General features: G+C 41.9%; 1 protein-coding gene and 1 non-coding gene across 4 annotated transcripts; one reads left to right on the forward strand and one right to left on the reverse strand.

Moving 5' to 3' along the window:
- The first annotated feature begins 15,996 nt into the window (after positions 1-15,996).
- Positions 15,997-60,426, forward strand: si:ch211-236d3.4 (protein FAM107B). 3 transcript variants are annotated; one of them, XM_036983483.1, is made up of 5 exons: positions 15,997-16,459; positions 39,332-39,395; positions 52,502-52,730; positions 58,578-58,740; positions 58,845-60,426. In XM_036983483.1, exons 1-5 carry the CDS (start codon positions 16,436-16,438, stop codon positions 58,956-58,958), a joined length of 594 nt encoding a protein of 197 aa, XP_036839378.1. In that variant the 5' UTR covers positions 15,997-16,435; the 3' UTR covers positions 58,959-60,426. The 3 variants fall into 3 exon arrangements, with proteins under 3 accessions (XP_036839378.1, XP_036839379.1, XP_021465309.1); XM_036983484.1 differs by lacking the exon at positions 39,332-39,395 and having other exon boundaries at positions 15,999-16,459; XM_021609634.2 differs by lacking the exons at positions 15,997-16,459; positions 39,332-39,395 and adding an exon at positions 40,611-40,838.
- Positions 24,717-24,771, reverse strand: LOC118965403. Its single transcript, XR_005052729.1, has one exon. It is a non-coding gene; the product is annotated as a U7 small nuclear RNA (small nuclear RNA).
- Positions 60,427-63,914: the final 3,488 nt, after the last annotated feature.

Raw genomic sequence — 63,914 nt, forward strand, 5'->3', positions numbered from 1 at the left:
AGCCACGGGTGTTACGCATAGCAGTACATATTCAATAGCATTTTCAACAAGATTATATACCCTGCTCAAAAAATAAAGGGAACACTAAAATTAACACATCCTAGATCTGAATGAAATATTCTTATTAAATACTTTTTTCTTTACATAGTTGAATGTGCTGACAACAAAATCACACAAAAATGATCAATGGAAATCAAATTTATCAACCCATAGAGGTCTGGATTTGGAGTCACACTCAAAATTAAGTGGAAAACCACACTACAGGCTGATCCAACTTTGATGTAACGTCCTTAAAACAAGTCAAAATAAGGCTCAGTAGTGTGTGTGGCCTACACGTGCCTGTATGACCTCCCTACAATGCCTGGGCATGCTCCTGATGAGGTGGCGGATGGTCTCCTGAGGGATCTCCTCCCAGACCTGGACTAAAGCATCCGCCAATTCCTGGACAGTCTGTGGTGCAACGTTGGTGGATAGAGCGAGACATGATGTCCCAGATGTGCTCAATTGGATTCAAGTCTGGGGAACGGGCGGGCCAGTCCATAGCATCAATGCCTTCCTCTTGCAGGAACTGCTGACACACTCCAGCCACATGAGGTGTAGCATTGTCTTGCATTAGGAGGAACCCAGGGCCAACCACACCAGCATATGGGTCTCACAAGGGGTCTGAGGATCTCATCTCGGTACCTAATGGCAGTCAGGCTACCTCTGGCGAGCACATGGAGGGCTGTGCGGCCCCCCAAAGAAATGCCACCCCACACCATGACTGAGCCACCGCCAAACCGGTCATGCTGGAGGATGTTGCAGGCAGCAGAACGTTCTCCACGGCATCTCCAGACTGTCAAGTCTGTCACATGTGCTCAGTGTGAACCTGCTTTCATCTGTGAAGAGCACAGGGCACCAGTGGCGAATTTGCCAATCTTGGTGTTCTCTGGCAAATGCCAAACGTCCTGCACGGTGTTGGGCTGTAAGCACAAGCCCCACCTGTGGATGTCGGGCCCTCATACCACCCTCATGGAGTCTGTTTCTGACCGTTTGAGCAGACACATGCACATTTGTGGCCTGCTGGAGGTCATTTTGCAGGGCTCTGGCAGTGCTCCTCCTTTCACAAAGGCGCAGGTAGCGGTTCTGCTGCTGAGTTGTTGCCCTCCTACGGCCTCCTCCACGTCTCCTGATGTACTGGCCTGTCTCCTGGTAGCGCCTCCATGCTCTGGACACTATGCTGACAGACACAGCAAACCTTCTTGCCACAGCTCTCATTGATGCGTCATCCTGGATGAGCTGCACTACCTGAGCCACTTGTGTGGGATGTAGACTCCGTCTCATGCTACCACTAGAGTGAAAGCACCGCCAGCATTAAAAAGTGACCAAAACATCAGCCAGGAAGCATAGGAACTGAGAAGTGGTCTGTGGTTACCACCTGCAGAACCACTCCATTATTGGGGGTGTCTGGCTAATTGCCTATAATTTCCACCTGATGTCTATTCCATTTGCACAACAGCATGTGAAATGTATTGTCAATCAGTGTTGCTTCCTAAGTGGACAGTTTGATTTCACAGAAGTGTGATTGACTTGGAGTTACATTGTGTTGTTTAAGTGTTCCCTTTATTTTTTTGAGCAGTGCATTTAAAATATGGTGAATAAATCGGGAAAAGCTAAAACAAAGTCTAGGTATACACATTTAACCCAAATGATAGAGGAAATAGATACAGCTAGACCGAGTTGTTTCAGGAAGATGAATCTTTCAGCAAAGCTAGATTTGACTCCCAGGCGGAGGACATGTTTCTGCATGGCGAGGATGCTGGATTGGTAAGTTCTAATGCTACTATCATTGTTTGAAATTGATAATATCAAATATTATTCATTTGAGATTTTTTTTTTTGATTTTCATATTTTATTTTAAATATTTAAAAATATAATCTGTAATGAAATGTGTAATGTACACATTGCCTATACTGTGTGTGTGTGTGTGTGATATATTTTTACAATTTATGTTACAAAAACATGGACTGGAACAGCACTTCACCACTTCACCATAGTGATTATGTTCCCTGTACTCTATATATATCTGTTTATTTTACGTGTTAATACAGGGCTCATACTTGAAAGTATTGTTACTGATTTTTTAAAATCTTTCACAGTGGCAGTGATTCGGATTATGAGCCGCCAATGTCTAGGTGTCCATCTCCCTCTGAAGCTGGTTCATCCAGCCGGACCCCCGCTGTCTCCGGCTCCACACCTACCTGGCTATCTAGATGTGAAGTCAGTGACGAAGAAGCGGAGGTGGGGAAGAGAGAAACCTGCAGACAGAGGGCCAGAGGGTCGGTGGCACTCTGTGTTAGAATATGATGTGGAACCAAATCCACCAGTTTTTAGACCCAAAAGGCAGCCAGGACCTCAACTAGACATGACTGCAAAGTTCAGCCCCCTTCAACTTTTTAAACTGTTTTTCACCTCGTCAGTTGTTGATTCCCTGGTGTCGAACACCAATGAGTACGGGGCAAAGAAGCAGGCAGGAAAGAAAGAGGCATGGAAGACCATTTCCATGTCAGACCTTTTCTGCTACGTCTCAATGGTCATTTACATGGGGCTGGTGAAGTTGAAAACTCTAAGGGACTACTGGAAAACGTCAGCTCTATCAACTGCCTTTCCCCATGACTGTCATGTCTTGTAAAAGGTTTCTGACTATCTCACGGGCGCTTCACATCAGTGACCGAGAAGTTGATGGGGAGAATGACAAGAAGAGAGGCACACCAAGGTTTGATAGGCTGTGCAAAATCAAACCTCTGTACTCCAACATCGTTGAGGCCTGCAAGACCTATTTTCAGCCCTCTCTGAACCTGTCCATCGATTAGAGCATGGTATCCTCAAAGGTCAGAATCAGACTCAAACAAAACATGAGGAACAAACCAACCAAGTGGGGTTACAAGCTGTTTGTTTTGTCTGATTCTGTGTGTGCCTACACTTGCAATTATTTTGTTTATGAGAGGAAAAACAGTTTTGCTACCGGTAATGGACTGAGTTATGATTCCGTTATGGAGTTATTGGATTTTCAACTGCTGGGGAAGGGCTACACTGTTTGTGGACAACTTCTACACAAGCCCTACACTGTTTATAGAGCTGAGGAAGCGGGATGTGTGGGCTTGTGGCACCATTCGGACCGACAGAGTGGGCTTTCCAAAGACAAAGGTGAACGACATGCCTAAGCTGGCTGAGCGGGGTATCATGCGATGGATCCGTGAAGATGGCCTGCTCTTTGTGAAGTGGATGGATACCAGAGAGGTGGTCATGTGCTCCAGTATCCACAAGTCCTTCAGTGGAGATCACGTCATCAGGCGTGTGTAGAACGGTGCCGGGGCATGGACCACAAAAAAATTCCCCATTCCAGCTGCTGTGAAGGACTACAACAAGAGCATGGGAGTGGACCTGTCAGATGCGCTGATAGGATACTACAATGTTCTCCACAAACCATGAAATGGTACAAGACATTTTTCTATCATTTCATTGACATTGCTGTGGTGAATGCCTTCATCCTCCAGAAGGAAATGGCTAAGAGCTGTGGGCAGCCCCCCATCTCACAGCTAGCCTTCAGGGAGATGCTCATCCAGGAGCTTGCTAGCTACAGCAAGTCCACTATAGCACCTTCTGTCCCCTCTACCTCTGTCCCTTCTGCTCCAACCAGTGGTGTTCACCTGCCCAGATTCATCTCTGCAGGCCTGAATGTGCCTCAGGGAAAAAAGGGCACAGTAGGGAGACGTCGTTATGCCCTTTGTCACAGGAAATGCCCCATCACCTGCACCACCTTTGCTTTACAGCAGAAAGAGACTGCTATGGGCCATGGCACCAGTAGCACAATATTGTGTAGAGGACTGAGGGTCTTCACAATATTGTAAATAGAAAATATGTAAATAGTTACCCTTGTTAATTGTTTGTATTATTATTATTATTATTATTTTTGTTGGGGGGGGGGGGGTGAGTCAGAATAGCATTTATGTATTTTGTATATAGTTCTTTCCTTCAAAATGTATCACTGTACCAATTCGGCCACTTGGGTACATTTGGGTACATTTGTGTGGGACACCTGGGTGACTTCATGCTCAATGTCATGTAGCTCGCTCATTTTTGAAGTTATCTGTCCAAACCTTTGCTAGGCTATTGTGGCCATCTTATGTTCTTCATTCAAATCATCCCCAGCATCGTATCTGTATGTTTGGCTGTTCTTGGTAATTTGAAAGATGATGCAGAAACAATAAAAAACTGAAAACGTATGTTTATTTCCTTGTATTGTCTTCTACCAGATCTATTGTGTTATATTCTCCGACATTCAATTCACATTTCCACAAAATTTAGAGTGTTTCCTTTCAAATGACACCAAGAATATGCATATCCTTGCCTCTGGGCCTGAGCTACAGGCAGTTAGATTAGGGTATGTCTTTAGGCGGAAATTGAGAAGAAGGGGGGGTACCCCAAAGACGTTATTAAGCTCACCCAGAATGTTTTCAATATATTTCTTGCTTACAGGTATGTAGTGTGGCTTGTCGTAGTTAACAGTGACTATATCACCATCCTTTCCAACTATATGAACTGGTCTCAGGACGGGCACACAACTGTCTCCTACCCTTTGATAGGATATGATGTCGGTATACACAAATATGTTGTAGAACCCTGCATGTATATCTGCATGGATTGGGAATAATTTATCTTTCACATACGGCCATTTATTGGGACCCATCCCCAACATGTAGGCTAAATTACCGCTGGTCTTTATACCCCCATCAGCATCCCCTGAGATTTGTACATGTTTATGTATAGGGTTGTAGATCAAGAGTATTTCCATATTGTTCAGGGTTATGAGTTCATTCAACTCTGAGACGATCCTGTCGACAGTTCTATAGAACCCTTTTTTAAGCTTAATAGGTTTCGCAGGTTCCGATATCCTTTTTCAATAAAAATTACGGTCCTTATCCTTGATATTATACCAACTAGGGGGGTACCTCGCTGATACCTACTTCCCAGGCCTCTGATAACTCTATAGACTTTGGAAAATTGGTTGTATAATTTGAACTTTGGTTATTACAATATATATATGTACAGACGCATTACTTGGGAGGGTTAGGTAGAAGCCGCTGTGTTCCATGATGCACTCATGTGTACAAGCGAATGATGTTGTATTTATCATTCATGAGGGATTAATGTAACCCCGATGCCTCCACCACATCGTGCTCTAATACCCAACTGTTGAACTTTTGGGGCCAGTTTTTCCAGCGGACCAGCAATCATTTTTTACCCTTTTCTCTCTTTTGATCTAGAATCTCCTCCATGTGAAAGACTTTGTCTTTACCCAACTGTACCTTCTGTAGTTCCTTCTCTTAAAAAGATCCCTCTATAAGCTCCCCGTCATAATCTTTTAACTTGTAGACAGGGGGTATGCACGGTAGACATTTGGTAACGGTGAACACCTCATCGCTGTATCCTTGCTCATATTTTTGGTCGAAAACACCCCTCAACTTGGATATACGTACCAAGTCCCCCACTATGAATTTAAACTGTAAAAAAAATGTTACGGCGAAGGGGGAACAAACCATACAGATTTTTAAAGACTTGAAAATAGTTTTCAGAAGAGACCTCGGAGGGCTTCATCAGTATACTCTTATGGTAGCTGTTGTTGTACCCCTTTACTAAATATTGAACTATATCGATATATCTATGCGTGTTGTGAGCTGTAAAATATCTCCACATCCGCTCTTTCAGAGTTCTGTTAAAGCGTTCAACAACTGAAGCATTCAAATCTGAGCCTGTAGCAAAATTTACTATATTGTGCTTCTTCATGAGTTTCCGAAAAGTATTATTAAAAAGGTATTTTCCGCAATCAGTCTGCACTTTCTTGGGGGCTCCTCCTTCCTTCAAGATAGAGTCAAAGGCCTGGGTCACCTCTGCCCCGCTCTTATTTTTTAAGACCCTTACAAATGCTATTTTAGAGAAAATATCTATAACCGTTAGCATGTAACGATTTCCATGATTTTATCTGCAAGGGCCTACATGTCTCACAGATCCGCCTGAAACTGGGACAAGGGATGAGTAGAAAAAAACTATATTTCTCGGAAATTGTTTTCATACAGGGTTATGTAGAGTATAAGCATCCTGCTCTGCTAACCACTCATTCACTTGAGCAGCGCTTAACCACTACCTGTTTCTTCGGCTATAGCTCTCTGTAAACACTCCTACCCCCATAAGACCCAGGGTTAGAGGGGGTATAATACAGTATACGTTTTTCAACATCTGCTCCACCATCCTTCCTGCCTCTCTGAGGTACAATAACGTTAATGAGCCACTTTCAAATAAAGACAACATTTAATTTTCATTTTTGAATTTTTATTTTTTCAAACATCAAGTATTACGTATACAGACAATTCAGGATTCGTTGCAGGATACTTGTCCCCGTTTTCTCAATGATCCAAGCTTGCAACACCCTGTATATTTGGTTTAGATTTACAGGCTTGTGTCGCTGAATATTTAAAACACACACATCCGCTATATAAGTATTTAAACAACAAATATGATACATGCTACAATTAAATTGTGTTTCAAACAAATAAAGTAAAATCTTAGACAAGCTTGTTTCTAGTTCTTCAGAATCATTCACAAGACGGGATACCAGTTGCGTCCATTGTAGACTCTCACTCGTAGGTCGTACATGATTCATGATTCATGATTTGCTCCATTTTTAGCACACGCTCCACATTAGCCCAGGTTTTGTGGGTTGTGTAGAACGATACATTGTTCACTTTATTTTAATTGATTTGATGCATCACATTTGTAAGTTCTCTCAAAATAATCATAATCCTCATGATTCGTATATACTATGCACTTCCTTAGCCGAACAATGCTCTGTCGCTGTTGGCTCTGTACAAAAAGAGCGTCCAACAACTCAAACAGTTTCAATTCCATTAGATCCCAACTTTTAAAAGGAATAAGCATGCACAACCTAAAATCCCCAGTCAGGCCTCTGTCGTGATGTTTTATTAGTTACTATGACGATATATGTTGCTCATCGAATGATTAAAAGTTTCTAATTGCGTGATTAACCTTCTGTTTCCCAAATTAACTCAAAGAATATCAGAATATCGATTTTACAACAGCCGCTAATTAATCAGTTACCTCTTCAATCTCGTTCTGAACGTCGTATAATCCGTGAATCTGCACGGACCCGGGTCTCACCAATGAGTTCGTTCCACACCAATCATATTTATTTACTAGAAAGCTAAAACGATGATAAAAGATACACATACACAACAAAAAAACATTCTAGGCCATTGATTAGAACTTAGTATAACGGGCCAACACACTATGGCGCGTTACCCAAAATGGGGATTAAAAAGAGAAAGTACACGAGAGAAATTTACATTTGGGTGAATGTGTCAGCGATGCTTATTCTAACCCTAGCCTTGCCCCAAACTGCCGCTCTTATTGGTCAGAATATAATGATGTAATTATGTGGGGAAGGTCTCTGTGGATTCTCCGTGTGTACCGTTCAGGCTGCTCAATGATGCACTTCTCCGGTGCACCTCTCTGGTCGTCCTCACGATGTCAGTGTCCTTTTGGCTTAGGAGTCTGTTTCCTCGCCCTTGTTCTGGAAGGGCTCTTCGGAGGACAGACTGCTCTGTAGCTCAGAGCTCACAGCGTTGGAATGAAACAGTGTAGATACCACGATTCGATGGGAAGTGGAAGCTAGGTGGTTCGACTTGAATTCACCCGCTTAGACATAGCTACTGATCTGTAGCTTGGGTAGAAAAAGATTTCTTTGTCTTCAAACTTGCGTTGCGTTTTGGGTTCATTGACCTTTTAGACCTTGGCTGCAGCTTGGGTCACGTACTCTCCTCTGTAAATTCTTTACTCACAGGTTTATACCCTTGTGTCAGAAGTGGGCGTTACCGCCTTTAGGGCCCTTCTCTGGGCGTACCAAGTTATGGGCAAGGTCTAGATTTTATTCAAATCCAATTTTTGACAACTAACTTCACATTTCATCTGTAACAAAACATTCTCTTTGATTTGGACATTTTCCATAAAAATTAGAATGTATAAACATCAAACATATACTAGGTAAACTGTTGACGTTACAATCTTTTCGTAATAACGTCATCTATTAACCTTTAATAACAAAACAAAAATGGCATACATTTTCATATTCCATCTATCGTCATGACCACCATTGTGGCTGACGGAAACCATTGTTCCAAAGTCCCTTTATTTCATGTTTAATGTTCTGAGTCTGGTTCTCCATAGTGACAGGACAAAAGGAATTTGTATGTGGCCTAAGATTTACCAGGGGCATGAGGGGTCATAAAACCCCCAGATCTCTCCTCCTCTGTTGGGGTTGAGAGATAATCTGTAGGGTTGTGATCTCCTGCAACCTGACCTGATCAGGACAGTCAGTACACCTCCATCACAAATGTTTTGGTTGCAGGTTTCCTCGTTGCTGATATAGAACTCCACACATCCACATGGAAGTTAATTCTTTCTTTGTATTTTCACCCGGTGAAATACTCTTCCTGAGGTGTCAGGGGTACCTTCCCAATGGGTCTCATTGCCCGTGAACACGCTATACCCCTTTGTGATAACTCTCAGTTCAGGACACACAACCTTGCCGAAAACCGGCCAGTCTTCAAGCCCGTAGTCCACTCCTAAAGTCTGGTCTGTATATTCTTCTCCTTCAGCTACAGTATATAGTTTCACTCTACAGGCCTGGTAATCAAACTGGCACCCCCATTGCTGTCCATTAGAAATCATCACTTGATCCTTCAGCGCAGTTGCGGGTGGTATTTGGGTTCTATACAAACTTTAGAAACCGTTTTTTTTGGCACATCGTATATTGTTGCTTGATACTTGGCCTTTTCTCTATGTATGTTTCAGCCGCGGTCCTGCTTCCGTTGTTAATAAATCCTGTTAAAGCGAGGAGTCCCTCTCAGTGAAACGCCACCCTCCCCCCCCACCCCCCCCCACCCCCCGTTCAGCTCAAACCGTGGCGCAGGCAATGCAAAAATATTCTTAGAAATATTTAACCTCCACACATTAACAAGTCCAATATCTCAAATGAAAGATAAACACCTTGTTCATCTACCCAGCATGTCAGATTTTTTAAATGTTTTACGGCGAAAACACACCACATATTTATATTAGACCACCACCGAAACAAAGACAAGAGGCAGCCATTTTGTCCCAGAAAATATAAAATTATAAAAGCAGGATTAAAAAATAAATAATTCACTAACCTTTTGAAAATCTTCATCAGATGACAGTAATAGGACATGTTACACAGATACACTGCTTCTTAACTTCTCTGATCTCCCAAACCCGGATCCGGTATCGTGACTACAGCCTCAAGCTCATTACCATAACGCAACGTTAACTATTCATGAAAATCGCAAATGAAATGAAATAAATATGCCATCTCTCAAGCTTAGCCTTTTGTAAACAACACTGTCATCTCATATTTTCAAAATATGCTTCTCAACCATAGGAAAACAATAATTTGTGTAAAAGTAGCTAGCTAGCATAGCATTTAGCGTTAGCATTAGCGTTGGCATCCAGCACGCAACATTTCAACAAAAACATAAAAGCCTTCAAATAAAATAATTTACCTTTGAAGAACTTCTGATGTTTTCAATGAGGATACTCTCAGTTAGATAGCAGATGCTCAGTTTTTCCAAAAAGATTCTTTGTGTATTAGAAATAGCTCCGTTTTATACATCACATTTGGCTACCAAAAAAACCCGAAAATTCAGTCCTCAAAACGCGAACTTTTTTCCAAATTAACTCCATAATATCGACTGAAAACATGGCAAACGTTGTTTAGAATCAATCATCAAGGTGTTTTTCACATATCTCTTCATTGATATATCGTTCTTGGACGCATGGTTTCTCCCCTATATCAAATGGAAAAGTACAAGCAGCTGGCAATTGCGCACCGAATTCCACGCAGGACACCAGGCGGACACTTGGAAAATGTAGTCTCTTATGGTCAATCTTCCAATGATATGCCTACAAATACGTCACATTGCTGCTAAGACCTTGGGGGAACGACAGAAAGTGTAGGCTCATTCCTTGCGCAAACACAGCCATATAAGGAGACAATGGAAAACAGAGCTTCAGAAATTCTGCTAATTTCCTGGTTGATGCATCATCTTGGTTTCGCCTGTAGAATGAGTTCTGGGGCACTTACAGACAATATCTTTGCAGATTCTGAAACTTCAGAGTGTTTTCTTTCAAAAACTGTCAAGAATATGCATAGTCGAGCATCTTTTCGTGACAAAATATCGCGCTTAAAACGGGAACGTTTTTTATCCAAAAATGAAATAGCGCCCCTAGAGATCTAACAGGTTAATGCAATCGCTTTGTCACATTTCTTTTTAACGTTACAGAAATTGCTCACTATTCAATAATCTGAGACGGCGCTCAGACATAAGCAATATTTCTCCGCTATGTTGAAGTCAACAGAAACACAAAATTACAACATAAATATTCCCTTACCTTTGATGGTCTTCGTTCAGAATGTAGTGGAAGGGGTCATACTTACCCAAAACATTGTTTGGTTTCAAGTCGTGTGTCTTTGTATTAGCATCTGCTAAAAGTTCCAGCTGAAATGCACCCAAAATTTCCACTGGTCCCGAAAAGTTGCGCATCAAAACTTCAAAATGTCATATTATATGTCGACTAAACTGGTCAAACTAAGTGCAGAATCAAGCTTTAGGATGTTCTAAACGTACAAAACAATTCTCAATTCAACCGGTCAATGTTACTTCTTCTGAGGCAAGCTGGAACAAAGGAATGACTGTGTCCAATTCGCGCCCTAACGCACAGGTATTTTCTCGCAACACCCACTCTATTCCCTCCCAAACTAGTTTGGGAGATTGCCTGCCCTGTGAGTTCTGCTATACTTACAGACATAATTCCAACGGTTTTAGAAGCTTTAGAGTGTTTTCTATCCAATAATAATTATTATATGCATATACTCGCAATTTTGGACAGATTTGTTTTCAGTTTACTATGGGCACGCAATTCCTCCAAAGGGGGCTCTTTTAATTTTTGGATGAAAAACGTTCCCGTTTTAAACAAGATATTTTGTCACGAAAAGATGCTCGACTATGCATATAATTGACAGTTTTGGAAAGAAAACACTCTGACATTTCCAAAACTGCAAAGATATTGTCTGTGAGTGCCACAGAACTGATGTTACAGAAAAAACACAGATAAAAATACAATCAGGAAGTGCCGCATTTTTTTAAACCGCCTCATGGCAATGACTCCTTATATGGCTGTGGAGGAGCTAGGAGTCAGCTTACCTTTTCCACGTTTTCCCCAAGGTGTCTGCAGCATTGTGACGTATTTGTAGGCATATCATTGGAAGATTGACCATAAGAGACTACATTACCAGGTGGTCGCTTGGTGTCCTCCGTCGCAATTATTGCGTAATCTCTAGCTGCAGCATTTTTCCGTTTGCCTCTGATGAGAAACCGACTGCCAGGAATGATTTTTCATCGAATAGAATTGTGAAAAACACCTTGAGGATTGATTCTAAACAACGTTTGCCATGTTTCTGTCAATATTATGGAGCTAATTTGGAAAAAAGTTTGGCGTTGTAAGTGACTGCATTTTCGTTTTTTTTTCTTAGCCAAACGTGATGAACAAAACGGAGCGATTTCTCTTACACAAATACTCTTTTTGGAAAAAATGAACATTTGCTATCTAACTGAGAGTCTCGTCATTGAAAACATCCGAAGTTCTTCAAAGGTAAATTATTTTATTTGAATGCTTTTCTTGTTTTTGTGAAAATGTTGCCTGCTGAATGCTAGGCTTAATGCTATGCTAGGCTATCAATACTCTTACACAAATGCTTGTGTAGCTTTGGTTAAAGCATATTTTGAAAATCTGAGATGACAGTGTTGTTAACAAAAGGCTAAGCTTGTGTTTCAATATATTTATTTCATTTCATTTGCGATTTTCATGAATAGGAAACATTGCGTTATGGTAATGAGCTTGAGGCTTGGATTACGCTCCCAGATACGGGATTGCTCGACGCTAGAGGTTAATGTCATAACTGCTTTGCCACTGATCACAAAATCCATGTTTATTTTAAAAATCTTGTTTAATGTTCTGGGGCCGCATGTGTTGTTCTGGGCCTTATTTATAATGCGACTGCCGCCAACACTATACCCCCCCAGACATTCCTGCTTCATAGGCAACAACCATGAGGGCAATAAAATAGGGTGAGTGTGGGGCCATACTCTTTGAAATGTTCAAACAACCCCCCCCCCCCCCCCCCCAGTTCAATGAGGTCCCTACACATCAATCATCATGACAACTTCAAAGGAATAGATGCAATATAGCCATAAAATAAAACACACTAACATTTGACAACAGGAACATGAGGCATGTACGCGTCATAAATCAAACTTTATTCTTTATTCTTCTGACGAAGACATCCTTTCTGTGCTGAGATCCCAACGTACAGAACTCAACATCAAATGAGATGGCATTAACGCTCAGCTCAGAGCGATAGGGGGCAAGGTGACAACCCTGGAAAATGCCTTGCCTGACATCAACAACAAGATAACCATCAACACGTGGCGCCTGGATTAGGCAGAGGGGCAAATCCTATTCATGGAAAACTCCCTGGCAGATGCCATGGAAACAATAGCATCTGCTAAAAAGAAAATAGAGCATGTGGAAGAGAAAACAGAGGACCTGGAAAATAGGGGGAGAAGGAATAATTGTGTTTTATTAACTTCTTATGGCTGCAGGGGAAGTATTGAGTAGCTTGGATGAAAGGTGCACAGAGGTGCCCCATCGTAAATGGCCTGCTCCTCAGTCATAGTTGCTAATATTTGCATGTTATTATTAGTACTGGATAGAAAACCCTCTGAAGTTTCTAAAACTGTTTGAATTGTGTCTGTGAGTATAACAGAACTCATAAAGCAGGCAAAAACCTGAGATATTCCACTTCCTGTTTGGATTTTTTCTGTGATTGGCAGATTTTCAACCAAGCTCTCATTGAAATTTCAGCGAGATATGGATGAGTTTTCAGTTCCTACGCCTTCCACTAGATGTCAACAGTCAATAGAACGTTGTCTGATGACGCTTATGTGAAGGAGGGTCGAATGAGATAGGAAATAGTCACCACTGCCACGAGTTGACCATGCTTTCACCATGCGTGTTCACACGGGACGGACCTGCGTTCTACTGCTCATCTGAAGTCATTCTAATTCTTCGGTTGGAAAGTTATTCAAGATGTAAACATCTTTCTAAAGATTGATTCAGTACATCGTTTGACATGTTTCTACGGACTGTTACGGAACATTTGGACATTTCGTCACGTTATAGTGGACCCGCTTTGTGACTTTGGAATTGTTTACCAAACGCGCTAACCAAAGTAGCTAATTGGACATAAATAACGGACATTTTCGAACAAATCAAGCATTTATTGTGGACCTGGGATTCCAATGAAGTTCATCAAAAGTAAGGAAACATTTATCATGTATTTTCTGGTTTCTGTTGACTCGAACATGGCGGCTAATTTCGCTATTGTTCTGAGCTCCGTCTCAGATTATTGCATGGGTTGCTTTTTCAAAATCTGACACAGTGGTTGCATTAAGGAGAGGTATATCTATAATTCTATGTGTATAACTTGTATTATCTTCTACATTTATGATGTGTATTTCTGTTTTGGAACTAGTGAATGTAATGCGCCAATGTAAACTCAGATTCTTTTTATATAAATATGAACTTTATCAAACAAAACATGCATGTATTGTGTACCATGAAGTCATGAGTGTCATCTGCTGAAGATAAAATTAATCACTAACCTTGAATTATCCCTATTTCTGCTTTTTGTGACTGCTATATTTCACTGGAAAATGGCTGTGCTTATTGTGGTTTGGTGGAGACCTAACATCATTTTTTTGTAGTGCTTTTGCTGAAAAGCCTATTTGAAATCGGACACTTTGGTGGGATTAACAAGATTAACTTTAAAATGAGATAAGACACATGTATGTTTTAGGAATTGTAATTATGAGATTTCTGTGGTTTGAATTTGGCTCCCTCTATTTTCACTGGTAGTTGTCACATCAATCCCGGTAGCGGGATTGCAGCCATAACAAGTTAACCTGGCTGAAAAAGAAGAAGGAAACATGCCACTGATCCGCTACCTGCAAGACAAACTTCGTAGTGGCTCCACCTGTCCACAAAACTTGAGAGAGCTCACCGAGCACAATCACCACACGTTTCCTGAGATTCACCGAAAATGAGTGAGTCCTACAGGCGGCAAAAATCAACACCATTACAGTAGGAAAGCCCAACTAATTTACACCAGGACCTGTCAGCTGGAATATGCTGAAAGCACTGAGAGTTTGACAAGGTTAAGAAACACTCCATTGACCAAGGCATCATCAGGGGATGATCGAGCTCAGGATTCTTCACCAAGAAGCCCTGCGACACTTCAAAACTCCCGAAATGGCATAACATTTTTTGAAGGACAGTCCTGCCAACTGAGAAATGGAACAATGACTAAAAGTGATTACTGTTATTACTAATGGGGGTAAGACAACATAGTCGCCATCCAATGACCCACCCGCCCCGCTAAATGTCTTTATAGGCGTCTAATATTTATTTTATTAGAGAGGAATAGGCCCTATAGCCTAACCTAGGCCTACTAACGTAACCCCTTTTATGTCAAGTAAGAAAATTAACCATGTAAAACCTGTTTTACAACCTGTTTTACAACCAGACAACCTGTCTTGTCTGTAGAACAAATTGACTAGTTGGCAGACAAAGTGATCAGATACTGTGAATTTATATTTGGCCTATTTGTTTTGCTGTGGATTTATCATTGTCACATAGGCCTTCATCATTTATCACCATTTATAGCCTTTCAATTAAGACACATCTACAGACCTAACGAGAGGCTCAGTGTGTCAATTATCTCCATGCCGCCTAACAAGTCCCAGAGAGTTTTACAAAGCTTTTTGGCCCCAGTTTAGCCGTATTTTCATTCCAATGCTGGATGAATTTTGCAAAAACGGAGCTCTCCCAGACTCAGCCCGAGTTACAGTGTTGCTCAAAAAAGACAAGAACCCTCTATCCTGCTCGTCCTTTCAGCCAATAAACTTGTTGGATTTTGACAAAAAAAATGATTACCAGATTGTTCACCAAAAGACTAAACTATTTTCTTCCCAAAATAATAAAAGCGGACCAAACTGGATTTATTAGAAACAAGTACTCTTCTGATAACATTCACTGTTTTTTTCCATATTATAGATCAAGTAAACGCACAGAAGACCCCTGTCCTGCTGGCTTCACTGGATGCTGAGAAGGCGTTCGACAGGATGGAGTGGAGCTTTCTGTTCTCAGTCTTAGAAAAGTTCAATATGGGCCCAAACTAAATCCAGTAGTACATTAGAATGCTTTCCCTGGGACACTTGCCGATTTGTGGCAGCTGCTCCTAGTGGCCAAGTTCTCAGACAGGGACGACACTCAGAACCTGGGACTGTATTTCAGTCAGTAAACAACAGACGAGGGAGTAAATAAGGGCATAAGCGAGGGAACAACTTTCTGGAATTAAATGCAGCTCTAGCAGATCCTGAGAAGGTCAACCTAAAGAGGTGAGAAGCAGAAAATACCATAACAAACAGTTATAAACTCCCACACACACTCACACACCTAGGCATGGTCCGTCCAGCCCAGTAATTTCCAGCTCCTGGTAGTAGCCAGGGGGATGACTGGAGACATAGCGACAGTGACAACCCTGGCTGGAGCTTCTGTCCCACAGTGTGCTTTCTCCCTGGGTTCCTGCACTGTCAGGTTAAATTAGCATAATCCCCCCCCACTGTCCTTAAGTCTGCTAAGAGTGGGGAGTCAGCCAGCAACAGGTGGCTGAGAAGGGTCCGCTCTTGTACAATGGCCATGCTCAGACACGTGCTCACTCACACACATACAGTACATGCACACACACAGACACACACTACCCAGCCGTCTCCTTCTTACTCTCCCTCTCTTTATACAATCTAACTGATAGCATGACCTTGCAATAGTTGAGGTTTGATTTGTGGAGTTATGGATCCCTCCTCAACCAGCCAGGACAGCCAGTCTTGAGGAGCACCTTGTGAACTAGCCTTGTCTGGAGTACAGTACAGCGCCCCTGTCTGTTGTTGTCAGCGTGCCAGAGGGAAAGCTAGGAGGCCCCTCTTCTCTACCATTAATCTGCTCCCTCCCTGGAGCAGGCAGGCAGGGTGGACAGAGCAGAGCTGAGGGAGAGCCTGGAGCCTGACCCTTCCTGGAGGAGTAGAAGGACGTAGGTGATGGAGTGGTGAGGGAGACCCAAACTGTGGTGAGGGAGACCCAAAAGAGCCACATCTGGCCGGGCATACAGACCTGTACATGCAGGAGCATGGGGGCATCTTATTCAAAGAAAGTAAGTTGGCTTCCTCTTTTAAGACGGGCTGGAGTTGCTGTTCAACACTTAATATGTCTTACTATTCTGCCTCAATACATCTTGTTAACTAACCCTAGATATGTTTGGTGGCTTATTTATTGATTTACCTGTTGGGGGTGTAGGGAAGGTATGAGAGGGAGTCACATTCGTTGGCCTTTGATCTAGACTACTTGTAACTAAAGCTATGGTATATAATTTGCTGAAAACTTTATTTATTTGAAAACTCATTATAAAGAACCAAGAACGCCTTTTGCAGACAATCTCTTTAATGGCTTAGAAAAGACAGAAATACCTGTGTCTGTTTGCTATAATACCTTGTTCAGTATAGTAACTGTGGACTTTACAGACTAACAAATTAATTGAATCACTTGGCTGAACATCACACAGAACATAAGCAACTTTTACTAGTCAGCCTTGAAATATGTGATATTTAGCTGTTTGAATGGCAGGATTAGCAACCTTGACCTTTCCATTGTTTACCGTCACACATCCATGCATGAATGTAACTGTGGATAATGCTGGGCATGAAGGCATGCACAGAGAATATAAATTCCGCAAATACTCCAGAGGTTTCTGATTAACTAGGGAACTTCATTGTTGGCCATTGAGCAAGCGACCATGTCCAATAGAGTATGCATAGGGCTGCATTCACAAACATTTGAACTATGGGGTGGGACGCGCCTGTTTGAGGGTGTGGATCAGGTTGTGTTACCATGGAGCCAGTGGATGACAGCTGACAGCTGGGGTTCCCAGAGGGTTACTAGAGCATTATGGGATGCATGTGTCCTCTCATCACCCTAGGGGCCTGTGTCATATCTAAGGGGAATTTATGACCGAGTCAGATTAATGGGCGTATGTCTGACTGTAATTCACACAGTATCTATTTATGTGCTATGCTGAAGCCAGCCTGGAGTCAACATGTGTTCATGTGAAAGAACAGGGAAATGAAAAGTGCAAAAGTTATGAAGTTTGTCATAAGAGAAACACATCACCTATATCAGACACCTGCAGTCTGTTGCAGATTTTTCTGCATAGCTATGTTTACCATACCATTGTCACCAAGTAAGGGAAAAAGGTACACACACCACATACAAATAGTCTTATACTGTGATGAAATACAACCATCATAGGACTAGAATATTTACTCCATAACATTCACGGATCTCAACACAGTGTGACTGTATCTTCAGCTATCTCTTCCCACCTTTACAAATTAAATGACTCAACCTTGCCCAATATCACCAGCATTTTAACTGCATAGTCCCAATCCGAATTACCCCCATGGGTGTTTGGGTGTTATGGCCCAAATGCAGCAAGAATTTTAGTAAAACGTTAGAAGTGAGGCATTAAGAAACATACTCACTCTGTATTATGTGCCTCTTTACAGAAGCTAAGGGGGCATTATAATGAGGAAATTATGCTCTAATTAATTTTTAAAGCAATGTTCCTTATTATTAACGGGTTACATAACATAATACACCTCAGTAGACAACCAGCTGTAACATGATTGATTCAGTCTAAACCTTTTGTTTTGATCTCTCCCAATTCTTTCTCATTGGATGGCTAGGGATTTTTTGACATTATTTTGACAGGGAGTCAATGCTGAGACCAAGTTCTCTTTTCCAGATGAGGCCTGTATAGCAACACAATACACATCAAAATTCAATGAGCACATTAAAGTAACTTTCATATACACATTAAAATACATGTTATAATACACAGTAATACACAAAAGGCAGAACACCATCATAACAAATTATGTTAGGTCCTCTAACAACCGTCTGAAATGTACCAAATCCTCCAATTTTAAAGTGTACTATAGATCATTCCACACGTAAGGTGCAAAAAAACTTAAAGCAGATCTACCCAACTCACTGGTGATTGAAGGCTCTCTTATAGGGTATATAGTGCCTTCAGAAAGTATTAATATCACTTGACATATTCTACTTTTTGCTGTTACAGCCTTAATTCAAAATGTATTAACTTTATTTTTTTCTCACCCATCTAGACACAATACCCCATAATAACAAAGTGAAAACATGTTTTTAGAAATGTTAGCTAATTTATTGTTAAATTGGTTTTTGATCATTGCTAGACAACCATTTTCAAGTCTTGCCATAGTTTTAGAAGTAGGTTTAAGTCAAAACTGTAACTCGGTCACCCAGGAACATTTTTGGAAAGCAACTACAGTTTACATTTGGCCTTGGGTTTTAGGTTATTGTCTTGCTAAAAGGTGTATTCATCTCCCAATTTCTGGTGAAATGCAGACTGAACCAGGATTTCCTCCAGGATTTTGCCTGTGCTTAGCTTCATAACGTTTATTTTTTTATCATAACATGATGCTGCCACCACTATGCTTGAAAATATGGAGAGTGGTACTTAGTAATGTATTGTATTGGATTTGCCCCAAACATAACATTTTGTATTCAGGACAAAAAGTGATTTGCTTTGCCACATTTTTTGCAGTATTACTTTACCGCCTTGTTGCAAACAGGATGCATGTTTTAGAATATTTGTTATTCTGTACAGGCTTCCTTATTTTCACTCTGTCAATTAGGTTAGTATTGTGTAGTAACTACAATGTTGATTCATCCTCAGTTTTCTCCTACCAAAGCCATTAAAAACTGTAACTGATTTCACCATTGGCCTCATGTTGAAATCCCTGAACAGTTTCCTTCCTCTCTGGCAACTGAGTTAGGAAGGACGCCTGTATCTTTGTAGTGACTGGGTGTAAATATACACCATACTGTCACGTTCTGACCATAGTTCTGTTATTTTATCTTTGTTTTAGTATGGTCAGGGCGTGAGTTGGGTGGGCAGTCTGTTTGTTTTTCTATGTTGGTTTTTGAGTTCGGCCTAGTATGGTTCTCAATCAGAGGCAGCTGTCAATTGTTGTCCCTGATTGAGAATCATACTTAGGTAGCCTGGGTTTCAGTTTTGGGTTGTGGGTGTTTGTCTTCCGTGTCAGTGTTTGTCGCCATACTGGACTGTTTCGTTCATTTCACGTTTATTGTTTTGTATTTCGTAGTGTTCAGTTTGTTTTAAAATAAACATTATGGACATTTACCACGCTGCGTTTTGGTCCTCCGATTCTTCTCGCTTCTCCTCAGAAGAAGAGGAGGACGAGGTTCGTTACACATACAAAGTGTAATTAATAACTTCACCATGCTCAAATGGATATTCAATGTCTTATTTTTAAAATGTTACCCTTCTACCAATAGGTGCCCTTCTTTGCAAGGCATTGGAAAACCTCCCTGGTCCTTGTGGTTCAAATTCACAGCTCGACTGAGGAAACTTACAGATAATTGTATGTGGGGGGTACAGAGAAAAGGTAGTCATAAAAAATGTATGTTAAACACTATTATGCACAGAGTGAGTCCATGCAACTTATTTAGGCCTGCCATAACAAAGGGGTTGAATACTTGTTGACTCAAGACATTTCAGCTTTTACTTTTTAATTCATTTGTAAAACTTTAGAAAAACATAATTCCACTTTGACATTATGGGGTATTGTGTTTAGGCCATTTTAAATGTAAATGTAAATTCAGACTAACACAACAAAAGTCATGGGGTGTGAATACTTTCTGAAGGCAGTGTAGATTGTTAAAACTGTATCAGGTTGACCTTACTAAACTCATATTAATCATAGAGGGGAAGAGATGCATGTAACACCAGGGTCTTTTATTTAAATGCAACCATGATGAGACAGAGCATGGATATGGCTCTCAGTTTCTTCACTGATAGTACTGCATTTTCCCTACTGCTATCTGGGACATCGAGTAGAGTTAAATCTGTCTTGTGCCAAAAACCCACTGAAGCAGATTAAGGCAATCAGAGAAAATCCCTGTCCACATTACCCAATGGACAGACTAAAAATACTGGCTACCTCTTTAGAAAGAATTTAACTGCAAAGTAACTGGTGTTATGGACTCAGGCATGCAGAGAAACTACAGTATCAGTGCTATGTTTTTTTCACAGGTCTAAAGTTACCCTAAAGCTTACCATTTTTATTGCACAGTAACGTACACTGCTGGTCCCATGTTTCATGACCTTAAATAAAAGATCCCCAAATTATTCCTATAAGCACAAAAAACCTTATTCTCTCAAATTTTGAGCACAAAAGTGTTACCATGCTGGGGAATCTAAAACCGCAGACCATGTGTATGGCGTCTTGTGGGCAATGTCAAAGTTGTGAACAGAGTGCCTCATGGTAATGATGGGGTTATGGTACGGACAACAAACACATTTTATCGATGGCAATTTGAATGCACAGAGATACCGTGAAGAGATCCTGAGGCACATTGCCGTGCCATTCATCCACCGCCATCACCTCATGTTTCAGCATGATCATGCATGTCCCCATGTCGCAAGGATCTGTACACCATTCCTGGAAGCTAAAAATGTCCCAGTTCCTCCATGGCCTGCATACTCACCAGACATTTCACCCATTAAGAATGTTTGGGATGCTCTCGATCGACGTGTACGACAGCGTGTTCCAGGTCCCGCCAATATCCAGCAACTTCTCACAGCCATGGAAGAGGAGTGGGACAACATTCCATAGGCCACAATCAACAGCCTGATCAACTCTTATGCGAAGGAGATGTGTCGCGCTGCATGAGGCAATTGGTAGCCACACCAGATACTGACTGGTTTTCTGATCCACGCCACTACCTTTTTTTAAAGGCATCAGTGACCAACAGATGCAAATCTGCATTCCCAGTCATGTGAAATCCAAAGACTAGGGCCTAATTTATTTATTGAAATTGACTGATTTCCTTATATGAACTGGAACTCCGAAAAATCTTTGAAATTGTTGCAAGTTGCATTTATATTTTTGTTCAGTGTATTTGATAGAACAGCACTGTAATAATTCTGCTGAGCAACCATTCGTCTGTTACCTACAAACCCAGAATATATTTGTAGGTATTTCTTACATAATTGTTTAATTAGACTTTCAGACATAAGACCCGACCCATGCAGAAATTTGGAATGCTTTTTTATTAAACTCCCTGGCTCATTGATGGGGTTCTTTAGTCACTATTGTCTGTGGCCACCAACAGTGTCTAAATGAGGGAAGGAAGAGAAAGATAGTGGAGGAAGGTGAGAGTTGATGGGTAGTAGCCTACAGGTCTGTTCTCAAAGTTCTGGGTCATGGCTAATTAGGTGGTAAGAGTGTTTAAAAAGGGAAAGCATTCTTAATCCCCAAACAGTTTACAGTCAATTCAACATCTATTAATTTAATTGAAATGTCATGGAAACAACGTTGATTCAAGCAGTGTGTGCCCAGTGGGAATGCACAATGGAATTGGAGTACACTGGGACACTAAAGAAAACATTAACAACCTATTTTGACATGTACTCAATACTCTTTTTGTTATTTTCTATAAGTACCATTTGATCAGTTGTGGAGCTTTGAGTAAGCAGTCGCACCATTCTCCTTAAGAGTTTTTGGGAGTAAATCAAGGCATTGTTTAGGTGAGGCACGGTAGGTGCGAAAGTATTCACCCCCTTGGCATTATTCCTATTTTATTGCCTTACAACCTGGAATTAAAATAAAACATATTTGGGGGGGGGGTGTATCATTTGATTTACACAAGATGCCTACCACTTTGAAGGTGCAAAATATTTTGTATTGTGAAAGAAATAAGACAAAATAACAGAACTTGACCGTGCATTTGACTAGGCCATTCCAAGACATTTAAATGTTTCCCCTTAAACCACTCAAGTGTTGCTTTTAGTAGTATGCTTAGGGTCATTGTCCTGCTGGAAGGCAAACCTCTATCCCATTCTCAAATTTATGGAAGACTGAAACAGGTTTCCCTCAAGAATTTCCCTGTATTTAGCACCATCCATCCTTCCTTTAATTCTGACCAGTTTCCCAGTCCCTGCCGATGAAAAACATCTCCCACAGCATAATGCTGAACCACCATGCTTCACTGTGGGGATGTTTTTCTCGGGGTGATGAGAGGTGTTGGGTTTGCACCAGACATAGCCTTTTCCTTGATGGCCAAAAAGCTACATTTTAGTCTCATCTGACCAGAGTACATTCTTCCATATGTTTGGGAAGTCTCCCACATGCCTTTTGGCGAACACCAAACGTGTTTGCTTATTTTTTACTTTAAGTAATGGCTTTTTTCTGGCCACTCTTCCGTAAAGCCCTGCTCTGTGGGTGTACGGCTTAAATTGGTCCTATGGACAGATACTCCAATCTCCGCTGTGGAGCTTTGCAGCTCCTTCAGGGTTATCTTTGGTCTCTTTGTTGCCTCTCTGATTAATTCCCTCCTTGTCACGTCTGCTCCCACTCTTCCCTCCCCCTGGCACTTGAGGACGCCAGGTTGCCCTGCATCACACACTCCTGCCATCCGTCCCACACATCAGCGTTATTGGACTCACCTGGACTCACTTATCACCTGTTTATTTCCTCCCCTATATTTGTCAGTTCCCCAGCTCTGTTCCCACTGTTGCATTGATTGTTTTTTTGTCTTTGTTTTCTGTATGCTGACGCTATTCCTGTCTCGATATATGTCTGTCATTTATTAAATGTTACTCCCCGTACCTGCTTCGTCTCTCCAGCGCCAATACATGTGACACTCCTTGCCTGGTCCGTGAGTTTTGGTGGGCGGCCCTCTCTTGGCAGGTTTGTTGTGGTGCCATATTCTTTACATTTTTTAATAAAGGATTTAATGGTGCTCCGTGGGATATTCAAAGTTTCTGATATTTTTTTATAACCCAACCCTGATCTGCACTTCTCCACAACTTTGTCCCTGGCCTGTTTGGGGAGTTCCTTTTTCTTCATGGTGTTGCTTGCTTGGTGTTGCCCCTTGCTTAGTGGTGTTGCAGACTCTGGGGCCTTTCAGAACAGGTGTAAATATACTGAGATCATGTGACACTTCGATTGCACACAGGTGGACTTTATTTAACTAATTATGTGACTTCTGAAGGTAATTGGTTGCACCAGATCTTATTTAGGGGCTTCATAACAAAGGGGGTGAATACATATGCACGCACCACTTTTCCATAATATATATTTTAGAATTTTTTGAAACAAGTTCTTTTTTCCATTTCACTTCAACCATTTGACTATTTTGTGTATGTCAATTACATGAAATACAAATCCATTTAAATTACAGGTTGTAATGCAACAAAATAGGAAAAATGCCAAGTGGGATGAATACTTTTGCAAGGCACTGTAGGCATGAAGGTTTTTAAACAAATGTTCCCATTCATGGTTAATGTTGTATATGTTGGCTCAATCAGAAATTACCTTTACAAGCTGCAATGCCTATAGCCCATGATAGGATGGAATCCTGGCATAATTTAGGAATACATTTTTTGGGGAATAATGCGAAGGGGGATTAGTACTTTTACAAGACACTGTATCTGTAATGATATGGCTGTAGTGAGAGGGTGAGGGTATCTTAGGTAGATGGCTACATTGAAATAGGAAACATCCATTAGCTATGTTTGTTGACGATTTGTGGGCCCCTATGCCAACCAGATGTACTGCTTACTTATTAAACACACAGAGGTGGTAATGATGATGGGACTTCTGACTAAAACCGTTAAGACTGACAATAATCTTAGAATCTGTAATGTAATGGTTTACTGCAACGCCCTAATGTTCAAGATGCTCCAAAGACCAAGCTCTGGGCAGGACAAATTCCATGCCTGAAAACCAAGTCACATGTTTAAAACTGTGAGACAGAAGACTAGCACTTGCTAATTAAACTGAACACAGGCCAAAAAGGCCACTCAATATTAAGGTTAATTAAAGAGTAAGCCACATACTAACCTTTCCCTGACCCTCTGCAAATGCTTACTTAAATTGTTTAGGTTCCTTGTTTAGGTTCCACCTCTGAAGAATGACGCAGGCTGCTAATAATTATTCACAAATTGAGGGTTGGAACGTTGTGGTGATTTCCACATGGAGTGGAGAAATAACAACAAGTAGGGCATTGACAGCTATCAGTGTAGCTAGCTAGCATATCTAGCAAGCTAATGCTATCTGTTTCTGTTTTTTTTACTACACCATATTCAAAAGATTAGCTACCTGGCTAGGCTATCACAAATGGAAAAATACTATAGTGTATACTATGTTAGGAATATTATAGTTCACTGTAGTGTTTTGCAGACTGAAGTATGGTATACTGTAGTATTTACTATAGTTTTTTTGCAGACTGTGGTGTACCGTAGTATTTACTGTAGTGTTTTGTTTCTTATCTTTAATATATACGTGGGGGGCTTTCTCCTTGAGAAAACCTGCTGGATAAATACTAAAAGATCAAATGTTCCATTACCTATAGGTAGGTAGGTAGGTAGGTAGGTAGGTAGGTAGTGTCGTGGAAATGTCCTGTATTACCAAATCATGAGAGAGCAAACCACAAACAAGTCAGAGTTATATCATAAAGTCCATACTTAATTATATATGAGCTTCACCATAGCCCTGTGACTCTCAGATCAATTCAGTGTCGATAAATGAATTCTCTGAGAGTGTCAACATAATGGCAACTGAGATCCTTTATAGCAAAGATCCACCCCCTAGTCGACATGACAAACCACAAGTCTTAGGAAAACTACACAAAGGAAGAATTTTACTTAATGAGAGGAGTATCCCATAGCCAGACATCATTAGCTATAAATTATCTTTCAGTTTGCTCTCCTAAAACGAAGTTCCTATCTTGTTCTTGGTACCACTTAGGACCAAAACATTACCTTATCCAATGGCCTATATCAATTGTCAATTCTAGATACTCCCATCAAAAATACAACCCCTCCTGGACAAGCTCACGGAGAGGAGTGACTGGCACACAGACATTGTGGAGCCAAATAACTGGTTCCCCATTAATCACACCATCCCTTCACATGGTTTAGGAATAGTTACAAACATATTCACAGATAAGACAAACCTGACCTCTCCCCTCTCTGGGCTTTTTCCCACATAAGCATACTTATGAACATTGATAAAACATCTTATTTATCAATGTTACCAAAATAATTCTGATTCTGCCACAACAGTAGGTAGGTAGGTAGGTATAAAGGAAGGACTGGGGTCTGTACATTCAGCACTTCAGCTGTCTTCCATAACCGTAGGGAACACTATATATGGCCTATACTTGGCATGTAGGTTTCTTACTTACGGGTGGCACATATTAGGATATGGGGGACATGAATGGGTAGGGTATATGCTCATTAAATACTGTAGTATTTACTATAGTTAAAAAATATATGTTTTTGCGGACTGTAGTGTTTTTGCGGACATTTATAAAATATTTTGTGTGGATAATACTTTAGTATTTCCTATAGTGTTCTACAGTATACTACAGTATACTACACAATTCTATACTAAGTACTACACATGATCGAGGGATAGCCTACTACAGTGTGTAGTATAGTATTCTACTTAAGTGATAATGCCCGAGAAGCGGGTGTTTGTAGGACATATTGGCACGGATGTTGGTCAAACCATGCAAATATATCCTCCAAACACCGGTTTCTCGGGCATTATCACAACGGGTTACCAACATATTCAAATAATGATTTATATATTTAATAGAGAAATGTTATTTTGATTAATTTATTCATATTATGTCATCCTTCCACAAGATATAGTCCTGAAACAAATCTAGAGTTGCTACCCAAGCCGGCTGGTCGTTCGTTCTATTGGTTCAGTTGCCAGAGACGCGACCCAGTCATTTAGTCTTTTTGTTCTGTATCTATGGACGTTCAGTCGTTCGTTCTAAATGTACCATTGCCATACTGGCTAGCAACGTTCTCATCCATTGCTTGCTAGCAAGCCAACGACAACGATAGCTGGTTCTGGAGCAGGATTTGTCATATGCATTTAGGGAAAACTTCCCCACAGATGGATGGGGGAAACCAGCATCTATTGTTATCTCCAAAGTTGTGTCATCTTACATATTGCGGATGCAAATATGCCATAGAAATAGAAGGTATAAAATGATGCTCCGGTAATATGCATAGCCTAACTACTGAACGGTTTGGACTAGAGACATGTTATTCTACATTGTAATTGACACAGAGCAACCTTTGGTAGGCTGCTGGCAGGATGTTCGGCTGCACTACGGCAATGCTACACTGGACTCGCTAAATGTACAGTAGCCCTTAGGGTGCTAAGCAACTAACAGGTCCAGAACAAATGCTAAGTCAGCCAGTGCTCATACCATGGTTCTCACAGCGAGGGGAAATGAAATGATAGGCTCAATGACTTTGCTCATGATGCACGCCGCAAATGACATGTAACAACACTCTGAGCTCATCGGACATGAAATGAAACACCAATACAAATGTAACAACAGCACAACAAAACAGAAAACAAGTTTGTGGAATCTTCTTTCGTGGATGCCTTTCTATTATAGGATACACACTTGTGGATTCTAGCTGAACCAATCAAAGAAGTGGGCATCGTCTTTCAGCAACAAAAAAAATTGAGTGAATTCCGCTCCTGTCTGCGTTTAAAGGTTCCTTACGTATCAACAGGTGCTCGGGGAGTATCCATCACCCTTTGTGATACAGCAGGAGGGGAAGACACATGAGAAAGCATGTGTGTTCAAATCTCTTTAGGGCATCTACAGGACTCAGCCCCCTTGATGGTTGCACATAGTGTTGAGCAGGGGCACAACTTTCACTGGGGACGGTGGGGGGGAAGTCCTCCCCCCACTTATGAAACCAAAGTTGTGCCCATGGTGTTGATTGTCTGCTGTTGGACATGTTGTGGTGAGGAAGGAAAGGGTTGAAAGCACCTCAGACACCAGCCTGGCCTCAGAGCCATACAAAATATACTTTGCATATTTCTGAGGACCTCCAAGACATATGACACCTACTAATGGTCTAGTTACTTTAGCCAGAAACGAAAGTAGGGAGGTTGGTCAGGGAGGATAGGTGGGCGTAATCCACGACGGTCTAGCAATCCAAAGGCTGAATGTTCGAGGTGCGTCGGGGACAACTGTAGCATTTTAGCTAACCCTTCCCCTAACCCTTATTCTAAACGTAACCCCTGCTACGTAAATTGTCATTTTAGTTTTCCTAACCGCCAATGTACATTTTCCCTGTAATTCTCATTTGTTTATGGCGCAACAAGCAACCTGGTCTCAGATAAAGATGTGTAATACTATACGTCCTCCAAGAGGAATCATAAGTTACTTCATCCAATTCGTATGCTATTGTACAACCGGGTAAGATGTATGATACTATACGTCCTCTGATTTGTATGATATTGATATTGTATCCATTCATTATGTAACCTAACATAATTGAACATATCATACTAAATGGATTGCCACATATTTACATATAGATTAATACAAATTGTCCTGAGACCACGTTGCAGACACAGCTTGCCCTGGCAGTATCCGTAAGACTTCATTAAACAGGAGGAATTCAGGATCAGTCTCAGTGAGTACAGAGACGTCTGTGGATAATGGGTTTAAATATGCCCAAAACAGCAGTTTGTGTCCTGTGAATTTCTATATAAGGCAATGTGGAAAATAAAATTATACATTAGTATACACTTGCCAAAAGTGAATGAGGAGCGATGTGGATGTCTGTATCTGTTGTTATTGTTAAGGTTCACTGAATGTTTAAAAGGAAGGATTGACCATTGCTCTCTGGGTCATGACATTTAGGATGATGCCTTTGATGCATTTTGAGCTGTAACAATCCCAGGGCCTCCAATCCACCAATCGCCAGTCACTCCCTCAACCATGAAGCCAGTGTGATGCTGTATTTAAACAAAAACGATACACTCCAAGCAGGAGAGAATATTAATAACACTTATCACAGTGAGAGAAAACAGAGAGAACCATAATGTTCCTTCATTCCTACATCTGAGAAGAACTGGGCTGGACGGAATGTGCTGTAGCTGTGTCTTTTTATTACATATTTTAAAGCTCCTATAGGTTAATGTAACCTACAGTTTATGATTACATACTTCTTCAATAAACTATCATGACTATTATTGTTATCAAGAAAACTGACACCATCCATGTTTTGTAATAAACTAAATTGTACTCTATAATATGTTATGGAAACAGTACTGCAATTATGACAGTGCTGCTGATTAAAAAATATTTCACATGTAAACATTACAATGGTGGTTTGTCCTTGAGAGAGAGAGAGGTTTACACAATAATGTATGTATCATGGCAAAAATGATAAGATATCAAAACATGTGGAGTACTCACAAATTCCAATTCTAAATCCACTTGAGCCCAACCCTGCTGGACAGGCAATCAATACCAAGCTGGCAAAGCAGAAAACCCAGACACAACATCATACCAGCCAGGCCTGGTCTCTCACCTGTGTGCACACATTTTGATCCCAGGCTATGCCAGGCTGACGCTGGTGTCAGTGCAGCTTATGATGGAACTACAACCTGCCCTGTGTCGTCCGTCCTTGTGTGACATGCTGTCAGACATCTGTCCCTGTTGCTGGCATGTGACCTACAGTCGCCCAGCTGCAGATCCATATGACTAGATGGTGTTTGTGTTTACCTGCATGCTCCTGTCCTCATTACAAGCTCTTCTGGCTCCACCATATAGGACATTATTTTATTTGTATTTTATTTCACCTTTATTTAACCAGGTAGGCCAGTTGAGAACAAGTTCTCATTTACAACTGCGACCTGGCAGTTATACTTAAAATACTATACCATCCAACAGTTAAAATCCCTCAGATATCGGTTTATTCACCAAAGCTGCAACATGGACCTGAAATGATACTGTAGCTGTAATGAGAGTAGAGGGCCTCACTTGGACTAGCTCTGAAGGTGCTGCTATCACAATCAGTTGTGGCAGATATATACTGAAAGTACAAAACATTAAGAACACCTTCCTACTATTAAGCTAGCCCTCAGAACAGCCTAAATTTGTCAGGGAATGGACTCTACAAGGTGTTGAAAGCATTCCACAGGGATGCTGGACCCTGTTGACTCCAATGCTTCCCACAGTTGTGTCAGTTTGGCTGGATGACCTCTGGGTGGTGGACCATTCTTGATACACACAGGAAACTGTTGAGAATGAAAAACCCAGCATCATTGCAGTTCTTGACACAAACCGGTGTGCCTGGTACCTACAACCAAACCCCGTTCAAAGGAACTTAAATATTTTGTCTTACCCACTCACAATCCATGTCTCAATTGGGATCATATCTTTCACCTGGATTCACCTGGTCAGCCTGTCATGGAAAGAGGTGTTCTTAATGTTTTGTACCCTCAGTGTACAGTAGATGTGTTTCTCCACTAGGGGGCAGAATCAGTAGTCTCAACAGAGTTCAATCTGATAATGCATAAATCTGAAATTGTATGACCATTGCATGTTGTGTAGTGTTGCTGTTGTTGTTGTTGTTGCTATGTGTGTGCGCACATACATGTGTGCGTTAATGTGGGTGTATGTTATAGCCTGACTCAGGAAAGTGAACACTTTGCAGTTTAAAATTGTCTTTAAAAATGTTGTTCTGCCTGAGTACATTAGTTTTCCTTCCTTTGATGACTTGTGGTGTAGAATCGCCTTACTGGGATCCCAGATAGGGGGCGGTGAGAGTAACACTAATGTACTGTCCTGGGGTGTACACTGCCCCTGAGCACTGATCTAGGATCAGGTTCATGGAGTGGTTCTCATATTTGTTTACTTTTAGTAAACAAAAAAACTGTCTATTCAGGATCCTGACTTACCAAGGAACTAGCTCAACTTCTCCAAGTCCTCAAGGGAGTCGACAGTGGGTTAACAGCAACACTGACTGTGTCACTACCCATTATCAAGGGGCAATGCTGAAGGGCCTGTCACCAGCTGTCCTACTACATGTGTCAGGTTCTAAATCAACATTACAGGTTTTAAATATGCACACTCTCTTGGGTAGTTCCCTCTGTCTCTTCCAATGAATTAGTCCTGAATACCTCTGACAATCTCTCTGTTTTTATTGCTCTTTCATCGTATCTAGAAAGCAGTGCGATCATGTAGGGTACTGTACTGAGGCAATGTGTCAGCCACAAGACTTGATTGTGTAAGATATATATATTTATATACATGTTTTAAATGGCCAATGATGACACTGCGTCCTTTCAATATTGAAATATGTAGTAATACTATTCAAAGGGTATAATGCAAACATAATTATAACGTTGTGTAATTATCATTGTGGGTGTGGACGTGTTTAACAAAAACACAACAAACAAACATTTCACCAACTGGGGAATATTTTGTTAGTCCCAACAAGGTCAAATGCTATTTCTAGGGGGTTTAGGGTTAAGGTTCGATTTAGTGTTAGGGTTAGAATTAGGTTTAGGGTTAGGAGCTAGGGTTAGTTTAAGGGTTAGGGTTAGGTTTAGATTTTTGGGGTAAGGTTAGGGTTAAGGGTAAGGGAAAATAGGATTTCGAATGGAACTGAATTGTGTGTCCCCACAGGTTAGTTGTACAAGACTGTGTGTGTGTGTGTGTAACTGAATGCATAACACTGATCTCTAATGGGCCAGGTAACCAGTCCTGCTACTGTCGATATCAACCAGGCAATATCAAGGTTAGGGTTAAAGTTAGAATTAGTGGTTGGAAGGTGCCATGGTTGTGTACTTCCTAGCAACCCTGCTCTCCTGTCCGGAGCCTCTGCTACCAGCCTGTGTCGTCTGGGTAACCTGAGCACCCTAAGGTGTGAAACCAGAGCACCAGATCACTGGACCAGGGTCCAAATCGATTTGACAAAAAAAGTCCAACCTCTTTGTCTCAAACCTTATTATGGGGTAGAGGCATAGAGGCACTTTCTCAGGATGCTTAATAAAACCAGAGGAAAATCAAACAGGACTGAATGGAAAGGTCAAATGACCACTGGTGGTAAGGAGACACTGGGCCAGGGCAATACACAACATAACATTCTAAACCCAGGTCAGCCAGCCTGTAGGCACACAGTAGGATGCTTTATGAACACCGTGTTTCCCGCTATCTATTGCTGTTCACTGGACCCTATGATTACTTGGCTACATAGCTGATGCCTGCTGGACTGTTCATTAATCACGTACTCCATTTTGTTTATTTTGTTTATCTGTCGGGCCCAGCCTCAAACTCAGGCCACATGTGTAGTTAACTGACCCTCTCTGTCCATTCATCGACATTTTACCTGTTGTTGTCTTAAGCTGATTAGTTGCTGTCTTACCCGTTGTTGTCTTAGCTAGCTCTCCAAATCAACACCTGTGATTACTTTATGCCTCGCTTTTTGTCTCTCTCTAATGTCAATATGCCTTGTGTACTGTTGTTTAGGGTAGTTATCATTGTTTTATTTTACTGCAGAGTCCCTAGTCCCACTCAACATGCCTCAGATAGCTTTTTTTTCCCACCTCCCACACATGCGGTGACCTCACCTAGTATAACTAGTGCCTCCAGAGACGCAACCTTTCTTATCATCACTCAATGCCTGAGTTTACCTCCACTGTACCCGCACCCTACCATACCCTTGTCTGTACATTATGCCCTGAATCTATCCTACCATGCTCAGAAATCTTCTCCTTCTATTCTCTGTCCCCAACGCACTAGACAACTAGTTTTGATAGCCTTCATCCTACTCTTCCTCTGTTCCTCGGGTGATGTAGAGGTTAATCCAGTCCCTGAGTGTCCCCATGTGCTCTCTTTTGTTGCATGTTAACATCAGAAGCCTCCTCCCTAAGTTTGTTTTACTCACTCCACCAACCCTGATGTCCTTGCCGTGTCTGAATCCTGGTTTAGGAAGGCCACCAAAAATTCTGAGATTTCCCACATTTTCCGTCAAGATAGAACTGCCAAAGAGGGGTGAGTTGCAATCTACTGCAGAGATAGGCTGCTAAATTCTGTCATACTTTCCAGGGCTATGCCCAAACAGTGCTTCTAAAAATTTTTTTATGAATCTCTGCAGAAATAAGTCTCTCACTGTTGCCGCCTGTTATAGACTCCCCTCAGCTCCCAGCTGTGCCCTGAACACCATATGTGTTACGGTGCGAGGCTGGTACCCGAGGCTACTCTGAAAAGGAGATAGCCCGGTCGCAGACGAAGGAAGCGAGTTGTGGGCGTATTCTGCCCAGGGGAGCTGTTCTGACCAAGACGCAGGGTTGCGAAAAGAAAGACTGCGTAAGATGCGACCAATAGTCTGATTGGCCCGTTCTGCTTGACCGTTAGACTGGGGGTGAAAGCCGGAAGAGAGACTGACGGAAGCCCCAATCAAACGGCAAAACTCCCTCCAAAATTGAGACGTGAATTGCGGACCTCTGTCCGAAACGACGTCTGACGGAAGGCCATGAATTCTGAAAACATTCTCGATGATGATTTGTGCCGTCTCTTTAGCAGAAGGAAGCTTAGCAAGGGGAATAAAATGAGCCGCCTTAGAGAACCTGTCGACAACCGTAAGAATCACAGTCTTCCCCGCTGACGAAGGCAGTCCGGTGACAAAATCTAAGGCGATGTGAGACCACGGTCGAGAGGGAATGGGAAGCGGCCTGAGACGGCCGGCAGGAGGGGAGTTACCGGACTTAGTCTGCGCGCAGACCGAACAAGCAGCCACGAAGCGACGCGTGTCATGCTCCCGGGTGGCTCCCTGCAGGATCTCGAAGGCTGAAGACATAAGAGGAAGCGGATAACGATTCTTCACTGTTATGTCATTCAGCCCTCGATAATCTATGCAGGGGCGCAGGGACCCGTCCTTCTTCTTAACAAAAAAAAACCCCGCTCCGGCGGGAGAGGAGGAGGGGACTATGGTACCGGCGGCAAGAGCTACAGACAAATAATCTTCGAGAGCCTTACGTTCGGGAGCCGACAGAGAGTATAGTCTACCCCGGGGGGGAGTGGTTCCCGGAAGGAGATCAATACTACAATCATACGACCGGTGTGGAGGAAGAGAGGTGGCCCTGGACCGACTGAACACCGTGCGCAGATCGTGATATTCCTCCGGCACCCCTGTCAAATCACCAGGCTCCTCCTGTGAAGAAGAGACAGAGGAAACAGGAGGGATAGCAGACATTAAACATTTCACATGACAAGAGACGTTCCAGGAGAGGATAGAATTACTAGACCAATTAATGGAAGGATTATGACAAACTAGCCAGGGATGGCCCAAAACAACATGTGTAAAAGGTGAACGAAAAATTAAAAAATAAATGGTTTCGCTATGATTACCAGAAACAGTGAGGGTTAAAGGTAGCGTCTCACGCTGAATCCTGGGGAGAGGACTACCATCCAGGGCGAACAAGGCCGTGGACTCCCTTAACTGTCTGAGAGGAATGTCATGTTCCCGAGCCCAGGTCTCGTCCATAAAACAGCCCTCCGCCCCAGAGTCTATTAAGGCACTGCAGGAAGCTGACGAACCGGTCCAGCGTAGATGGACCGACAAGGTAGTGCAGGATCTTGAAGGAGAGACAGGAGTAGTAGCGCTCACCAGTAGCCCTCCGCTTACTGATGAGCTCTGGCTTTTACTGGACATGAAGTGACAAAATGACCAGCGCAACCGCAATAGAGACAAAGGCGGTTGGTGATTCTCCGTTCCCTCTCTTTAGTCGAGATGCGGATACCTCCCAGCTGCATAGGCTCAGCACCCGAGCCGGCAGAGGAAGATGGTAGTGATGCGGAGAGGGGGGCAACGGAGAACGCGAGCTCCTTTCCACGAGCTCGGTGACGAAGATCAACCCGTCGCTCAATGCGAATAGCGAGTTCAATCAAGGAATCCACGCTGGAAGGAACCTCCCGGGAGAGAATCTCATCCTTTACCTCTGCGCGGAGACCCTCCAGAAAACGAGCGAGCAAAGCCGGCTCGTTCCAGCCACTGGAGGCAGCAAGAGTGCGAAACTCAATAGAGTAGTCTGTTATGGATCGATTACCTTGACATAGGGAAGACAGGGCCCTGGAAGCCTCCTCCCCAAAAACAGATCGATCAAAAACCCGTATCATCTCCTCCTTAAAGTCCTGATACTGGTTAGTACACTCAGCCCTTGCCTCCCAGATTGCCGTGCCCCACTCACGAGCCCGTCCAGTAAGGAGAGATATGACGTAGGCGATACGAGCAGTGCTTCTGGAGTAAGTGTTGGGCTGGAGAGAAAACACAATATCACACTGGGTGAGGAACGAGCGGCATTCAGTGGGCTCCCCAGAGTAACACGGCGGGTTATTGATTCTGGGCTCCGGAGATTCGAAAGCCCTGGAAGTGGCCGGTGGATCGAGGCGGAGATGGTGAACCTGTTCTGTGAGGTTGGAGACTTGGGTGGCCAGGGTCTCAACGGCATGTCGAGCAGCAGACAATTCCTGCTCGTGTCTGCCTAGCATCGCTCCCTGGATCTCGACGGCTGAGTGGAGAGGATCCGAAGTCGCTGGGTCCATTCTTGGTCGGATTCTTCTGTTACGGTGCGTGAATGAGGACCCAAAAGCGAATAAACGTAAACAGAGCTTCTTTAATAACAAAACATACGTAGGCTCAGATGGACCGGCAGATTCCGACAGGACAGGACAAGGTTGCAGCAAACATGACGATAGTCTGGTTCAGGCATGAATAACACAAACAAGAATCCGACAAAGACAGAAGCAGAAACAGAGAGAGATATAGAGACCTAATCAGAGGGAAAAAGGGAACAGGTGGGAAAAGGGGTGACGAGGTAGTTAGGAGGAGACAAGGAACAGCTGGGGGAAAGAGGGGGAGAAAAGGTAACCTAATAACGACCAGCAGAGGGAGACAGGGTGAAGGGAAAGGACAGAAACAAGACACAACATGACAATACATGACAATATGTGAATTGATTGCCCCCCACCTATCTTCAGAGTTCGTTTTGTTAGGTGACCTAAACTGGGATATGATTAACACCCCGGCCGTCTTACAATCTAAACTAGATGCCCTCAATCTCAAAAAAATTATCAAGGAACCCACCAGGTACAACCCCAAATCCGTAAGCATGGGCACCCTCATAGATATTATCCTGACCAACTTGCCCTCCAAATACACCTCTCCTATTTTCATTCAGGATCTCAGCGATCACTGCCTCATTGCCTGCATCCATAATGGATCAGATATAAAACACTTCTGCGAGCAGGTCTTTCTAATCGACCTGGCCCAGGTATCCTGGAAGGATACTGACCTCATCCCGTCAGTAGAGGATGCTTGGTTGTTCTTTAAAAGTAATTTCCTCACCATGTTAAGTAAGCATGCCCCTTGCAAAAAACGTAGAACTAAGAACAGATATAGCTCTTGGTTCACTCCAGACCTGACTGCCCTTGACCAGCACAAAAACATCCTGTGGCATACTGCACTAGCATTGAATAGTCCCTGCGATATGTAACTTTTCAGGGAAGTCAGGAACCAATACACACAGTCAGTTAGGAAAGCAAAGGCTATTTTTTCAAACAGAAATTTGCATCCTGTACTCCAAAAGGTTTTGGGACACTGTAAAGTCCACAGAGAATAAGAGCACCTCCTCCCAGCTACCCACTGCACTGAGGCTAGGAAGCACTGTCACTATTCGATAAATCCACGAAAATCGAGAATTTCAATAAGCATTTCTCCACACCCCCCGCAGCTACTTGCCCAAGCCTCCCCAGCTTCCCCTCTCCCAAATTCAGAGAGCAGATGTTTTGTAAGAGCTGCAAACCTTAGACCATACAAATCAGCTGGGCTTGACAATCTGGACCCTCTCTTTCTAAAATTAGCCGCCGCCATTGTTGCATCCCCTATTACTAGTCTGTTCAACCTCTCTTTCGTATCGTCCGATATTCCTAAAGATTGGAAAGCTGCAGCGGTCATCCCCCTCTTCAAAGGGGGAGACACTCTAGACCCAAACTGCTACAGACCTATATCTATCCTACTCCGTCATTCTAAGGTCTTCGAAAGCCAAGATAAACAGAACACTGACCATCTCGAATCCCACCGTACCTTCTCCACTATACAATCTGGTTTCAGAGCTGGTCATGGGTGCACCTCAGCCACGCTCAAGGTCCTAAACGATATCATAACCACCATTGATAAGAGACATTACTGTGCAGCCGTATTCATCGACCTGGCCAAGGCTTTCGACTCTGTCAATCACCGTATTCTTATCGGCAGACTCAACAGCCTTGGTTTCTCAAATGACTTGTTCACCAACTACTTCTCAGATAGAGTTCAGTGTGTCAAATCGGACAGCCTGTTGTCCGGACCTCTGGCAGTCTCTATAGGGGTACCACAGGGTTCAATTCTCGGGCCGACTCTTTTCTCTGTATATACCAATGATGCGATCTTGCTGCGGGTGATTCCTTGATCCACCTCTATGCAGACGACACCATTCTGTATGAATCTGGCCCTTCTTTGGACACTGTGTTAACAAACCCCTAAACGAGCTTCAATGCCATACAACACTCCTTCCTTGGCCTCCAACTGCTCTTAAACGCTAGTAAAACTAAATGCATGCTTTTCAACCGATTGCTGCCCACACCCGCCCGCCCGACGAGCATCACTTCTCTGGACGGTTCTGGCTTAGAATATGTGGACAACTACAAATACCTTGATGTCTGGCTAGACTGTAAACTCTCCTTCCAGACTCACATTAAGCATCTCCGACTTGTCATTTACAAAATAGCCTCCAACACTCTACTCAGCAAACTGGATGCAGTCTATCACAGTGTCGTTCATTTTGTCACCAAAGCCCCATATACCACCCACCACTGCGACCTGTATGCTCTCGTCGGCTGGCCCTCGCTACATATTCATCGCCAGACCCACCGGCTACAGGTCATCTATAAGTCTTTGCTCGGTAAAGCTCCGCCATAACTCAGCTCACCGGTCACCATAATGACACCCACCCGTAGCACGCGCTCCCGTAGGTATATCTCACTGGTCATCCCCAAAGCCAACACTTCATTTGGACGCCTTTCCTTCCAGTTCTCCTCTGCCAATGACTGAATGAATTGCAAAAATCGCTGAAGTTGGTGACTTATATCTCCCTCACTAACTTTAAGCATCAACTATCTGAGCAGCTATACACAGCCCATCTGTAAATAGCCCATCCATCTACCCACCTCATCCCCATATTGTTTTCATTTCATTTTTTGCTATTTTGCACACCAGTATTTCTACTTGCACATCATCATCTGCACATCTATCACTCCAGTTTTAAATTGCTAATTTGTAATTACTTCGCTTCTATGGCCTATTTATTACCTTACCTCCTTACGCCATTTGCACACACTGTATATAGATTTGTATATAGATTTTTCTATTGTGTTATTGACTGTACTTTTGTTTATCCCATGTATAACTCTGTTTTGTTGTTTTTTGTCGCACTGCTTTGCTTTATCTGGCCAGGTCGCAGTTGTAAATTAGAACTTGTTCTCAACTGGCCTACCTGGTTAAATAAAGGTGATTTTATTTTTTTATTTTTTAAGTAGGGGCTAGGTCCAGTGCTTACAAAAGGGATTTGGCCCAGGAATCCTCTACTGTAACTGGGATTTCTGGAAAACGTGGTAATTTTTGGGAAAGGTACCAGAATTTTGCAACCCTAGTACTGAGACAAACCTGTTATAGGACAGGTTGAGCCTGCTTGGATTTGATTGTCCACTTATAGAGGCAAGGCATGAACCTCGATACACTCATGGGGCAGGAAAATTAAGAGGATAAAGTTATGGACACTCATAAGCACTGGAGATCAATACAGAGCTTACTGTTCGTTATTCAGACAGTATGAGTTGACTCATCATTGACAGAGGGGCTTATGCAGTGTGTGGCTGTAACTATAGAGGGATTTTATTCCACACTAAGCTCATTTAAAACTTGACTCTATTGTTATTGGCACAGGCTTTTCTTCTTATACCTTCTTAGAGAGCCCCCTGGTAATTGTAATACTGCTTAGAGCAACTCTGTTGTACTTCAAAGCAATGAGAGAAAACATTTTTTATTATAACTATTCAATTTTACAAAAATGTATTCCATTTACCTTGAAAAAAATCTTTAGACATTATCATGACTGAAGCCTCTACTTTGATCACGTCACAACAAAAATGTGTATCATAGTACTTGATACAATCAACAGATATTATGTATTTTCCATGTGAGAACATGTATTATTTATAATTTGTCATATTCACAGAACATTTTAGAGTTGGGAGTACATGAGGAACACCCTGTCCCAATACAGTGACAAAACCTTCATCCCCCCAAGTCTCCATTTCCATGCAAGACACAGAATTCACCCCATACCCCACCAGTGGATTAACAGAAATGCCCCCACCCCAGTAATGCCAGGATGTGGGTTGGTGGGGGGACTCAAGACAGTAAAGGGCCTTGTCACTACACCAAGCCTGAGAAGGCCTCACCTAGCAACCGTAGACGGCAACACAATAACCTTTCACACAGCCGACAGGACGTCCAAAAGGCCCTTTTGAACGGAGCTCAGCTCACCCCTGTGAAGAGGCTGTGCTGCAATGCTTCATTATGAACAACCAGGCCTCTGGAGCCCTGCCAGAGGGAGGGAGGGAGGGAGGGAGGGAGGGAGGGATGTGGGGAGGAGAAAGATGAAGCAGTTACAGGATGGAGTAGAGGTATGGGGAAGAATAGGGATAAAAGGTGAGGAGGATGAAGGAGAAAGATGAAGAGAGGAATGGATAGGAGTAAAATGAGTAAGAGGAGTAGAAGTGAGAGGGATGGAGGAGGATGGGAGGGGAGAGAGGGACAAGACACCAATGGAGGAGTGTTTCAGTTCTGTTGTCACTGTGCCAGTGGCCTTCAACTGTTTATAGTCCCCAGACCGGTAATGTCCATTTAAAATCATTGAGGAGAGACACTAATGACGTCACAAGCATGGTGGGCGGATATGATCAAAATGTATCGATGTATCGTCTGAACCGAGATCTGCCCCCCTCCCCCCTCTCTCTGCAGAAGGCGTACAACATCAACCAACAGCAGCAGCGTGTGAAAAACGGAAAGCACCAGAATGGCGCAGGTACGTCTGGCCTTCTAAGTGTGATGAAAGAATAACAGGCCTGGGAAGTAAAGCCAAGCACCTCTGAGTTACCATCCTGTGTTATCAGCCTTTCCATGTACATAAAAGAGTAATGGACCTGGCCCTCCACTCACCTGTCTTCCACACACTTAGCACATTTGACTGTTTTACTGGTCTGGTTACAGTGTTTGTGTTATGCATGAAAACATGTTTTTAAAGTGTCCAAATCATCCAGCAAGAATCTTAAGGGTCTTACAAGAGTCTTACAATTCAGGACCTGTGCTAACATGATAAACTCTGATTGCGTCGATTTTGTGAAATAAAATGGACTATGTGGTACTCGACAGAGACTTAAGAGTCCAACATTAAGTCAACATGTCTTGAAGAGTGCTAAAGATATTTTTTTTTAAATCTTAATCTCATGTCTCACTTTGTTGAAAAACTAAGGATATGTTTAATGAAAAGCTATATTTATAACTGTAACAAATAAGTCAGTGAACAACTTGTCACCCAGTTATATTTTCCATAGTGGTAAGTAACCCTCTCCTGTCAGGAGAACAATATCACAGTGATACGGATAACCCTATGGGTGATGGCAGGCTAGCTCATCATCTCTATGTAGCCTAGCTAATTCTGTATACATTATGCATCCCTTAAAGCAGAGGCATTGGAAAAGTCATGTGGAGATGTACAGCCCAGTGTGCTCTTCCGCAGTACAGCCAGCCTGTCTACTGTACTACACTCTACCGAGTATGAAAGCACCCAGATGATTTATGGTTAATATGAGCATTGGGCCAGAGAGCTTAAACTCTCTGCTAATCCTACGAGCTATAGACCATTGAGGATCAGAGAGAGGGGGAGAGATGGAGAGAGACAGGGGGGGGGGGAATAAGGAACTAGAGAGAGAGGGTAGTGAAAGAGAAAGAGAGAAAATAGTGAGAAATAATTTAAAAGAGAGAGAATAGGGGAGAGGGAAAGGGATCATGAGTGGATAGAGGAAAAGTGAGAGAAGATAAAAAAATGTGTAAGAGAGAGCATGAGAAAGAGAGCGTGAGAGGGGGAGAGAGAATATCTAACAGCATGTTAGAGAGGGAAGGGAGAGGCAAAAGAGAAAGTAATAATATTAGAGGGAGAGTGAGAGAGCACAGAGGGGAGGGAAGGAGAGCGGGAGGGGCGGGACAGTGGAATGCCCAGGGTCATGTGACTGTTTACTCTAGCCTGGGCACAGAAGTTTAAAGGAGTGCTGCACCAGCCCTGCCTCCGACGGGCTTCTACACAGAGACATTTAGGTTTCAGAGACAGGACACACAGAGACACCCGGACAGAGAGAGAGAGAGAGAGAGACAGACACAGAGAGAGGCATGGCACAGAGAGTCACCCACAGCCACAGCCTGTTCCCTCCTGGCCAGTCTGGGAGGCCCAGGGACGTGATGGTCAAGTCAGGTAAGACCCATGCAGAGCAAGACTCCACTCTGTCACTATGGCAGAACAGCAGGGCTGACACAGAGGAATCAGCAAAAGCCAGATTTTGCAGGACAGTGTTTTATATGTTATAGACTTTATTTAGGGGAAAGGGACATTGTGCAAGTACAGAGAAGGTAGTGAGATCTGTACAGCATGTTGATAATACAACATGGTTTCGCAAGGACAGTGGGATGTATTATTGAGGTTAGCTGGTGGGAACTTTGTAGATACTATATAGATGTTATTGTCGGTTTCTATTTATGAGGGAGAACGTGTTTCAGACAAATCTAAGAGGGTTCATTGGCAGTGCCTGGAACAGACAAACAGAGCGAAATATACTCGAAGTTGTGATACAAAAAGCATTAGATCAGAAAATCAGTTGTGGACAGTTAGCTGATATCTATGACTGATGCAATGGCACAGCAGCACAGATTGTCATGTTAACCTTTTGGGAACGATGTGCTGAACACACCAAGGTGCCACAAAGCTCTCTGACTTCACATGGCAAGATGATGACAGCATAGCAATTGTAATCACCTAATTTGATTATTTTCTGATCCGTAATCCTTGAATAAAGTGTTTTTTTTTAAATGTAAAAAATCTACTTTATTTAACCAGGTAGGCCAGTTTAGAACAAGTTATAATTTACAAATGCGACCTGGCCAAGATTAAGCAAACCAGTGCGACAAAAACAACAGCACAGAGTTACACATAAACAAACGTACAGTCGATAAATCTATGTACAGTGTGTGCAAATGTAGACGATTAGGGAGGTAAGGCAATAAATAGGTCATTGAGGCAAAATAATTACAATTTAGCATTAACACTGGAGTGATAGATGTGCAGATGATGATGTGCAAGTAGAGATACTGGGGTGCAACAGAGAAAAAATAAATGACAATATGGGGATGAGGAAGTTGGGTGGGCTATTTACAGATGGGCTGCGTAAAGGTGCAATGATCGGTAAGCTGCTCTGACAGCTGATGCTTAGTTAGTGAGGGAGATATAAGTCTCTAGCTTCAGTGATTTTTGAAATTCGTTCCAATCATTGGCAGCAGAGAACTGGAAGGAAAGGTGGCCAAATAAGGAATTGGCTTTGGGGATGATGTTTATTTCAGATAGATTCATTTAGATAATGTCCAAGCAGAATTTTCATGTTTGTACCCTTGAGAGTCTTGGGACATTAACATGTGCTCTGTGCAGAAAAGCCTCACGTCCTCTGTCCGTCAATTGGACAGTGCTGGCCTCCTATGTGCACTTTAAACTGATCAATGGTTGTTCTGTTGTCATATATTGCTCAAACTGTATGAGACTTCCACCTTTCGCAACCTATTTCTCTGTGATTTCACTTGCAGTATCTGGATGTCTTGTTTATTTAAGTAGAATAACACTGGGTTCACCTCTGTGGTATAATGGCAGAGTTGTGATCAAGTCAAATAAACTGTACTGATTGCCGGGCATGTTATCAGAGGGTGTGTGACCGACTGCCCTGCATGAATATGGCAACAGTAACATACTCTACTTAAACATACACACCATGTACCTTATTCAAGCAGAATGTGTCTACCGTTCTATCCGTATCACTAATTTATCTAGTGACCCTGAGTGAATAATTTGCTTAATTCAACTCTACAGTCACAATTCTAAGTAGCGTACTATATGATTCTGATGGCCTGTCTGGTTAGGCATAACATCCGTCATCCTTGGCTGCTGCTGATACGAGGTTAGACCCCTGCCTTTTTTAATGATAATGACTTCATGGAGCCTCGGTCTGAATTTCATGGTGTGTCGTCAATCTGTATTCACAGTGTATTCTGGGAAAACAACTCTCCCACCCTGCCCCGTGGGAGCCTGCGTTGCCACGACGACAACCAGTGTTCTGTTTGTATACAATCTGAGAACTCTTTCGTTTGATTTTTCCTCCCAAGGTGCGAAGCGTCAGAACTAATAAATTCCCTACCCAAGCCATTTGCATGCACTTCCTAGAATACCAGGGAAGTAAATCTCACTGAAAAACATTAGAATGTGCCTTGGTTGAAAGTCAAAAGGAAATAATTGATTGACAGGCCAACCTATTTCACCTTAATTTCCCAAAGTAATGTATAATCAAACAATGTGTAGCCTGCTTTCACTACAATAACCACTTACTCAGGATAACATAACTTAATAGCGGCAAAAAAAAAGCATTTAAAAGAACAAACAGCGACTCAAACTACATTGCCATAAAATGGTTTGCTGTAGAATGTGGGAGGATGGGGACTGAAAGGGCTCATATTTCTCTAGCCACTGTAGCCTGAGCCTGCTCTCCTGCCACAGACACCAAGAGGAAAATAGTATTTCCCATGCTCTTCGAGGGTTTTCAGAGAACCCTCTAAACACATTGTCCCAATGCAACTGGATGATGGACTCAGGGCACAGAGGTACAATTCACTTACCCAGGGTGCATTGAGATGACATCTAGCTTGGTCTAAATGTCAAATCAATACGACCACAGTCAGGATTATATGACTGAAGAACAACTGAATTCACCCACGTGTCCGTCTCCCACGTGACACTCTGCATCTCGCTCTTGATCTTTTGAGAGTCTTGTCTATTTTACACACACACACACACACACACACACACACACACACACACACACAATACATACACTGTATGAGTGGTTGTGTAGAGATGTGTAGAGATCCAGCAGAGAATTGGAGTACAGTAAGCTTCTTTAGAAATCGCTACTGCTTTAGAAACAGCCAGAGGTGGGACCAAGTCATTATTACTCGAGTCAGAAGCAAGTCTTAAGTCACAAGGTCTGAGTCTCAAGTTGAGTCCCAGGTGGTGAAGGTAGGAAACAACACCTCCACTTTGCTGAATCTCAACACAGGGGCCCCACAAGGGTGCGTGCTCAGCCCCCTCCTGTACTCCCTGTTCACCCATGACTGCGTGGCCATGCATGCCTCCAACTCAATCATCAAGTTTGCAGACAACACATTGTCGGTGATCAGGCCTACCACTGTTGTGTCATTGGCAAACTTAATGATGGTGTCGGAGTTGTGTTTGGCCATGCAGTCATGGGTGAACAGGGAGTACACGAGGTGACTGATCACGCACCCCTGAGGGGCCCCTGTGTTGAGGATCAGCATGGCAGATGTGTTGTTACCTACCCTTACCACCTGGCGGTGGCACGTAATGAAGTCCAGGATCCAGTTGTAGAGGGAGGTGTTTAGTCCCGGGGTCCTTAGCTTAGTTATGAGCTTTGAGGGAACAATGGTGTTGAACGCTGAGCTGTAGACAATGAAGAGCATTATCACATAGGTGTTCCTTTTGTCGAGGTGGGAAAGGTTCATGTGGAGTGCAATAGAGATTGCGTCATCTGTGGATCTGTTTGGGTTGTATGCAAATTGGAGTGGGTCTAGGGTTTGGGGATAATGGTGTTGATGCGAGCCATGACCAGCCTTTCAAAGCACTTCATGACTACATAAGTTAGTGCTATGGGTCGATAGTCATTTAGGCAGGCTACCTTGGTGTCCTTTGGCACAGGGACTATGGTGGTCTGCTTGAAACATGTTGGTATTAAAGACTCATTCAGGGACAGGTTGAAAATGTCAGTGAAGACACTTGCCAGTTGGTCAGCACATGCTCAGAGTACACGTCCTGGTAATCTACCTAGCACTGTGGCCTTGTGAATGTTGACCTGTTTAAAGGTCTTACTCACATTGGCTACAGAGAGCATAATCACACAGTCGTCTGGAACAGCTGGTGCTCTCATGCATGTTTCAGCGTTGCATGACTCGAAGCACGCATAAATGTCCTTTAGCTTGTCTGGTAGGCTTGTGCCACTAGGCAGCTCACTGTGCATCCCTTTGTAGTCCGTAATAGTTTGCAAGCCCTGCCACATCCGATGAGCGTCGGAGCCGGTGTAGTAGGATTCAATCTTAGTCCTGTATTGACGTTTTGCCTGTTTGATGGTTCGTTGGAGGGATTCCTTATAAGCGTCCAGGTTAGAGTCTCGCACCTTGAAAGCGGCAACTCTACCCTTTAGCTCAGTGTGGATGTTGCTTGTTATCCATGGCTTCTGGTTGGGGTATGTACGTATGGTCACTGTGGGGACGGCGTCATCAATGATTTATTGATGAAGCCTGTGACTGATGTGGTGTACTCCTAAATGTCATCAGAAAAATCTGTGCTTGCAAAACAGTCCTGTAGCTTAGCATCTGCGTCATCTGACCACTTACGTATTGAGCGAGTCACTGGTACTTCCTGCTTTAGTGTTTGCTAGTAAGCATTAATCAGGAGGATAGAGTGATGGTAAAAAATAATTGGCAAATGGAGGGCAAGGGAGAGCTTTGTACGTGTCTCTGTTTGTGGAGTTAAGGTGTTCTAGAGTTTCTTTTCCTCTGGTTGCACAAAAATATAGATGAAAACAATCTTGGTAAATAGTGTGGTCTACAGCTTATCATGAGATACTCATGTGAGCAAAACCTCAAGACTTCATTAATATTAGATATAGTGCACCAGCTGTTATTGACAAATAGACACAGACGCCACCCTTCGTCTTACCGGAGGCAGCTGTTCTATCTTGCCAATGCATGGAAAATCCTACCACACTGTCGTCGTTCAGCGACGACTCTGTGAAACATAAGATATTACAATTTTTAATGTCCTGTTGGTAGGATAGTCTTGATCGGAGCTCATCCAGTTTATTATCCAATGATTGCACGTTGGTTAATAGAACTGATGGTAGAGGCGGGTTACACACTCGCCGTCGGATAATTACAAGGCCTCCCGACCTACGACCCCTATATCTCTGTCTCTTCTTCATTGGGTCTTGTCCGGTGTCTGAAGTAAATCCTTTGCGTCTGACTCGTTAAAGAAAGAATCTTCGTACCAGTATGAGGTGAGTAATAAGATATCCAGAATCTCTTTTTGGTCATACGAGACGGTGGCAGAAACATTATGTACAAAATGAGTTACGAATAATGCGAAGAGACACAAACAATAGCACAATTGGTTAGGAGCCCATAAAACGGCAGCCATCTCCTCTTGCGCCATTATATCAATTACAACCAATAAACTGGTTCTACAATATAAAAGGTAATTTACAGATCCTTTGTTACATTGGTACGTTCATCTTAATGAGACTTAATGATTATTAATGATACTTCATACGTACATGGAACAATCATTTTCTCTTAGTCAACATTCTGACTGCAAAGCGTAGAGTGCAGGCCACGTAGCCTATTTCTATACCCACTGAGGTGCACGCGCTCCTATTACGCACAAACATGAATGACAAGCGACATAGGACACAGACACACGGAACTCCGATATAAACTCCGATAAAAAATAAACATAACTTCTACATGAGTATTGTGAACGTTCATGTGCACAATAAACGTTGAGCCCACTCAGTGGGTAAGAAATGGTTGGCTAAATTCAAATGTATTGTTGGTCTATCAAACATGAAACATAAATGTCTACGTGTTGCAATGCAAGGCACAGGGATGGAATGTTGAAACGCTATAAATTATTGTAGTATTAGATGGAATATAGATTTATCACATAGGGCCGATGCAAACGTGTGAAAGCAAGAACACACATTTCAACAAGAGAAAAATGGCACTCCCCATTGGCGGGAGTTTGGAGTGCGCAAGTGAAGAGCCATGCCTATGATGCGTCTTCGCCACAGAAATAATTCATTTTAAACTAATTCCAAATGCAAGCTTCATAAGTACAAAAAATATATATAATACCAGTAGGCCTGTATTAGTAATTGTTGCCACATTGCTGATGAGGTTGCAAACTAAACAGTTAATATTCTTGAATACCAAACCATTTTTGGAGCTGCAAATGTATTTATTACGGGACTAGCCAATCTGTTGCAGGTTTTTTTGCAAGGGCGATGCTGCGGCTACTGTCTCTGGCTGCATGCAGAGTAATCCAACTAGACTCTGTGCCACAAAATGAGTGACAAAACATTACAAAACCTGGCCAGATAAGTTCAAGTCATCAGTCTCAAGTCAATGTCGAGTCCTGAGTCTTGAGGCTCCGAGTCCAAGTAAAGTCTCATCAAATTTGTGACTTGTGGACTGGAGTCCACTACTCTGGAAACCGCTCCCTCCATTTACCACCAAGGCTCACTATAGAAGGCATCTGTGATTACAGCGAGTTTGCATTGCTGGACCAGCACTCATAAAAAACAATGACTCTGGTTTTCTCTTTCTGTATGTCTCTCTTTTTATTAATTTCCATGTATACCTCCCTCCTTTGTGTTGCTCACTTACGTTCTATTAATTTGTTTATCCCATCTCTCTCCCTACTGTACTTCCCTCTCACTCAGCTCTTTTTGTACTGCTCTCTTTCTTTCGATTACTATATCTCTCATCTTCTACTTATCTCTATTGCTTTCTCTCTTTCTATTACTTTCTATCTTTCCCTCTCAGTGAATTGCATTTTACTTGTGCTCTCCCTCTCATCTCTGTAGACTGACAGGCCCACACTGTTCAGGGACTAATAATGCCCTTATAATCCTCAGACAAACAGGACCGCCTAGGTCATATACTTCTGCTGCTGTTCCTTACAAGTTACTGCAGGTTACTGCACTGTACACATGTAACGGTTGTCTTCGTCGTCTGACAACAAGTATGAAATATCAGACCAACGTGCAGCGTCGTATCTGTTCATGATGTTTATTACTGAACACTGAAATACAAAATAACAACGTGAAAAAAACGAAACAGCTCTGTCAGGTGCAAAACACACTAAACAGAAAATAATCACCCACAAAACACAGGTGGGAAAAGGCTACCTAAGTAATGATTCTCAATCAGAGACAACGAACGACACCTGCCTCTGATTGAGAACCATACTAGGCCAAACACGTAGAAAATATAACAGAAAAAAGAACATAGACAACCCACCCCAACTCACGCCCTGACCAACCTAACTCAAAGACATAAAAAAGAAACTAAGGTCAGAACGTGACAACACAGCTAAAATGCAAGACTGGCACTGTACTTGTCAACCTGCTGTTAGTGGCATTCTGTCCAAATGAGAATGAGGCAGATGACCAAAATAGCCTTAACTAGCATTTCAAACAATGGCCTGAATTCAATCACCTGTATTTCCACAGCAACCCAAGAGACACATTTATTTCTCAATCTAAAATTAGTTGATGTATGTCTTACTATTTTCAATGCTCAACATCATCTCCTGTTGGTCCCAGTCCATCAACATCCTGTCACTAGCCCTGATTGGGGAATACTGAGACAAGACAACCACAGCTCATTTAATTTTCTGAAATGTTAAGTAGCAGAGATGGTGTCTACTTGCACTTGCGAAATAGAGTCGTTGTTCTGAGCGAGCCTACTTGCGTATGACACCTGATCTCTCTCCAGAAACAGTCTGGCACGGATCAGGTGCCTCTTAATTTGTCTGTTCTGATGGAGAAAATAAATATGTGTAGAAAACAAAGGGCTGGGACATTAGGTACAGACAGTATAAACCCGTCTTTGCTTCACGTACACTATAGACAGTACCAGTCAAAAGTTGGGACACTTCTCATTCAAGGGTTTTTCTCTATTTTTACTATTTTCTACATTGTAGAATAATAGTGAAGACATCAAAACTATGAAATAACACATATGGAATCATGTAGTAACCAAAAAAGTGTTAAACACATCAAAATATATTTATATATTTGAGCTTGTTCAAGGTAGCCACCCTTTGCCTTGATGATAGCTTTGCACACTTGGCATTCTCTCAACCACCTTCATGAGGTTGTCACCTAGAATGCATTTCAATTAACAGGTGTGCCTTCTTCAAAGTCAATTTGTGGAATTACTTTCCTTCTTAATGCGTTTCAGCCAATCAGTTGTGTTGTGACAAGGTAGGTGTGGTATACAGAATATACCCCTATTTGGTAAAATACCAAGTCCATATTATGCCAAGAACAGCTCAAATAAGCAAAGAAAAACGACAGTCCATCATTACTTTAAGACATGAAGGTCAGTCAATTCGGAAAATGTCAAGAACTTTGAAAGTTTCTACAAGCGCAGTTGCAAAAACCATCAAAAGTTATGATGAACTTGGCTCTCATGAGGACCGCCACAGGAAAGGAAGACCCAGAGTTACCTCTGCTGCAGAGGATAAGTTCATTCGAGTTAACTGCACCTCAGATTGAAGTCCAAATAAATGCTTCACAGAGTTCAAGTAACAGACAACATCAACTGTTCAGAGGAGACTGTGTGAATCATGCCTTCAGGGCTCAATTGCTGAAAAGAAACCACTACTAAAGGACACTAATAATAATAAGAGGCTTGCTTGGGCCAAGAAACATGGACTTTAGACCAGTGTAAATCTGTCCTTTGGTCTGATCAGTCCAAATTTTAGATTTTTGGTTCCAACCTTGTGTCTTTTTGGTTCCAACAAGCGTGTCTTTGTGAGACGTAGAGTAGGCGAACAGATGATCTCCAAATGTGTGGTTCCCACCGTGAAGCATGGAGGAAGAGGTGTGATTGTATGGGGGTGCTTTGCTGGTGACACTGTCAGTGATTTATTTAGAATTCAAGAGACACTTAACCAGAATGGCTACCACAGCATCGATACGCCATCCTATCTGGTTTGCTCTTAGTGGAACTATCATTTGTTTTTCAACATGACAATGACCCAACACACTTCCAGGCTGTGTAAGGGCTATTTGACCAAGAAGGAGAGTAATGGAGTGCTGCAGGGGCAGTATTGAGTAGCTAGGATGAAAGGTGCCCATATCAAACGGCCTGCTCCTCAGTCATAGTTAATAATATTTGAATATTATTATTAGTATTGGATAGAAAACACTCTGAAGTTTCTAAAACTGTTTGAATTATGTCTGTGAGTATAACAGAACTTATATAGCAGAAAAAAACCTGAGAAATTCCACTTCCTTTTTTTTCAGGAGGTGGCAGATTTTCAACCAAGATCTCATTGAAATTACAGCGAGATATGGATGAGTTTTCATTTCCTACGCCTTCCACTAGATGTCAGCAGTCAATAGAACTTTGTCTGATGACTCTAATGTGAAGGGGGGTCGATTGACACAGGAAATAGTCACCAAAGCCATGAGTGGACCATGCTTTCACCAGGCGCGTTCACAGGGGAAGGACTTGCATTCCACCGCTCATCTGAAGTAATTCTAATTCTCCGGTTGGAATGTTATTCAAAATATATGTAAACAACATTATGAAGATTGATTCAGTACATTGTTTGACATGTTTCTACTGACTGTTACGGAACTTTTTTACATTTTGTCACGTTATAGTGGACGCGCTTTGTGACTTTGGAATTGTTTACCAAACGCTCTAACCAAAGTAGCTAATTGGAAATAAATAACAGACATTTTTGAACAAATCAAGCATTTATTGTGGACCTGGGATTTCTAGGACGACATTCTGATGAAGTTCATCAAAGGTAAGGAAACATTTATCGTGTATTTTCTGGTTTCTGTTGACTCCAACATGGAGGCTAATTTGGCTACTGTTCTGAGCGCCGTCTCAGATTATTGCATGGGTTGCTTTTTCCGTAAACATTTTTTGAAATCTGACACAGCGGTTGCATTAAGGAGAGGTATATCTATAATTCCATGTGTATAACTTGTATTACCATCTACATTTATGATGAGAATTTCTGTTGAAACGATGTGGCTATGCAGAATCACTTGATGTTTTTGGAGCTAGTGAATCTAACGCGCAAATGTAAACTCAGATGTTTTTATATAAATATGAACTTTATCAAACGCATGCATGTATTGTGTAGCATGAAGTCTTATGAGTGTCATCTGATGAAGATAAATCAAGGTTAGTGATTCATTTTATCTTTATTTATGCTTTTTGTGAATGCTATATTTTGCTGGAAAATGGCTATGCTTATTGTGGTTGGGTGGAGATCTAACATAATCGTTTGTATTGCTTTCTCTGAAAAGCAGACACTTGGGTTGGATTAACAACGAGAATAGCTTTAAAATGATATAAGACACGCATGTTTTAGGAATTGTAATTATGAGATTTCTGTGGTTTGAATTTGGCGCCCTCTATTTTCACTGGTAGTTGTCATATCGATCCCGATATCGGGATTGCAGCCATAACATGTTAAGGTCTGGGAAGTTTCCAAGCCATGGACCCAAAATAGCGAGCCACTTAGTTATCACTTTTGCCTTACGGCAAGGTGCTCCGTCATGCTGGAAAAGGCATTGTTCATCACCAAACTGTTCCTGGATGGTTGGGAGAAGTTGCTCTCGGAGGATGTGTTGGTACCATTCTTTATTCATGGCTGTGTTCTTAGGCAAAATTGTGAGTGAGCCCACTGCCTTGACTGAGAAGCAACCCAACACATGAATGGTCTCAGGATGCCTTACTGTTGGCATGACACAGGACTGATGGTAGCGCTCACCTTGTCTTCACCGGACAAGCTTTTTCCTGATGCCTAAAACAATCGGAAAGGGGATTCATAAGAGAAAATGACTTTACCCCAGTCCTCAGCAGTCCAATCCCTGTACCTTTTGCAGAATATCAGTCTGTCCCTGATGTTTTTCCTGGAGAGAAGTGGCTTATTTGCTGCCCTTCTTGACACCAGGCCATCCTCCAAAGGTCTTTGCCTCACTGTGCATGCAGATGCACTCACACCTGCCTGCTGCCATTCCTGAGCAAGCTCTGTACTGGTGATGCCCCGATCCCGCAGCTGAATCAACTTTAGGAGACGGTCCTGGCGCTTGCTGGACTTTCTTGGGCGCCCTGAAGCCTTCTTCACAACAATTGAATCGCTCTCCTTGAAGTTCTTGATGATCCGATAAATGGTTGATTTAGGTGCAATCTTACTGGCAGCAATATCTTTGTTTGTGAAGCCCTTTTTGTGAAAAGCAATGATGATGGCACGTGTTTCCTTGCAGGCAACCATGGTTGACAGAGGAAGAACAATGATTCCAAGTACCACCCTCCTTTTGAAGCTTCCAGTCTGTTATTTGAACTCAATCAACATGACAGAGTGATCTCCAGCCTTGTCCTCGCCAACACTCACACCTGTGTTAACGAGAGAATCACTGACATGATGTCAGCGGGTCCTTTTGTGGCAGGGCTGAATTGCAGTGGAAATGTTTTTGGGGGATTCAGTTCATTTGCAAGGCAAATAGGGACTTTGAAATTAATTGCAATTCATCTGATCACTATTCATAACATTCTGGAGAATATACAAATTGCCACCATACAAACTAAGGCAGCAGACTTTGTGAAAATTAATATTTGTGTCATTCTCAAAACTTTTGGCCGCGACTGTTTGTTTAACAGTTAGCGAAGAGGGTGTAAACTAGCGTTTCAGCATCTCAATGCACAGCTCCAAAAAGCCCAAACAGAGCCAAGTGCCTTGCGGATCACCTGCCGTTGCTCAGCTGTTGCTAATGTGTGCCAATCAGCAGGAATATTTTCCCATCTCCTGTTCTGTGGATGCAGCGGCTATTGCCTCTTTATGGGAATGTGGAACCTATGGCCACCTTCTTGTTTCCCTCGCTCAAGCCTCAATTGCTAGTATGTGATTACCCTGTTTCCCTTCGCAATCACTAACGCTGGTATCTTTCTCTGTTCATTCATCCTGTCCCTACCTCACTTCTACTCTCTGTCCTACAGCATCGGCCTATGCGAACCTGCAGTGGGAGCAGCAGCCCAGGCAGGATGGGAGCCACCCACCTCAGGACTACCCTCACAGGGACCAGCCCCCAGTGGCTGACTACACCCCCCAGCCCAATTACATGGAGGGAGATCATGATCTCATCAAGCCCAAAAAGCTCCTTAATCCAGTGAAAGCCTCCAAAAGCCACCAGGACCTCCAACGAGAGCTGCTAATGAGCCATAAAAGGTACAACTCCCACCCAACAGAGTCCCATACAAAATATTGTATGAGACAGCTGATTGAGGTCATTATCCAGCAATCTAGCTATCAGTGTTTTCCAGCTCTTCTGTGTGTACATCTGTGTGTACACACAGGTCAACCTGACAAGGCATTCAGCATTCTAAGCCAAGCCCTCTGTAATGTTTTGCATCACTAATACACATTTTGTATGAGATGGATTTTCCTACAGTAATGCCCCATTACAGATCCATATGATGACATTAAAGGAACATACACATATCAAGGCATTACAAAAATAAAGAGATCCAGGATTACTCATAATCACTATATGTACCTAAACATGTACGGATTTACATAAAAGGAGAAGTACATTCTAAAACATAGACATCATTAGTCACGAAAGGTCAGATGACAACTGATCGTAATACTACAATGGTGTAATCCCACTTCTCAATTATATAAGCCAAAGGTACTTTATTGTAACAACATAACAAACAGAAAGGATTGGATTTAAAAAGGGTCATAATGATTGAAACAAAGTGTTACAGCATAGGCAACATTCCCATTTCCCCTCTCTCTTTCTCTCCTGACTAGAACCCCATAAACTGCCCCTTCAAAATGATTTCTGAAAGGGGTCTTGGAGATCCACTCACAACATATGCTAGTAACTACACTTAAAAGTTCCCAAAATATTTAGTTCCCAGGAGGCAGGATATTTTCAACATGCCAGGTTGGGTACACTCTTGTAAAGAAAGGGTTCCAAAAGGGTTATTCAGAAAAACCTTTTTGTTTCAAGGTAGAACCCGTTTTGCTACCTATAACCAAAAATGGTTATCCTATGGGGACAGTTGAATAACCCTTTAAGGTTCTAGATAGTACCTTTTTTCTAAAATAGTTTGGGGGAGATGGGTGTTAATCTCCCCCACCCACTATTTAAAGGGTCTCAAATAGGAATTCTAAATGACTACAGAGAATCAGCTGTGTTTGGATCTTGGGATGAAAAAAATGAAAAAAAAAAAAATGAAATGAAAATGAAAAAAAATGAAACAAAAAAACCGACAAAAGTTTGTTCATCTTGAGATGCCGTAGCCAGTATACACTTCCTCAAAATATTCAGAATTAATTAAAAAATAACGAAAGAAATCTGTCAATAATTTAGACGTTATTGCAGAGGAGATCATAGTTGGTACTTAATCTACTTAATTTTACATTAAGATTAAACTTACATTAAGTTTGTTGCAGTAAATCTCGAGTGAAATTTGCATAAAATGAGTCGTCTATCATTGTATGAATCCCTAATGTTGACCAATGACCGACGAAGGGGCAAGGACAATTTTTGTGTGCACGAACAGCCCAAAAAAACCTTGCCGAAGACCAAAACGAACAAAAACTTCTTAAAATGTTCTCATAATATGCACGAACTTGCCTTAAGGCATATAAAATAGCAACTAACCAAACAGAGCAGTGTTTTCTCTCTACTGAAACCTGTCGTCGGTCTCTCTCTTTCTCTCAACATTCAGATCTCTTTAATTAGCAGGCCAATTAGAAGCCAGTTGTTGCTAGGTGACAACCCCTCAAGATACTGTCCCAATCACTGAGTTGTTGGGAACTGGGCAAATCCCCATGGCTCAAGCACTCCAACCATCCTTTAGGGGACAGTGGGAACTCAAACCTTTAACTTATTATGGCTACAGGGGCAGTATTGAGTAGCTTGGATGAAAGATGTCCAGAGGTACCCAGAGTAAACGACCTGCTCCTCAGTCCGAGTTGCTAATATATGCATATTATTATTAGTATTGGATAGAAAACACTCTGAAGTTTCTCAAACTTTCTAAAACTGTTTGAATGATGTCTGTGAGTATAACAGAACTCATATTGCAGGCAAAAACCTGAGAAGAAATCCAAACAGGGAGTGGGAAATCTGAGGTCGGTCGATTTTCAACCCAGCCGCTGTTGAATACACAGTGGGATATTGGTTATGTTGCACTTCCTAAGGCTTCCACTAGATGTCAACCGTCTTTAGAAACTTGAATGAGGCTTCTACTGTGATGTGGAGCCGGATGGGAGCTGTTTGAGTCAGTGGTCTGGCAGAGAGCCAGGTCCTGGTCACACGCATTTCACATGATAGCAGGTGATAGCGACCTGCATTCCATTGCATTTCTACAGACAATGGGATCCTCCAGTTGGAACATTATTGAAGATTTATGATAACAACATCCTAAAGATTGATTCTATACTAAGTTTGACAAGTTTCTTCGACCTGTAACATAACTTTTTGAAGCTTTCGTCCGACGTTCGGCTGGACCTGCATGAGCGTTTGGATTTGTGTACTAAACACGCTAACAAAAGTAGCTACTTGGACATAAATAATGGGCATTATCGAACAAAGCAAACATTTATTGTGGAACTAGGATTCATGGGAGTGCATTCTGATGAAGACCATCAAACGTAAGGGAATATTTCTAATGTTATTTCTGATTTCTGTTGACTCCAACATGGCGGATAATTTTTTTTTCTGAGCGCCATCTCAGATTATTGCATGGTTTGCTTTTTCCGTAAAGTTTTTTTGAAATCTGACACAGCGGTTGCATTGAGAGGTATATCTATATTTCCATGTCTAACAATTGTATTTATCGACATTTATAATGAGTATTTCTGTAAAATGATGTGGCTCTCTGTAATATCACCGGATGTTTTTGAAACTAGTGAACGTAGTGCACCAATGTATACTGAGATTTATTTTATATAAATATGAACTTAATCAAACAAAACATACATGTATTGTGTAACAGGAAGTTCTATGAGTGTCATCTGATGAAGATCATCAAAGGTTATTGATTAATTTTATCTCTATTTGTGCTTTTTGTGACTCCTCTCTTTGGCTGGAAAAATGGCTGAATTTTTCTGTGAGTTGGTGGTGACCTAACAATCGTTTGTGGTGCTTTCGCTGTAAAGCCTTTTTGAAATCGGACACTGTGATTACCTATAAAACGGTATAAGATACGTGAATGTTTGAGGAATTTTAGTTATGAAATTTCTGTTGTTTTGAATTTGGCGCCCTGCACTTTCACTGACTGTTGTCATATCAATCCCGTTAACGGGATTGCAGCCCTAAGAAGTTTTTAAGAGAGCGTGCAAGAGGGCCTTTTATGCCCCTCCAGCCCTGCTGTTTTCTAGTGTTCCTCTTGTTTGTTTCATTATGCAGTTGGATTTGTATTTATAGTCATGGTATTCAGTGATCATAAACATGAATCCAAACCCTTTCCAACATGCAAGAAGAATACAATTATATGATATAATTATACAAATATAATATATAATGGCCCGGAAACCCCATTCCCAGGAAGATAGAATGCAGTACATAACAGTGAAATACCTCCCCTATCTGCTCTTCTCTTTCTGTAATCAATCTACAGTATGTTAATTAATTTTCATGGTGTATCTGAACTTGATTACACTGTAGTTAGTCCGTTAATCAATCAGGTGCTAAATAGGTTATAATAACAACATCATCATACAGGAGAGCCAGACCAATCGTTTATAGCCCACTAGTCTAGTAATACATAATTCACTCTAAAATAAATCTGTTAAAGAAAGGACATGCATGTCTCACCTGCAGCCTCTATTCTAGTAAAATGACCATTATTAAATATGTCCACCGTTCAGTGTTGATATGACAGAGAGAGGAAAAACCAGTACACTAAACATGGAGTGTTCTTAGAGTGAGAAATTGGAAGAATATAAAAACATAGAACTGAATTGATAAATGTAGCAGGAATTTCCGGTCTAACATACAGTATTCCATATGTGTGCTTGGGGCTATGTAAGGTTATCTTTCACTGAGCCTGCTTTGGTGCTTCTGTCAATGTTCATCTAGAACAAACAGACACCACATCGAGGGACCCATTTGGCCGTGATCAGCAGATTATTATATTTCCCTTGAGATGCACACACATGCATTAGCGTCTGCTTTTCTACAGGCAGGCAGGCAGATACTCAGAGGTAAGCTGGCATGGCACCATACTTTCAATTAAGCATTTATCTGCAGGGCTTGGGTTGGCACTGCTACTGGTGCTAAGAGGGGTATGGCTGTGAGAGTCAAAGCCCAGAAGAGGCAATCTGTGTTGGGCACCATGACAGAGAGAGCCCTAACAACGCTGGGAGATAAGCCACACCACAGAGGTGGGGGTGCAGGAATTAGGTCATCAAACTGAACAGTCTCTCTTTCTAACTGATTGGTCTCCACTCTCTTTTCTCTGATTGCTTTTTCTCTCCTCCTCTCATTCGCTCTCGCTGTAGATAAGGCTTTTTATATCATTGAGTGGCATTGATGGCTGGGAGATCTGAGGGGGCGGATAGAAGAGAAAAGAGGGACTAAAAAGCATTGACAACAACACACAGAGAGAAAAAACATGTTTGGGTTCAAATGTCACTCCAGTTCACAATGCTGCGTAGCTAGGAAGGAAACAGGAGCTATGGATTTCTAAGCAGTGAGGAGGTATAGAGGAGTCAGTGGTCCCAGGGTCATGAGTATAGACAACAGAAACCAGAAAGTAATATAGTGGGCTCAGATATCAGCCCTTTTAATGTGCTATTCTTGTCCTGTGGTTGGCCAGCGAACTATACCTTCCATAGATTTCTTGGAGAAAATAGATTGTAGTCAATACTGGTAGTGTGTTCATTTCATAAACAGTGTGGGTGTGCGTGTGTGCGTTTAGACACTACTGCACTGTTGGAGCTAGCATTTCGCTACGCCCGCAATAACATCTGCTAAATATGTGTATGTGACCAATAAAATGTGATTTGATTTTTATTTGTTTTGTGTGCAGAGAAGCGGGTGAATGCTGATGAACACAGAATCACTCTATTTTAATCACCTCCATGTTTGTTTGTGTACACCTCTCCGACTTATTCGATGAGCACAGACAAAATTAATGAAAACACTAATCACACCTCCCATAGCAGCCCTCCCTCTATCTGCCACGTAATACAAACCTGTGACTGCACCTCCCTAAGGAAGAAGAAGGCACTACATTGATTTAATTAGCCGTCTCACAGAGGAGAGCTGAGAGGAGGATTGCCAAGAGTCCCACTGTTTTGATTTACATTTGGTTGAGTTGTCAACTAACATGAGTTAAAAGTGAAACCAACCAAAATGTCACCATGTCATTGGATTTAGGTTCAAAGTTAAATCCACCTAAAAGTTGGATTTAGGTGGATTTTTGCAAATCCAATACATTTTTCACATTGATTCAACGTAATCACGTATTTTGGGGTGAAATGACGTGGAAACAACATGGATTCAACCAATTTTTGCCCAGTGGAGAGTTCAACACCTATCTTATCCTGAGTGTAATAGCTTGTCACTCTGAAGTTAGCTGATGTGAGATATTGAGGGTAGATATTGAATGTATTCTTTATCAGTTTTAGAGGCCACGTGCAGTGATTGAGTAAATTCAAAGCATATTAACAATTGAGAAGGATGGGTTTTTTTGCCATCCTGATAGAACAAAGGTCCCACAATTCAGAGAGATTCAGAGACACACACAAAAACACAGCTCGTGGATCACCAGTTCCTAGCTCGCTCATGTTAGGACTACAGGAGCCTTTATCAGCAGGAAATTTTGCTTTAGGCTACTACTACGCAATTGTTGTTTACTAAACTTCAACTTAATCCTTTCACGTTTGGTTGTATCAATGAGTGAGGACAGGATATCAGATGACAGAGCAAAATCAGAATTTAGCGTTTGGCATGATAAGAGTGACCTCTGCTGGAGACAAGATGAAAACATTGAAGTTAAATTCAAATGCATATGACCTTAGTAAATACCTTCTGTCCCGCCCGGCTCATAGGGGTGGTGTTGTTGGTGTGGAATCTAAGCCTGAGCTGCAGCGAGTGTTAGAGGCCAGGAAGAGGGAAAAAGTGATAAAGCAGAGGAAGGAAGAAGATGAGGCCAGAAAGAAGATCTCTCCTCTGGAACAAGAGCTCCTCAAGAGGAAGGATAAGCTAGAAGTGGTAGGAATCATCAATCGGTCAATACAATTATATTGCTATAGAACATTTTACAAAGGCATCAGTCACAAATTGATTGAATAAACTCCCTTTTGTTTCTGATACAGTTGGAGAAGGAGCAGGAAAAACAAGAGGAGACAGTGAAAGCCCCAGAGTTTGTCAAGGTCAAGGAGAACTTGAGACGTACGTCCTTTCACAGTAATGGAGAGAAAGAGGTGTAGAGAACAAACGGTCCAGGTATACAATTTAGTTAGAATCTGCTGGAGTTTGCACACATGTGTGTATTATACGTGTGAATGGACAAAGAACTGCTGTGATGTGCTCCTCTGACTGCACAACTCAGACACCGGCAAGGAACTTCTACCTGTTACAAGGACTGGTCGACAAGCCATGACACAATGCCTTCACTATCCTACTCAGAGCAGAGACACAGAGAGAGACAGAGAAGGAAGGTTGACTCTGCATTGGGCTACTGTTACAGTCAGTAACATAGGCCAAACTATAGCTGTGACATCTCAATCCAGAGTAACTGGCATGAGTGTGAGGGTCAAAGAGGGGAGCAGCTATTCACTTGTGGACATAGTGTTCCGTATTGCAACGACTCTAGAAATAAAGCCAAAGTGGGTGTTCTTCTACAGTGTCACAGCAGTGGCTACTTTTTATTTTAAGCTGTGTATATCCAAGAGTCATTCTCTAGGATACAGTATAAAAAGCACACTGTACCTGCACATACAATAAATACAGAGTGTTAACAGGAAACAATTCAATTAACTTAATGGCACATTCAAAATCTTCTCATGCAATTTAAGGTCACGCATCTCAATATGAATTCTCTCACAGGGAAAGTTCCTATCCCTAACAGTGCCTTCCTAGTTGCATGTCATCATAATCCAAAAGTTCAAAACAAGAAAAGCTATCATTATGAAACTGTATACTATCAATCATTTAATGTCACCTGGGCATCATATAGAGTACTTTATGTAGGTGAATGTGAGTGTTGGTGTGATTTTGAAGAGACACAAGAGGCACAGATATTTATATTACCTCCAACCCCATCTCACCTTTTTTTCCGTAACATTTACATGTTTTGGAAAGTGATATTTATGTTTTGTGCTAAAGGTGTGAGACAAGGTAGATATTCTCACATTTGTAATTCTATCACAGCTCTTTTTAAATAGTATTATGTAGTGATACACAATTAAATGCAATCAGTTGAATAATTTTATTTAAAAACGGCACTTTAGGAAATGAAATTATGTATCTGAATATGTATTTTAGTGATCAATTATGAATTAGTCATGTTTTAAATAATGTCTTCTTAAAATCCAATGATTAAGTTTGAATTTGTTTTTATCCTGATTGCGTATATTTTTATTTTTGTGTTTTTTTTTACACCACATCTTGTTCTCTGCCTTTACTGACTCCTGAACCACTTACAATGTTTAATGGTATAAAACTGTACATGATATAAACATGAAGACATTACTTCTCGTTTATTTTTCAGTCTCTTCTTTGCATAAAAGTACAACTATTAATGTATGATTATTTCAATAGCTTTAATAACAGCAATATGATTGTTATAAATAACAATAAAAGATCAAATTACCACATATCTGAGAAGGGAGGTACAAAGGGCTTAAGTAAGATTGGTTTTCTTTCTAAGAAAATAAATAAAGGACTAACACTGCATTTGATAGTAGCACTGTGACCATTCATTTGGATGGAGAATGTCTAGACTCATTGGTAGTTTATTGAATGCTGTTGAAGAAGAGATTAATATTTGGTGAGCTACATTAGAGAGACAAACACACCACTGATCCAGCCTTCTACCATCATGGCTGAAAGTTCCATCAGTAAGTTTGCAACAGCGTATCGAGTTTAGTGTCCTTATTGGGTCCATTTAGGCAGAGCCAGGAAGCTGTCTCTTGTGCCAAACAACCATAACACAGGGCACTCACTACAGTGCCACTTCCCATGGAATGTTACAAACCAGAAAGTAAGATGCTGAGCAACATCGTCAAGGCTGGAATTCTGGACCGGTGACATCTGAACAGGTGAACAAGCCAAAGCCTGGGAGAGAGTGAGTGACAACTCTGCTAAGCCTTCATTAAGATAGGAAGATTGTGGCAGTACAGAGTACATTGTCACTGAAATTCTAAAGATGTGTCTGTCTGTGACATTTTTGTATCGGTTTGAGCCCTCAATGTAATATCCCAACTTTGACCAACCATGCAAATTCTCCAAGGTATCCAATGGAATGGTTTCATGAGAGTAGGATTTTTGCCCTGAAAGAATAGTGAAATGCACGAGAGAATGATTCAGAATCAGTCCCTGACCTAAGAATACTTGATGGCTATGAGTAATACAGACAGAATATCTCGTTTGAAAATTATTTTTATGGTGATTTTTAAAATTATGCTAATTATATTTCCGCGGGGGTGAGGACATCGACTCTAGGCGTTTTGCTAAGCATTGCGAGACACCATTAGACATAGTCCCCTGTGCCCCCACCAAATTCTTTGGCCCCACAATTATGGGGGTAGAGTAATGCGACACTCTGCATCACAAGAAGACTCTTTGTCCTCAAACCACTATCACCCTCCTGTGTGCTTAATCCTAAAGAATCTTCAGGATCCGATTTGTAGTGCTCCGCTACACAAGAGCCAAATTGTTTCAATGTTGCCTTGGTGAACCTGAACTGAAGGGTAGTGCGAATGGAACACCTATAATGAAAGTGACCACATTCAGTCCTGACTCCTGAGTAATAGCTGAGTAATAGAATTTGCTATTCTTAACAAAGTGACTAAATACAGCAGTGGAAGTATCCTCTTTTAGACTATACTATAGAAACCGATAACTACCGATAAGTTCAACCAGATAAGCAATTTCTACTTTTTAAATAGAACACAACAGAAATATGTTACTTACAACTAGTCTGTGTCATAACTGTTGTAGCGATGAGAGATTTACGTGATACACACCAGGTTACATTTGTGTCTGCTCTTCAGTTTGATTAGTGCAGTAATGTGTGATTGTTTATATATTTTTCCTTATTGAACAAGCTAATTTGACCTGAAATTAAGCTGCTCGTGGCGCATCCATAAGTAAATGCTTAGAAATAGAGCACCCTCTTTGGCCTTGTTCCACCTGTCTAGATTCTACACAGACACACACATACACATGCTCACACACACACACGATGAACGATGTTGTTGAGGTGCTTGGGGGGGGGGGGGGGGGGGCGTGGTGTTTTCTCAGGTAACATACAAAGAGCTAGGGCTTTTAGGGGCATTGCACTTTGCTTGTTGAGAGGCAATGAGGCTGTGTATGGATATTGCTGTGCCACTGCTGGCTATGGTGCACATGACCTACATCTGTGAAGCAGGTAAGAGTCCATATATTATCTGTATTATAAGTATCTTTAAACCCCTGAACTGGAAACAGCTCAGTTGCAGGTGTTTCAAGAACAAATAATGGAATTTGTCATTTAATTGCCACATGAGGGTTTCAAAGCACCTTATAATGGCTATACAAGTAAGTTATTTTAACATCTGTCTCTCTGTAAGACTGAGAGCTGGTGATCCATATCAAAGTGATGGTGTTGCAAGGACAAAAGAAAAACAAATATACTGTATGGAGTAAAAATAGACTCATATTTGATTTGATATTATTTGACTTGGTTCTATCACTATTTTCACCATTGTCATCCGGTACTACATTTGACATTGATATTTTAGTTACTTAGGACATTATTCCTATGGACATTAAGTACTGTGTGTTGGTGCAAATATTCCTCTGTGGGTTTTTTGTTGTTTTTGTAGCTCTGCTGAGGAAATCCACAGCGGCTGACTTCCTAAGACCAGTAAGAGAGAAGCGTGCTGCAGAGTGTTTCCCTGCAGGCTGCAGTATGGAGGACAGTGATGCTGAGGAGCTACTGGAGGCCAACTCACACTACGTGAGTTCAGGCTGGCAGACACACTGGAGTATAGACAGTAAATATGGGTCACCCAATATTATAGTCTTACTCAAATTCATGCTACAATGTTCCTCCTTTTAGGATGGCTAGAACTGGTTAAATATGTTTCAGCTAACTGGGTCTCTACTGAAATGTTTTATTTTATCAATATATATGGGCCACAGACTGAGAAACACTGCTCTGTAAGTTGATCCTCCAGGGCAGTGGTGCATCTACCACTACTACACTCTCTAACATACAAGAGAACAAAGACAAGTCAGGACATTGACCCTGACATCTGTTTCATTTGCACCAACTTGAAATATCACATTTCTAGTATGAGAACTGTTACTAGACCTGAACTTGAACAACTCTGACTAACTCACCAACAGACAGAAATAATATGCAGTGCTATATATTTTGTAAAACCATAAAGCCATCTATGTGTAACGCAATTTGTGAGGATTACATGACTTTCTGAATTCGCAGGACAGTCCGAAGATGCTGTTGAATGGTGGCACTGGGGCAGGGGTGAACTCGGTAAGTTCCAAATTTCCACGTTTTTTTATGGAAAACAAGGTGCACACAGTCCATAATATTTAGTTTTCTAGTTCTTGTTTTCAGAGTCCTGGTAGTGAGGCTACGGTGGAGGAAGGCTCAGGGATGTAGCCCTGGGATGTACTGTAGCATCATCAGGCCAACGCCAGGAGAGCTGCAGCAGACAGACAGGAGATGCATGGGTCTTATCTATAACGAATGACAAAATGCAAGGCCAAATATTCCACTTTATTAATCATTATCTTTTGGGATGGGTGGAATTATAAAAACTTTAAATTATGGAAATATAGAATTCCAAGGTCTTTGTGAAAGATGGATTTATTATAATATTGTTATTGTCTCTGCTTTGTCAAACCATTTGATTTATGATTTGGGAGTCTACTAAGATTTGTTTCACAGTACTTCTTGATTTTTAACAAAAAATGGCTAACACTTGTTATATTAGTTAAATAATCATATAATTGCCTACCTTCATATTGGTGCTTCGTAAGAATGGTGCTCAGTACCTCATTTATTTTGCAAGTTATCTTTGTAGAATCATAGATCTTAAACTGCATGGGTACAGCTCTTTATAAGCCATGAATTGTCCAAAGGAAATATTTCCCACTTTGACAAACTTGAACTATGAGAAGTAATTGAAGTTGATATACTAAATTATATTATG

Source organism: Oncorhynchus mykiss, chromosome 7, assembly GCF_013265735.2.
Source record: "Oncorhynchus mykiss isolate Arlee chromosome 7, USDA_OmykA_1.1, whole genome shotgun sequence".
In the NCBI taxonomy this organism is placed as follows: Eukaryota; Metazoa; Chordata; class Actinopteri; order Salmoniformes; family Salmonidae; genus Oncorhynchus; species Oncorhynchus mykiss.

Bases quoted from the DNA above. Each gene is read 5' to 3' on its own strand.
- si:ch211-236d3.4 (XM_036983483.1), top strand. From the start codon at position 16,436: ATGGGGGCATCTTATTCAAAGAAA. The intron at 52,731-58,577 runs GTACAACTCCCA...CCCGGCTCATAG, and splicing joins CTGCTAATGAGCCATAAAAG to GGGTGGTGTTGTTGGTGTGG. The intron at 58,741-58,844 runs GTAGGAATCATC...TTTCTGATACAG, and splicing joins GGAAGGATAAGCTAGAAGTG to TTGGAGAAGGAGCAGGAAAA.